The sequence below is a fragment of the Ammodytes marinus genome, assembly GCF_949987685.1.
Source record: "Ammodytes marinus genome assembly, chromosome: 4".
Taxonomy (NCBI): Eukaryota; Metazoa; Chordata; class Actinopteri; order Uranoscopiformes; family Ammodytidae; genus Ammodytes; species Ammodytes marinus.
Genome location: NC_137233.1, coordinates 28,662,077 through 28,726,574, shown reverse-complemented (window position 1 = coordinate 28,726,574; position 64,498 = coordinate 28,662,077). Strand labels below are relative to the sequence as shown.

The window sequence follows — 64,498 nt, the reverse complement described above, 5'->3', positions numbered from 1 at the left end:
ACACAGTTTGAGAAAGAGAGAATTCAGTTTTTGTTAAAAAGAAAAGGAAAGCCTGATCGTTTCACAATAATTTAAAACGTATTTTTGCTTAATCATATACACATCATATGTTTTGTTATTTGCCAGTAGCCTTCATGTCATAGGACATTATATACTGTTTGTGCAGGAAGTGCACGATGCAATTACATTTTGGATATCCTCCTGTGTATCAAATGAAAATAAACAGCATATTTGACTTGACATGGCATGTCATTGAATTTGTTGTAACCTCCATGAAGCAGTCATGCTTTCATTTTTCTATTTGTCTGTTTCTCCTCAGATTTGGGTGAAATTTGCGGTCGAGGTTAGCCGTTGGTTGCAAAGTAATGAATCGCAACCCACGGCTAAAAACTGATTTGATTTCGGTGCAGATGCTTAATAAATAAGCGGTCAAGTTAACCAGTCAGGCATATACCCTATAAAGCACTTTTTGCATGTTTTCTGCACACATCTCCTGAGCTTTTAGGTGGAAACATTAATAATTTGTTATTTGACATTCCGTATTTATTTGTATTTGCATTTAGCATAAAATGTCACATTTATGTAACGTACAGTGCAATTGTAGCCATATGTGCAGCCATGCAGTACAGAAAGAAACGGCACTGGTCATGAGTCTGACTCACTTGAAATGCTATTCAATTAATCATAAATTCATATATTTTTTTACTAGCATTGAGGTAATCTCCATAATCTTTTTCTTGTTGTTGCCAGTTTTCCATTCTGTCAAAGTTTCCCATATGGGCTCATAGAGGAGGATCAATCTTGTAGAGATGGACCTGATATTTACTTAAATAATTGTGATAATTTTTTGGCTTTTTTGGCTTTTTTTGACAGATTTGCAGAGACAGAGTTGAAATGTGGCAAAGAGGGGAGGACATGCAGAGAACCGACCACGGGTTGGATTTGAACCAGGTCTGCTGTGATGAGGACTGAGCCTATACTAGGGGGATGCTCTATTACACTACACCACCAGCGCCCCCCCCCCCTTACTTAAATAATATTTGACTGGAAAAGAGTGGAAATAGACTGAAAAGCTGCAAACTCTCCATGTGGTGAAGGACAACATGAACGTAATGGGCACGTAAACCTCCCTGAGAGCACTGACAGATAGAAGCACAATAGATTCCTGCTGACAGACATGGGGGCAGCGTGCACGCTCAATCCTTCACCGTGCACACAACACATTTCATTTCAAACCTTAACTCAACACTTTGACATAAGGTGAAATGGGTAACTTTGAAGAATGAAGGGTTATGAAGAGATTTTTGATTTGAGAATATTGTTTCCCGAAACATGCCATTGTAAACCCACAACAGTCATTTTCAATGACCTACAGGAGCCTATCAATTCTTCATAATTACTGGAGTAGGCAAGAACTTTATGTCAGGTACAGTAGGTCACCTTGGACAGGAGTGACTGTGGCGTGTAAGACCTGTGGAAAAAATTGACCTGCCCGTCTCTTTGGTCCTGACCCTATTCTCTCAACATATAGTTGCCAGAATACTTGCAAAACATTCCCATTTACCTAAGCTGTACTTTGAGTTAGTTTAAGTGCTCTATGAATGTTTCACTCTTGTTGTTTACAGCAGCAGGGGGGCCCATAGTTTTGTTAAGAAGCATATTTTAGACTTACATTTTGTTCCAGGTGCCACAAAAGGATTTCGTTTTGATATATGATGATATAATTATTCAATACTAAGAATAACGTACTGTATGTTATTAGAGAAAATATGTTCTGTAAACTTACTGCAGGCTAATGTAAACAAATCCCACTCCCTGAAACTGCATAGCGCACCTGTAGAGGCCAAGCCTAAGCTTTAAGCCCCGAGATGCTGTACCACGGAATACCTTCTTGACGCATATTTCCTTGGTTGTTTTGAATGAGAGTTAGAGTCATATTTGCAATTAAAACCATCCGTTCGGTTTATTCTACGTAGCAGTGATTATAAACATTTTCCCTTGCTGCAGCCAAGTTGTATGGCGTGCTAAGTGACTGTGTGTATGGTCAAAAACCGTTTGTCTTCCGGGTAGCAAACTGCGGAACCACAGATTTGTTCCTACTTATACCAGACCCCTGATTGGCTCTTACAGCACCTTTAATGCTAATAAGCAGATGTTAGCATGGTAACATATGGTTCAGTAAGCGGAATGGTCAGTTTACTGTCAGTGAGTGCAGTTAGCAGTCCCCTCCCTCGTCCCATTAATGCACTGCGGTCTTCATGCAGCGAGTTATCCAGCATCATCTCAGATAAGTAAGTGTGATAAAACATGATAAAAACCATCAAAACAGACATTTGGAAGGATTTTTACCTGCTCTGCCATTGTAGGTGCAAAAACATTCACCCATCTGTCCCTCTGCGCTTGCACCGGCAGTGAGACCGGTTTGTAGCGTTCTCTGTTCTGATTGGATATCAGTTTCGGGATCCCCGAAAAGTTTATTTGCCGATTACATGCAGAGCGGTTGACTGAGAGATCGGCTTTATGAAACGTGCACACTATATAAGTGATCACTGTATGAATAAAGAGCGATTTAACACTTATATCACATAAATAAATCACTTACTCCACCTTTAACTAAGATGGTGCATGTTTAACATACCTGTATGACAATGCTAAATTGCTGATGTTATCACCATTTTTTCTATTTTCATTTAGAATATTATTACATGCCGATGTTTCTGAACAATCATGATAGTGGTACAATTTCTGCCAATAATATGTGAAATGTGTATACAAATAAATCAACCTTCCTCCCAGCAGAAGACTTCAGCAGCTCTTTACCCTGCTCATTACACTGTCAGCATCCAACATTTAGAGAAGGTGTGCTAGTAATTTTGTGCCTTGTTGATGTGACACCAAGCACTTAATTAATTGATGTCCAAATCAGCATTTTCTTTGCAAGGCTCTTTAGAGGTTCAAATGACTGTCACCACTTAGATAAATCAACACACAAACGATGAGGTTGACTCCTGGCTCATCACTGCATCAAGTCACATTCCAAGCAAGCATGGGCAACAGCCCTCCACAGCCATGCTGGGAGCAGGATGTAGTCTATGCATATTGCACAATGGAGGCACAATGTGCTTTCTCATATTGTACAAGAAATTAAAACCAGGTATTGGTATCGGCTATCAATGTGTAGGCCCAATGTCTTCTGGTCCCATCCTAGCTTTAGTTGCTCTGTTCTGCGAGGTACAAAGTTTCACCCTCCGCCATGTTTTCACTTGGTTTTTCCACTCTTCCACGTCCAAACACCGCCTGCATCTTTCAGCACTCTCTACCTTGAGATCCATGCAATTTCCCTCCCATTATTTGGAATCAGTCCCCTGTTCCTGGTTTCACCGCATCATTTTTACTCTGTCTACTGTCTTTAGAATGAGGTTGACCACCAGACTCCCACTTTCACTCTGCTCTCTGGTGTCCTTTAGCCCAACGCTCCAGCAGCCAAACCACAAGCCTCAATTACCCAGCATTCCTTGGAGAGTACGAGAGAGGCCTCATGTACCGGACTATGAAATTAACATTCATGACAAACCTCTGAAGCCACTAAACTATTTCATGAGAGCATCAGTTGCAGAGTTTCCCCATTGAGAAAAGTATCACTCCTATTGCACTATAGGCTACGCTACAGTATTACAGTAGCCTATATTAACCTTTCTTGCATGACTCTGTCACAGTAGGCTACTACTCTGCCCTGCAAAGCCTAAATGCAGTAACTATACACTTAGTAAAGATTTAGTCAAAGCAGGAAAATGACATTTACTTTACCAGATAAAATGTGTTCATGACATAGAAATATGTAATGTTGAAGAAAAACTAAACCTTAAAAGCTAAACGGATCCAGACAAAGCTGGCTGGAAATATCCACAGCTATCAATAAAGAAAAATAAGCTGACGGTTTCCCCTAGCTGTTTCCAATAAATTAACTTTGGTGAAGCAATATCTTTGTACGTTTCTTTGTTATCCTACATTAATAACAAAGCAGCAATTTAGAATAGCTAAACTACTCCTGCTAACAAGGTATTTAGCTTAGCTTAGCATAGCATAGCAGCAGTAAAGCTGCCATTGGACTGTAGAATTCACGATTAGATGTTAAGATCATTTATTAGATTTGTTTAAAGGTAATAGGCCTGGCCTAATTATTAATGTTAAATGTGTGTGGCATGAAATATAAGCTTACATAAGTTGCTTTTTCTGTATACAAATGGAGTCAGACAGATTCATAATGCATAGACAGGGATTTTTAATGTAAGTTTTTACTAATAAATCTGTTCCAAGCACAAGTCACTGTTTTTCACACGAAGCAGTATATGTCACTTTTCAACAACCCATGGTGCATTTAATCTGTGTATACACTATACTATAGATACCGATACTGTTACCAAAAGGCACCGAGAAATCTTATCACACATTGGTCGTACCTCTTCAAGCAGTTCATGAGCGAACAAACACAAAACACCTCTTTCCTTTAGGCTGGTGTATTCTAAAAATTATGAATGAAATGCATGTGTTGTAAAAATGGGATTTTTTTAATGCAAAAGTTGTGATCATTTATCGAAACACCCAGTAGTTAGGCACCATTAAGGGCAAGTTTGGTATCATTTTTTGTAATATCGATCCTACTTTTTTCCTAACAAGGTGGTGGAGAGAAGAGGTAATGGGAATGGGATACAACGAAATTACTTTGTTATCACTTGTTTCAGTGAACTGGAATGTAGCCTAATGATCTCCTCTAAAAGGTTCTTTGCCCTGGAAAGAAACAAAACATGAACACATTTTTTTTTCTTTTTCATTCGTTTAACTTTGTAATTTGAATGCTTTCAGGGCTGACTGTGCTGTGCTGAACCCCGAAAATGGAGCTGGAGTATAGGTAAAAACACTGTGTAGGCTACATTCATATTAAACACTAATCATCATCAGCAGGTAAATCACATGGCATAAATCAGACTGCAGGAGTTTAATGACAGAGTTGTGGCAATATGTCAAATTAGTAGAGTTGTTATCGTTGTCAGAAGATGAGTTGTGATAGGCCTACTGTCAGTCTGCCAACTTTAATAAGAATTTAGTCGACGACTGCCTCCACACGCCAGCTTTCCCCGTGCTTGTCTGGGTCTTCCGCTGTCACAATAATTCATGAGGCACAAACAATTCACACTGAGGATCTTTTAACTATACGCTTTACTGTTTAGAGTCACCAGGTACATTACCACCCAAATACAATACTTTTTCGAAGCAGCACATAGAACTTGCTTTAACCCGTTAATACGTTACGCTCGAGCTGCTCCCTACTCATCTACATGACAAAACCTTTGGAGTGAATTTTGAACTTGTTAAAGACCAAAATCTCTCCCGTCATCAGCACTCACCTCGTGGCAACTGTCACATTGTTACAAGTAGTATACTATTTATTGTTGATCTAAGATTCACAAATGTCAAGCTGCATCATGCAAACATAATAAGCTGGTATCAAATGTCTACATTGTATCAGAGAGAGAGGTTTCAAGCTAAATTGTATGGATCAGGGGAAAACTAGCATTATGGTCCTCTACATTTGGTTTTTTCGACACCTTTCCCTTCTGAAAAATGAACAAAGATTTATTTTGTAAAACTCAGTAAAAGGGCAAACACTGCTATGTGTTCATCAATGCATGTATCTTAAAAAGAATCAGATGAATGAAAAATAAATATAAAGCTTGTGCTCATCATGCAAAAAACAAACATAAAAAAAGCACTGATGGATGGACAGTAAAGATGAAGTGAGACAATCTGATGCATATTCACATTCTTTAATTTCTTCAAAACAGGCGTCATGTTGAGGACACGTGCCTGGACAAGAATGTAAGAAGAGAAGGACTGAAATGACGGCATGATTACAGTACATGGTGACGGATGCATATCAAGTTGTTTTGTTGCTTTTTTTGCTTTCACACAACTTAATACTGTAAATCAGCCTATAGTCTTGAGGATGGCTTGGATCAATATTTTCTAGATGTTTAAAAATAATTTTTTTTTTAGCTGTAATTCTGTAGGATTTGTAATAAAATACATGAATGAAGTTCTTTATTTACTTATAAGAGTCTCCTGGGTGAAGCCAGAAAGCCTCTAACAATGTTTCCTTGCCCATTTCCTTGACAGTTTTCCTTAAGATAAAATCCAAATACACATTACCATAAATGCGGTGTACAGTAAGTGCACAGGCGCATACCTTCTGAGATTACAGTACTAAACTTTGACACAAAAAGCCAAAAAACTTCATTTGAAAATGTGCTACATACAAAATATGAAGTTACAACTAAAGTGTGCTGCAGGAAATAATTACACATTTCAGAAGCTATACCCGAAAATAAACCCATCATACCGCATATCCTAAAGGCACCTTAGACAAAGATATATCCCTGTGCTCAAGTGGTTACCGAGGTTTGGGGTTCAAAAAAAAAAAGAAGAAGAGAAGGGTGGAAGCCTTTTCCTCTCAAGAAGCCTAACCACTGCATGGAAACACTATACCGCCACAAGAAAGGCTACATTTAGACTTTTCATTGCATAAACTATTCTGTTACTGATTGTCTAAAAGCACGACTTTAAGACATAGAATGCAGACCCGGGGAAATGACAAGATTTGACTCAATCCCATTTCAAATGCTGCACCATATGAAAATGCTCTCTGCCTTTCCACCTGAACAAACTTTGCACACAACAATCCATCATTTGCATTGTGCTGTGACGCTGCAGTGCTGCAACAGGGTATATTTTTTAAGAGAACAAAAACATGCATGGGGGGGGGGACTCTCTCCTGATCATGCAGATTCTGTTTCTAGATTTTACGCTCCAAAGTCTAACAGTAGGAGGTTGAAAAGACAACACAAAAAATATTTAAAACAATAAAACAAAACAAAGAGACAGGTTAAATCATAAAGTCATGAGTAAAAACAGTGTCCAACAAGCTCTGCCCTGCTTTCGGCAATAACAATCCCCCCCCTGACATGCTGGTAAAGGAGGTTATCTTTTCCTTCATCCCTTTGTCTCCTCTTAAAATTTCAACTCATCCCCAAAACCCACCAGCCCCAGTCAGTAAAAGTGAACTGCTCTGGTGAATTATAAGTTATCAACAAGTCTCCCTCGTCTCATCCCTCTTCCATGTCTTCCTTCTCAGGCTGAACGGGCTTGCTCCCCCTGCAGGCGAGAGGTTGGAATGACGCTGTATTCCTAACCACATAAGGGGGGGAGATGGTGCCTCCGGTTCAACCGAGGGGGATAAAATTGGAAAGTCACTGGGTTTTTTGATTAGACAGGTAGGTGGAGCGGTGGCGGGGATCACACCCTGCTGGTCGGGTGGCAGTGGTAGGTGCAGTTAGACAGGGGGTCAGCTCCGCCCTCCACAGTCTGGGAGCAACCTCCTTCACAGCAGGCCTCTGAGAAAGAAACAGGACACGCTATCAGTACTGTAGCCGTTTGCTATTATAGGTGCACAATGCAGTTTCACGGGAGGAGGATTTGTTTACATTTGCAGACCCTGCAGTTATTCTACAAAACATATTTACTCTTAAAGTCATTCTTAGTATAGAATAATTTTATCTTCATAAATCCAGACAATTTTTTTTTGAGGAACCTGTAACCAAAAGTAAGACTAGAATATGTTTGTTAACAAAACTGTGGACCCTGCTGCAACTACAGTGAAACAGTAACGTTTCAGGTAGCTTTCTAACTACAAACAGTAGTCCAGGGAACTTATTCAGTTATGAGCATTTACCTTGTGCAATTTTCACCTCTCTGACACACCACATTTTACATAGTGCACCTTTAAGGAAGTTGGAATCGTACACACTATTTGCATATTTTCTGTGGATAAATATTTCTTTATTTACTGGCTGTACTAACATTCGTCATAACTGTATGTGAGGTAAACAAATCACTTTACCTGCATCTTCCCCTGGCACTAGCAGATGAGGTGGGAGGGTGGGGTTTGGTCCCTCATGACTGGTGCCCAGCTGGAGACGCCTCATGTGACGAACAACTGCTGTGGCATTGAATGCTTGCTACAAAGAAAAAGACAGAAATGCATGGTACAACAATGTGAAATCGTCTGAAACGGAAGGTTAACTGGGAACTGGACAGCAGCCTTAGCAGTGTTTTTTTTTTTTTTTTTAAGATATTTTTTTGGCATTTTTATGCTTTATTGACAGTGTGGAGACAGAGTTGAAATGGGGCAAAGAGGGGAGTGACACGCAGAGAACGACCGCGGGCTGGAATCGAACCCCGGTCCGTTGCTGGCCGAGGCCCACGGGGGGGAACGCCCTACCAACTGAGCTAAGGGCGCCCCCTAGCAGTGGGTTTCTCACAATTTGAGATTGATACAATCTGTGCTTGCGTCTCGCCTGTGAATTTCGAGCAGTACATTTAAAGAGTAATTTTTAAAGTTTTAGAGGCCCAGGAGGGTTCAATTGAATTTGGCTAGAGAGGAGCAAATATTAAAGAAATGCTTTTTCTAAGTGTAAGGCTATTTTGTTGAGTCTAATTTCCCTCAGTGGGAATCATCTTGTGACCCCATGGATTCATGGACCTAACACACAACATCTGAAACATTTCTAATGGTTCAAACAAGATCTGTTCTTGAAATAAAAGTAGCGAATTGAAAAAGACTGTACTTTAAAGTCATTCAGACCAGACCAAACCAAGAACAGAGTTTTTATTGAACTGTATTATGTCCATGTATATTCAAAGGGAAATAAAACATGTGTAACTGTGAAAGTGTAATAGATTGTAACGTGTAAATGTTTGCTGTGTTGCTCAGAAGGTTAATGACTCCCCTCCTCCCCTCTTTCCTTAGACCAACATGGGGTCCCGACAGCCATACATCCTCTTTGTAAGAGCATCAATGCGCATTCGATATGAACTGCAGGTCCGACTTACCCTCCACTTGCTCTTGGCAAAATTCTTCTTGATCTGAGCACTGACAGACTCGTGGATGTTCTTGTCCAGAGCAGTATCCCCAGCAATCCTGACAATAGAGGGGTGAAGAAACACAAGGGTTGGTTAAAACAAGTGAATCACTGAAATAGGCATCAGACAAAACATACATCTTCTTTGCAATGTGACTGTGTGTGTGTTGGTGGAGGAGTGAAGGAGTAGTACCAGGGGTGCTGCAGAGCCTGATCACAGGTATAACGTGTGTTGTAGTCTTTCTCCATCAGGTGGACTATGAAGTCTTTAGCTATAATGAAAAATAAACATTTCAAAAAGTTCATTTTAAAAAGGTAAAGAATAGCTTTAAATAAGACATAGCTTGACATGTAACCGTACCTGAGTCTGAGATATCGTCCCAGTAAGGAGAATCAAACTCGTACTCAGCCTTCATGATCTGTTCAAAGAGTTTGGCATCATTCTCGTCATAGAACGGGGGATAACCACACAACCTGAGGACATGCAGGAGAGAGCACAGGTGTCATGGTTGCGACCTAGTTCAAAAGGCATTCAGCACGTATTCATACCGGCGTTGGGTTCACGTCTTAAAACGGGCACTCACAAAATATAGGCTATGACGCCGATAGACCAGCAGTCCACTGCCTTACTGTAGGGTTTCTGTGCCAACACTTCAGGGGCTGAACGAACAAAACAAGGGAACACAGGTATACAGATGTTTAGCAATGTTTGAGACACAATGAGCACTATTATCTTGTAATAATACAATTGTTAAACATGTATTTGGCATTGTGTAAAAATCAGTGTACAGATAGATATATTAGTATGCATAGATAGAGACTATTATATTGCAAGTACTGCAAACTAGCGTGTATGTTTTTTTTCTACTGAATGATTCACAAGGATTGAATATTGACGCGGGTCTCTGATTTGCTGTAGATGGTGTTTAGTAATGTAAAAGTAGAATAGGATTTTCTAATGTAAGACCGCATTTGGCATCTTCTTTACCAACATATCCAGGTGTTCCACACGCTGTTGACATCACGCTGCCAGAGCCTTCGATTTTAGACAGTCCAAAGTCACTGATCATGATCTTGGAGTCTTCATCCATGCTGTAGTACAGCAGATTCTCTGGCTGGGAAGAACCAAAAACACAGAAATGTTATTAAAGTTCCATCGGACAAATCATGAAAAGTTTTTTTTTCCTTAACACACAAATGCATACACTGCTAATCTCTAAAAAAAAAAGACAAAAAATTTAACAGAAGGGATAACACAGAATATGTACAGAATACAGAATATTTGTTAATTATTAGCAAAGCCACACTGAGTCCAGGCATACTTTTTTAAAAGAGTTTCACTGATTGTATGAAACAGTTTCGTACAATCACACACACACACACACACACACACACACACACACACACACACACACACACACACACACACACACACACACACACACACACACACACACACTGACCTTGAGGTCCCGGTGCACAATACCCATGTCATGGAGGTATTTGACGGCATCCAGAATCTGCTGAATGAGCTTACTGGCGTCTTTCTCTGTGTAGAAGCCCTTCTCTATGATACGATCAAAGAGTTCCCCACCAGACACCCTGGATAAAGAGGGAGAGATTCACTCATTGTTATGAATACATCTGAGAAAGTGTGAGATACAAGTCTGAAGTCTTGAAATCATAGTATATTAAGTTGTATGTAAGTATAGATCGCAAATTGTATAGAGATTATATGGATTACATGAAGCGAATATAATAAATATTTTTATATTTATTTTTTTATATATTTTTATTTTTATTTTTTTACTATGGAAAAGGGGTAGGATTAAATAAGTGTATACTTCTTCCTGCTCCTTTTCGGGCATGTCACATCAATAGACAATTTGTTTTCTTTTTTTTCTTTTTGTGAAGTCTTTTAAACATAAATTTTGTTTGTTGTATTTTTGTGCTTTTCATTTAGTTTTTTGTATTGTTTTTGATATGTCTGAAATAAAATAAAAAATGAAATGAAATGAAATGAAAGGTACAACATGGTCAACAACATATTATTTTGAAAATATTTGTGAACGACAAAACAAGTTGCCAGAGTCGTGGACAACTGCTGTAACGTACAACAGTTATATGTCTGATTATATTTGTATGTATGTTTTTATTTTGTTATTCTTCTTACATCTTGCCATATTCACATTTCTACTAGTAGATTTTTTTTTTGTAGCTCAACAATGCGTGTGTTTTCCTCTTCCAATAACACCTCTAAATCCATGGCATTACATTTCGGTACATAGGGATCCAGCAAAAACCCTCATTTAAAATCTACTGCCTCTAACATGTCTGCACCCCTTGTCATTTATGCAGTTACTCTTAGTTGTTCACACTCAAAAACGCCCACAAACGTGCAATTTTTTCTAATGCTCACACAATTAAGCACTCTTTATTTAGGATCTTAGTAGAGCAACCCCATGGTGTAACAATGTCTGCAATTTGCATGATGTTAGACTTAGAGGCCACTAGATGGAGACTTCCCTCTGTCCAAAAGCCTCCAGCATTAACACACACACACACACACACACACACATCTCAGGGTGTCAGAAAGGCGTGAGGGAAAGATGGAAAAAAAAGAGAAAACGAGAATGAAGGAGGGAATCAAAGTTTCCAAAAAAGGAAAGAACTTTGGGAATCTGTTCTTGATTTGTAAAGTCAAGTCAAGTCAATGTTATTTATATAGCACCACATCACAAAAGAACAGAGCAGGTTTTAAGCCATACTCTTCAATTTAACAGTGACAACATTCCCTCCACCAGGTTGTCCCCTAATCAGACAGAACCTGGTTCTATGTGGGCGGCCATAAGGAAAATCCACTTGACCTGCAATAATGATTTGATGTTGTTTGGCCAAAGTTACAATGAATTAGAAACTTGAAAAATAAAGCAGGCCTAGACCCATCTATGGAGGGTTACATGAAATAATTGTGCAACCCCAACAATGGCTAGAAAAGGCAAAAACTATTGACAGCAAGTACAAATGTATAGACAGGGAACGCAATAACTAAGGCAAAGGAAAAGAAAGCCCTCCAAAAGAATGTCCCAGTATTCCTTCCACTTGATAAATTAACATCCTCCCTCTCTGCCTCTTTTATGTATTCCTCTGATTCCCCATTCACTATGATTTATGCATTAATGATTAATATTTTTTCTAGAGCTTCTCAGTTAATAGCGCTCATGATCCAGATCTGTCTTTTCTCTCGTCTCTAGTTGAGGTGGGTGGGAGTATGACAGGATGCAGGTGTCAGGGTGTGTGTGTGTGTGTGCCCGTGTGCGTGTGTGTGTGTGTGTGTGTGTGTGTGTGTGTGGGAGGTAGCACAAGTGAGGATTTTGAATAACACGCGACACAAAAGAGGACTCACACAAACCCACACATGTGAATACTCACAGTTGCATGACAAGGTAGAGGTGTGATTTACTTTCAAATATCTCTTCCAGGGACACAATGTTGGCGTGTTTGATCCTGCAAAGAAGGACAGAAGAGAAATAAGGCAAGAAATCAAGTCTTTCATTTCTTTTGCTCATAATACCAATATATGTTCTAGTCATTTCTATTTAACCACTAGTATTTCACAAATATTTGGCACAGTCACTGTATGTGCCCATCATCCAACAGTGCCATGTACCCTCTCACTGACTGTTAGAGGAGGCTGTGGTGGCATGCAGCTCCCTAATTGGTGGAACTCTGTGCTCTGCTACCCCCTGAGACCCGTGGGTGCAGAGACAGGAGTGAGAAGATGACTCATATCTATATAACTAGATCGCTAGTGTACTTTTCTGCCACTGTGTGCTGGCGCTGCACGATTCTCGCAAAAACGTGGATTTTCCCACCCCAAGAATTGTATGTCACGATTCTCTCATACATTTCTTGTTTCCCCCCCCCCCCCAAAAAAAAAAAACGTTTACTGACAGTTATACACCCGAATTATAACATTCAAGTGCTGGGCTTAAACTGAAAAGTTTCTTCTAACATAAAATAAAAATAACTATTTTTTATATCTTAACTCTTTGCAACACTAAAATGCTGCTGAATAGGAAAAAATTAAATGAATAACATGAAACCATGCCACTAGTGTGTTGCCTTTGTTTGCATTGCCTTTTCAATCCAACTTTCATAATTTTTCGGATTTTTTCATCATGCCCATCTTGTAGTCTGTGATTTAGAACTGGCCTATTGGATTGACTTGCCTGAGCTGTACTGGATGTAACTGTACATGCAATCAGCCTAAACTCATGCTGGATTAAAGCGATGACTCTTATCCAGCTTGTAACAATGCATGGACACCTTCATTCATCTGCTTAGCTCAGTGTGGAGGGAGGGATGGACTCGGTAACATGACTAATGATGGATTAAGGCTGGTTGACCACACGTGTCTATTACCATCTCATAATATTACGTTGGTGCCTCTCAATGTACAGGAGGATACATAACACAATTAAACATGTTCAGGATATTGAGTTATGAATGCCCTGTATTCCACAACTTGCTTGTAAAAGAGGCAACTTGTGGTAACAAAAGTCCTCTTTTTGACTTTGAACCGAATGGGTCAGGAACACATTGATTTGTGACCAACATGAACTGCGATGGATTTGCTTACATTTCTGGTGGAAACACGTGTTTACGATTGGCTAAATGACCATTATAATAAGTCTTCTCAGATTTTAAACAGAGCCTCCACAGCAACTCCCCTTGATTGGCACTGATACAAAAGACTTAGTCACTCTATTTTAAGTGTGTGTGTTGAGTAAATATTTGCTCTAGTTAAAAAAGGGAAGAGGATGAAAGGCCAACTAGCCAATGAGATTACATCATAGGACTGCATTAGTCTATATCAAACTACCATTAGGCTACGCAGTGATTAGAAAAGAGATAAGCTGACTGAGTGTTTCCAATTATAGGGATCATCAGGCTCCTCATCTGCACCCACACTAACTGGGTCCTTTGACACTGGAGTGATAATAAATACTTTTTTTTGTTCATCATTAAAAAAAAAGTTACAAGTCCTCTACACAGGTTGAAAACATTACAATGTATTTATTAAACGTAGTGAATTTAACAGGAGTCATTAAAGATAAGTCTAGATGATAGATTTTGCTCTTGCAGCACAGAGAAAGGAGAAGCAGAGTGTGAGTCAGATAATGTCCTGGCACTTCTTAGTCCGAGACTCAATCTGAAACGGTAACGTTGAGAAGAACCCTAACTAAAAAAAACAATGATCTGACAGACTGCCGCACCGAAGGCAATCAGGTGATAATCCTCTGTGCTTTCATCACTCTGAGTCACGCCTTTATTGTGACATGTTGTCATATGATCCAATGCTCATATAACAAATATTGTTTAGTGAAGCTTTAGACAGTGTATAAATATAACCTTTTGTTACTACTCAGACCAGACCACATCCTCCTGCTTTGTGTACTGAGGGGAGAGGGGGGGGGGGCAAAATGAGTAATGCGACCTTATGGGTGTATACAAACTGTAGACAGAACTAGTGAGCCACGATTTTCAGGCCAAGTCTACCTCAGTTTACCCCATTTGTCAAATTTTTAAAGCGGACTGCTAACTAACCCCCGCTGCTCTCATTCCACCATCCTCACCTCAGGAGGGATCAAAGCTGTGTATTGGCTTGGAGTTGTGTCTCCTGTAACCCAGGCAACTAGAGCTCTAAAAATAACTTTTGTTCCCGATGTAGATCAGCCATTTTAAACAAGGCCAGTCGTGAGAAGTATAACTTTGAAAACACTCCACCGTTACAAGGAAAGTATTATTGTCTCCTTGACTTTGTCTTTATATGATAAAAATAGGTGTTCTCTATATGTAGAAAGAAAACTTCTGCATGAGCTGTGTGAAGAGGACTCATGGGGGTATTTTCTGTAGGTGTTAATGCACCTGACCACACCTATCTCATGGCTTAACCACAGCCTGCACAACACTGTGGATTTCCAGCACTTTTTTCAAATGCTAACACACTGCTGCCACAACTGTAAACCACACATTCAAAACAGAATGAATGCCTAGTGCATTTCAAACACTGAGGATTGCAATTTCAACTGAAACACTAAGATGTCTTGTTTTAGACTTGTTAGTAAATATATACTGCATAAAGGGAAAGCTCAAAAATATATATTTTTTTTGGAAATGGACCAATGAAGACAGGTTGTTGGAGGGAGAAGAGTGGCAGTGAGAGCGTGGGTGCATCCTTACAGTACATTTCATCACCCTTTCATCAAAGAAAATATTACGTCATTTGTGTGAAATAACTCAAATTATTCAAACTGTAAAGATTAAAAGTTTGTAATTTGTGTATTGGGGTTTGAAGCTAGTGTTTGTACTCTGAGCATGTTCTGAGTGACAGTGTGTGTTATCTCAATGAGGATTGTTCATAGTGTTTGCTGCACTGAGCCTATTTTGCAGGTGAAGTGAACTGTTCAGCTCGGGTGACTCTTGGTAGTGCAGACTGTAGTTGGAGTTTTGCACATTGAGCTACAGTTGTGCCCACTGTGGTTTAGCGATCGAAAAAAACTGTAATTCACATGTTGTCAACAGGTTTCGACGTATTTCTTCAGTAGGAAGTACTCGTAGTTCCGAAGAAAACTTCCTAACAGGGAAGTCTGTGGTTTTCCCTGATTAACCAGAAATTCAAGCTTCCTACTTTGTTGAACAAAAGATGTTTGTCTCTTTTTAATCTTATCCTGGTGAACTATTATTCACACTCCTCGTAAATTACTGTTTCTTTAAAAAAAATATATCGGATACAAGAACTACAGTGATATGTGAAGGCAGATCAATTTCAACATGGTGCATATTACATACACCATAGTTTATCATATTACTACAGTGTATGTCATATCCCACAGATATGGCATCCAGTAATATGATACAACCTCAGTGATGCAGTAACGGAGATACAGTGATGAAAAATTCACCATGTTGTTTGTACAGTACAGACTTGCAACTTTTGTATATTTATTACCACACATCTTGTTACATGGACTAATAAAAAAATTAGAAGGTTTATTATTGCCACTTACTTGTGCAGGACTGCTATCTCATTCTCAATGCTGTTTTCTTTGCCCTCCAATGCCTTCTTGGGGATACACTTGATAGCCACCAATCTCTGGGTCCTCTTCTCCTCGGCCAGGACCACCTCGGAGAAAGCTCCCCTGAAACACAAACACACATGTCAGTCCGTTAGACCTCTGGCCATTTATCTTCATGTGCATCTGTGACATTGTAGAGAGAGAGAGAGAGAGAGAGAGAGAGAGAGAGAGAGAGAGAGAGAGAGAGAGAGAGAGAAAACAAAATAGGAAACTCCTGCTTTGATGTTAATTCGGCCCAACGTTTGTTATAACTTGGCCACTCTAAGTGCTGTAGAAATTCGAGCCTGCCGATGCCAGATTGTGTTTTTGTTTTTTTTAAACGTTGGTCTCCTCCTGAAGTCATTGGCGTTGCTGCTGAGTCAAGTCTTAGAACGGGAACAACTTGGTGAAGATGATTTGGAAGCACTGACATGACATCATACGTTGTTGTACTGGCACAAGTTCACACACTGGCCCAAAATGGTTTTAAATCTAATGTTTCGATTCAACTTTAATGCCACAGTGTACATAACATCTTGTAACAGGTCCCTCTCTCTTTCATTAAGCTTTACTGATGTTAAGGTAATTGATATGTTCGATAGATCTTTACAATATGTGTGTGTGTGTGTGTGTGTGTGTGTTTGGATACCACACAGTTTAGTTTATTAGTTTATATGAAGATATGTGTATGGAGACTATAAACAGTTCTCCACAGCTAGGTTCAGGCAGGTCATAACCATTAACATAACATAGCAGCTAACTCAATGTAATATTCCATTTTGGCACATTTGTGGCCTAGTATTTAGAGTACATCCTCCCTTCATCTATGATGCGTAAGCCAGTATAAGATACTGTATATATATTTTTCACCATCCAGTACTGCATGTTTATATATTTTGATTTGATTTAGGCCTTCACAGGACTTCTACTAGATCTGCCCTGATGCCTTCTACATTTCCTTCTCTCTTTCTCTCTCCCTACCAACTAAAGTCAATAATGGAAAACCAGTAAAGCAGCAGAACTCAAACTGGCAAGTCGCAAATGTTTGGCATTTTCCCATGACCTATTTAACAGTGAAAGCGGACCTTTCTTACGAACTCCGGCGTATTGGCAGAGTTCCAGAGATTTCTGAATGAAACACAAAGCAACACAATAACTACAATGAATCCTGACCCACAACAGTATTTTTCAGCAGATATGGACAGCCTTACAACTGCATAATGGCTTAATAATGGAAGGAAAGGAACATTCTAACATGAATACTAATGTAGTCAAGTGTCAGCAAAGTGTAATAGAAATGCTGCGGTTAAAGGTACTGTGTGTGCTTAAAAGAATCCAGTGTTAATACACAGCCTAGGCTCTGTTAATGGGCATGTTGCTAGCTACGGTGGGCCCCCTTTGTCTACATTACCTTTGTTTGCATACCAGTTTACAGAGTCTAGGCTGTGTATTGACACCAGATTTCTTTCCCACCCACACACTATAGGACTGGGAGCGAATTGCGAGGGGATTTTCACTGATTTTGACAAAAAGTGATTTTGGCAACAGCTGACTCCAACTTTAATGGTTTAAAGAGGTCAAGGGAAAGGCCTTTTTTACATACTTAGTTCTGATTACTCTATTAAATGCACTTTGAAAGCAAACAGGGCAAACAGAGAAAGAGGGAACCCACAAGTGTATATATACAGACTTTACAGTAATCAGCCCAAATCCGAAACATCTGGGTAACCTACAAACCATCTCGTCATATGGGAATTTAGAAATGGAAAAGATTCTTATGTTTACAACTTGTGCCTAAACATGGAGCTTGGAAAAAAGTGCCAATTTGGAAATATCGAAACTTTCCAAATCCTAGTCCCAATACAGATTTTTGAGATTTTGTGATATACAGACAGCAGCACTATATGCAATAAACAAATACTGTGAAAGCTAATGCTGCTACAATACATTGTCATATTATTCAACCAAGAATGGAGTACTGTAACTAAATAGTCATCATTCATTGATATACTGACAGGAGGTAAACACTCTTTGCCTTTATTTAACTTCTTGGAGTGAAGGTGTGTCACAAACCATTAACACAACACACACTTGTTTTCATGGCTGAGCTAATCTGAAAACAAGAGTCCTGCATGTGTTTCAGATGTGACTCCTACTTCCAGTCATGTGTTGCTAGCATGCGGTCATTCCCTCTGCATCAACTCATGGTTTAACAAATGCATGTTTGCAGGTTGAAGGACACAAAGACAACACAACCTTAGGCCACTAACTGCTGGTGCAAGGGGTGAATGTCAGCTGTCAGTTTTAGCCCTACAGTATCTGCTTGGCCAAATATAGCTGTGTGTGTGGGCAGAGAGGAACCGTAAGCATCCATCCAGTCACTAGGTTTGCAGATACTTTATCAGCTTTATCAAACAAGTAAGGACTGCAAGGTTCTGTGCCAATGTGACCCAAAAATAACGTGCATGACATTGAGACCACAACTTCTCCATGAACAATGTTCCTCTTCAGGGAGCTGTAAAGCATGCTTGAAATAACATTTTCAAAAAGAACTCGCAAAAACCCATGACAAAGCAGACTCCCTTTGGTACAAAATGTGTTGGAAACATTGATGGCAGACTAGTGTACATTGTTTTCAGGGATGTATTTATTTATACCATAATTCAACCTTACAGGTGTTTCATAAAGTCAACCTCTGATTCCTTAGGGCACACTCACAGTAGGCAATCCTATTGTTGTGCCCAAGCACGATTAACGTCTTCAGTCTAGTAGGTTTGACAAGTGTTAGTGCAACCCTACCATGACTAAGCATGACACACTTCCTGGTCCTGGTAAGTTAAAAAGAAATGTTGTCTAATCGTGGACAATCGTGTGTAAGCACTATGTTATATTGGACTACAACTCTGAATGTGGAGACCACTCAATACAATGGGGTTGTTAAGTTTATTGTGTTCTCTACTCTGCCACATTATTGATGTTGTTTTAATCCGCAGCAGTTTGGTTTGCTTATATGCTAACTGGAGCACGTTCCCTTCTCCTAAGACAGACCTTCTGGGTGCTTTAACAGGAAAAGAACTGTGTATTTTCTGAAAGAGCGCCACGCACAGAGCATGCACTTTCTGGCTCGCAAAAGTGGATCTCAGTGTAAACAGCATGTGTGGGCTTAAGACTGCTGCCGTATTGACACTGGCTCCCTGACCAAACTGATCACGTTTACTCAGTGATTCCATCTTCAATGTTGTGCATACATCTACCAATGTAGATTGTACATTTTCGCTCTCAAGTTGTCGTGGAATTCTAAAAGTTTTCAGTTTCTCCATTCATTTGTATTTCAATTGGAAGATCAGCCGATTTAAATTAAACAGTATCCAAGAAACTACAGATGGAAATGTTCTGTTATTACAGATGAGATATCCCACACAGGGTCCCAACCCATAGATTGAGAAACTCAAGCCAAGTGTAAAAGGTGTCATGGGAAAGCATGACTCTTATGTTATTAACGTACAGCAATGCATTACATCTAACTTACAGCATTCAAAAAGTATGTTTACTCTGTAACTTGATCCAGTGTGATCCACTTACATCTTCTCCGGTGTTATTAACCTCAAAGCTAACAGAAGACCAAACCCGTTTCCTGATCACAGTAACAATTATCCTGGGAGCGAGGCCTTGTGGTCACATCTCAATGAGAAAGTAAAACCGCCACTGAGAGGAGGCCATTAGCTTTGGCAGAGATCCAGCTGCGTGGAGGAGGTTGTCAGTGCTGCAAATTCCTCCGCAGCATCTGGAGGATTTAGTTGACATTCTCCATGCACCCACTGACAGACCATGGGGGCTCTGGGGAAGTGTCACACAGTGGCTCACACAAACAATGGGAACACAATCTGAGAACACTAATGTTCCTTTGACTGTGGATAGCCATTGTCGGTTCTTTATTGGACCCTTTTTTTGAATTGTTTTACCACAAAACAACACCTCTCTTTCAGTAGGACTGCAGTTAAAGCCAGTCCAAAATTGTTTGTCAGAAGCAGAAGATTTTTTACCCCGGACTTCCTGGACATTGTTTTGATTCAGTCTCATAGGGTTTTTCCTTCTCTATGATTGACAACAAACGGCAGGGTAACCTTTATCTATTGTGCTGGGCAATAACCTCTGACACAACACCGTTTATAATAGGAGAATGTGTATACCGAGGACAATGCAATAAAACATTGCATGAAAACGAGGGCCCTTTGCCAATGACATTGTTAATGAAAGCATTAATACAAGTTCTACTGTCAAAGACATTTGCTTACAGAAAGGACTCTGTGTAATTATCCAATAAGTACATTTGAGAGAGATTGTCAGTAGCGCTAATGACGCCCTGTTCCATCTCTCACTGGCAGCATAGACTCGCTCACCCAATCGCCTTTTTACATATTGCTGGAAAGCCACTTTACTTTTACTATAAGGACGGAACAGTCAAAAATAGTCTTCTGTGTCGAAGAGGACTGCATCAACTGTGGGTGGACATACGATTCACTAGGCTCAGTTGATTAATCTATAAGAAAAACAACATATTCCCTGAAAGAAAATAATAATAATGCAAAAAATACCTTCTAGAACAAAAAGGAAAACAAGGAAAAGTCCATTTTTACCCCAGACACAATGAAATGCAGACTAAGAAAATTGCGAAGAGCATATTTGTGAGGAATTTTTGACGTGTGCCGAATAGTGCGGTTAGTTTGTTGGGAGCTTGAAAAGGTTTCCACTGGAATTATAAAGTAAACAACTGTGTTTACTGAGCTGATCCTGTTCCTAACAGGACATTCTTATCACCACCACGGGGACTGTATCTGCGAAGAGGACACACACACACACACACACACACACACACACACACACACACACACACACACACACACACACACACACACACACACACACACACACACACACACACACACACACACACACACACACACACACACACACACACACACAGCTATCTGTCACTAAACCCTCAATAGAGACACACTTAATGCTACTATCCAAACAGTAGGGCGTGTTCTCTGAAATCCACAGTGCAAATCTTTACACAATAATATAAATATAGACAAGTGTGAACACAATTCAAATATGTGAAGCCTCAAAACAGAGTAAATATATATTCCAATGATTGACACTGTGCTATTGTGCACAAAATCTCCAAGTCTCCATACATCTTGTGTCCTGTCAGACAGTGGTTAAGAGGGCGCCTTTTAACTTTCACTGCTCAAAAGGTTCAAATATTAGCACAGTTCTTTCACTCAGATAATGTGTTTATTACATCACTCTTGTCTGTATCTGTGTAAGCAGCTTGCTTCAAAATCAGACTTGGTGTTGCTTAGTTTCCGTCGCTACAAGCAACCCTTTCATGTGCATATCCCACGATGCCTCACTCGGTGCATCAAAGGAATTAAAATCCAAAGAATTAGGATCTCAAATGCCATCATGCATGTGTGCTCACTCCCAAACAAAATACACACATCCCTTTCCGTTTTTATTATAACCTTTTTTGTCTTTTGTTAACCGTCTGCTGTGCTGTGCTATGCGGACATGAAAAAGGCATGCCGTATTAAAGTAAACTCAACATAGAACAGACATATCAATGTTGAGTTTGATCATAAAATAAACAAGGAAGCTTTTTTTTCTACACTGTGTTGTTGAAAATTCAGATCTCTCTGCTATGTGACACCCTCCCAATAAAACCAGCGTTTTCTCAAACTCCAACCAATTTCTACCAGCTTTCCTGCTGAGAAGTTGGTAAAAAAAAAAGACATGTTAGCAGATGACAACATGGTAACTGTGGAAAAGGTCAGAGAGACAGAGGAACGGACCATCTGGTGCAATCAGAGCTGAGAGATGCCCAACTGCGATACTGGCCCTGGACCAGAAAAGTACCATATTTTGCTCTGTGGGCACTCCGAAAACATGACAATTTGCAAAAACCAAGCCACAGCGATAAAAAACACAATATGTAAGACTCCAATGCAAAAAATCATGGATAAAGTGGAACTTATTGCAATCTGTAATAAAGATAATTATGTGTATCTATAAAATGTTAACCTTTTACTGGTGCTGAAGCACTTTTGAGCATATGCTTGAATCCCACATGTTCATGAGTAAAGTCACGTATTTGAGATGATAAATATCCCTATGCTGTTGATTATTGTTTCAGGTGAATGCATGTTCTGTTACACAAAAAATATCACAAATATAATATAAAAGGGGATTTATTTAGTATGCTTTAAACTGATAACAAATGTAATCTGCTCAATTTTAATAATCCCTTAATATGAGTGTTGCCATGGTGCTGGTATGTTTGACTCTCTGCCAGTAACTGTGTCCTTTGGCTGACTGACACACCATGACTCGTCCAGAGGAAATAATAACTTGGCCATAGCAACAAAAAAAAAAGCAATAAAGAGATGCACTGGAAGATTTCGGCTACGTCCAGGCAAACCAAAACACTGGATTTCCTCAATCACATAAATGTTTGGGTCCATCTGTAAACCTGAATATAGGAATGACTAACAATTTAAATGTGGACATCTGTTGTTTACACCCAGCACCATTACAAAATGCTTTCTCATCTTATATAGAGCATACTATTTGTGATTTTGTTAACCGCAAACAACTGTAAATCAAGGTGCACATACAGTAAGGGTTGAACAATGTTTAGACATGTTAATGGCCAGTGTACGGACAGTATTCTATACATTGTAAAATCACATTAAGGGTTCTTTTTTGCTCTGGATGGTTGACAGAACTTTTTTTAGTTTTAGTAGGAGTTATATGTAGAAAGAAGCTCTAGCAAACAGATCATTATAATCCACTGTGCATCTCCACACTTCTTAGCCCTGTTCAGCTTATTGTTGTGGTTATGGTCTGTACATTTACTGGTTCAGTCTCACTGCTCTCAACTATACAATGTCCAGCAGTAGGACCAAACAGGCTCTGAGAAAAAAAGAAAAAAAAGGGGGGAAAAGACTGTAAACTATCTGTCTTACACCTATTTGGCAAGTAGCTGCTAAAAAATGTCAGACATGAGCTGAACACAAATATTGTTCTAAGGAATAGTGGAGACAAAAATTCAGCTGAAAGCAGAGTGACAGCTGGACTTGAAATTTGTCAGGCGGCCAAAAAACTGGACTACAAAAAGGATAATGTTACTCTGTGGTGGATGCAGGCAATTTGTATGTTTACACATATCACTGTTTAGTAGGCCTTGAATCAATCAATGCAACTTCAAGTGTTTTACTTTCCAAGTCCTCTACATGAGAGGGACTGCTTTAAAATCACAAATTGAGAACAGTAGTGGATTGTAAATACGCTGCAAAGCAAAGAACATTTATCTCGGAAGATTTCTAGGACCTGAGATACAATGCACATGAAAAGTGTCTTGGATCCAGTTTGCTTATGTGACGACAGCTTTTCACGAGGGGGAATGTGGCCAACGAGGGATTATGACAATGAACAAAGACTGTGGGAAGATGTTCATGAGAAGCCTGCAAGTGTACTTAAAGTTGTCAGGGGGATATATTGCTGTGAGCAGATGGAGATGCATTAAGTGGGCCAGATAGTGGGTATATATACTATTTATGTGTGTGTGTGTGTGTGTGTGTGTGTGTGTGTGTGTGTGTGTGTGTGTGTGTGTGTGTGTGTGTGTGTGTGTGTGTGTGTGTGTGTGTGTGTGTGTGTGTTCCAGGAACAGCAGGCTATGCAATGCTGAGCTGTACTGTGCTGAGACACAGGCTTCTGTTCGAATTAGGTCAGGGCAGGGCTGAAGGGCTGATGGTGCCGTACACAGGGATGGATTTTCAGGATTGGGTCCAAAGTTTGATGGTTCCCAGTTGTCATAATTTAAAACAATTGTCAAATTCTCGTGTGCTGGAATCTCAGAAGGATATCTGCACAATTTGATTTGAGAAGCGTGCCACAAGCCTTACTCCATGGTATTTTCAGTGGCTGAGGCAGAATTACAAGGGCAGATAAGACAACATGTTGTCCTGTACTTTGAGGTAAAGCACAACACAGCAGGACACTGTGTAATGGAGGAAGGTCTGTGCTCTGCAACACAGACACAATGAAAACTAAAGACAAAAGAGAAGCAAAGAAAAACCAAGCAATGGCAGTAGAAAGGTTAGACGTGTGAAGAGAATGAGATACATGATAATGGGGAAATAAAGACAACTGAATACAATGCGGTAAATATGATTAGTAGTCATTTATGTGGACAGAGGGAAAGTCTGGACAGAGACATAAAAAGAGAAGCCTGGAAAGAGAGGGACAGACAGAGAGGAACAACCGATGAAGTGGGACAGCTCTCACGCTGGGAGACTCATGCGCTCCATGAAGGTCACAGTTTCCTTTTGTCTCAACGACTTTGTTAAACATCATTTTAAGTATTTTAATAAGATTTGCATTGGAGACCCAGTTCTTTGCGCGAGGCTTTCACAAAGAACTTAGCCTGGCTTCAAACCTGTCATTTTATGTTTGGTATTATTAGACAGAATAAAGTACACAACATATAAAGGCCTACATATCAGTAAGGTTGTGAGGTCGATGTTATTTAGGAGTTTTTTTCTCCACTGAATTTGTTTAATTTAAATGCAGTTGACACTATGGCAGAGTCAAATCCTCACCTCTTGTCAAACCACTTATGTATGGTCTATCGCAAATGCATCCACAAGCACAAGTGCACACACACAGGCGCGCGCACACACACACACACACACACACAGATACACACACAGTACACCCCAGTGAGTGTCGAGTTATTGAATCTCCACTCAAAAGCAGAGAGCCCTCAGACCGAGTGGTGAATCAGGGTTGAAACCTGTGTAATACAACAAAGAGGCACGAGTGTGAGAATGTTTCCTCTTTCAACAAACAGCCTTTGTCCCAACCCAGAATACAAGTGTGGATTCTCAACTGGGTTAGGATTCTAGCACATCTGATACAATCATAAGAACTATTCAAACAAACGTCTCTGGTGAAAATACAGAGCACTAAAGCCACAGGTATTTTTCTCCTTTAATTCACTGAATGTGGCTAGAATGCCAACGAAGGAGATAAGCTCACTCTGAAGTCTTTAAGCCCCAAATTCCTGAGAAAGGTTTTAAAAACAGATCTTCAGTCGTCAAATCAAACATAACCATGAATAGGCCGTAAACCAGAGAGGGCTCTTTGCTTTGTAAAAAAAAAGAGATGATTCTTTCAAAGAGTTGGGGAGAGAGAGAGAGAGAGACTGAGAGATGGTCAAATTCAAGGTCTTCATGTAGTACAACTTTAAACGGACAATTACAAACACACGTGCCCATGAACACGCACACAGCAGCACAGAAAAGACACAGCTAACAAAAAAAAATTGTTATGAACCCTTTCCGTTGCTCGGTTGCTCCCTCACCAAATCAATTTAGTCCGATAGAGGATCAGTGAGAGCAGGGGCTTCTGGGTCACTGTTCGACAGATATACGTGAGTGACAGAAGCGGGCAAGGGCCACTCCATCAGCCCAAATGATTTTAGATGATAACGCTCCACTACTCTTACTCCCATGCCCCAAAACCTTGTGTCCCCATCCTCTCTGTATTCTGGGATGAAAATGCTGAGAATGCTCCCCTTTGACAACATGTGCAACCATTCAAATGTCACAGAAGATAACAAGGCTCATTTGTGCAGTTAGCCAGCAGAGAAAGGGGACTCTGGGAACGACAACAACAAAAACCACACAGAGCTGCAGTTTGCTCTATTGTATTCAACAAACAAATTCATACATACTATTGTATTCTACATCAATATAATAGGACGTGCAGATTCAGAATAATGTTTATTCTTAATGACTTAATCTGTCACTGACCTGCGTGCTGGCAGATTGTTCCAATGGAAGTGAAAGTAGAATGGATGCAATGCAAAACATTGTTTGTGCTGTCACTTACACATAAAATATCAATATCAATTTTCAAAATATGCGGCCTGTCAAACTGTAACCAAGACAGCTATGAATGATGAGGGAGCACGGAAAGTCAATATTTGAAACCAAACCTTCCAGGCAAGAAAGCCTGATTGGGGCTGGGTGTGTGTGCATGTGTGAGTGATGGGATCAAAAACAAGGTTGGCGGCAAGACACGCCGGGATCTCAAACACAGCGTGAAAACAGGAAACGGTTACAGAGCAGGTGACAGGGGTGGGAGCCAAGATGGAGCTGGATTTATGACAGCAGGTCTGTGGTTTTGGGCTGATTTAGTGGACAAAGATAGACGCAAACAGAGAGAGGGAGAGAGAGGATCAGATTAACATAAGTAACAGAAATGAAAAAAGAAGGAAGGCTAAAGAGGATTTGAGTTGATTGCATTGAAAGTGTGGCTGCCTGGTTGTGCATTATTAATACCCATCTGTTTTCATTACAAAAACATGTGGCGGCAGCTGGCTATTCACAGTAAGAATCCCTTACATGCCACTAGCATAAGGCTAAAGTGCACATATCGTGAGCATTGTTGACACTGAAGACATATACTTGAAAGAAATCTTACAATGAATGCACTTTTTGTTGATGATTGTGTATGTGTTATATGTCAACAACTTGCACTGAAAAGGTGTTTATTACATCAACATAAACATAAAAAAGCGAGATAACCAATTTGATACTTTATGTTTGCGACGTGAGGGAAATTGTATTCAATCACGAGGTGTGTCACACGTCTCCTTCATGGGCAGAATGTAACTCACTTACAGCTGGCTGCAGCAAACAAGAGTACCTTTATAAAAAGAAACATCTGCATGTATGCCATTTTCTCTCAGTTTTTTTCTTGTAAAACAGAGGGCGTGATCTATCTCCTGCACAATGCACACATATGTTGGATTATTAATAGCAGATCAAAAAAAACTTTGTTTCCATAGTGACTGTTTGAGTCCATTTACGGAAAGTGTTTCCCGTTGTTACCAAGACAACAGTCCAGCAACGGCAAATGAATGTGGCACGGGGGCTGAGTGATGCAGGGAGCGGGTGATGGCTCCATAAACAAGCCCAGCACCATACGGGGAGCAGGTGGAGAACGGGAGGGGACGTGAATGAGCGGGTGGAAAAGGATGGGAAAACATTTTCATCAGTGCACCCTTCAGTTGTACCTATTACTGTGTACACCTATAAGACTACACATTATAGTTGACATTTTGGAAGTTAGGTTCCTTGAACTGAGGAAAACAGTTACTCTTTGTAAAGCAGACTATGTTACAGCATATCGTTTCAGACTTATTTTTTCAGATTCTATTCAATCTAAAATAAAGAATAACATTTATTTTCCTTGTCATTGCTGGATTTTTCTGTTTTACAGTATACTGACAGGAAAGAGAGAAGCTGGGCAAATCCATTTGCTATGGCTTATCAAACCCGCTCTACTGACATGCTCATGTTCCATAAGCCCGGTCTGACCTTGGTAAAACTGCTTTTAGCCACAGTGCCCCTGACTCCTGGAACCTACAACATCTATTTAAAATAAATACACTCATAACTGTCTCATAACCAATTTAAACGTATTATTTTGAATCAGTCCCACTCCACTTGTAACTGTTTTAATTAGGCTATGTTCTTCATTCAATTGATCTGAATGTTTTGATTGTTTTTGTCTCTTTGTAAGCTTGTTGTGTATTTTTATTGTATATTGTGTATTAGTAATAACTCAACGTCATTGTAAAAGAGGGTCACCCCTCAATTGATCTTACGAGGTTAAATAAAGGAAAATGAAATGAATGGCTGACTTCCTGGTAATGTTTGAAACTGTAGTTACTTCAGATTGTTGTTGTGTAAGGTGCTTAGTTACAATATTTATTTCAACCATCTGTGCATCCGTGACTCATCAGTAACTGATGAAAGTGTCATGTACTCACAAAACAATCTTAGGTTTCATCTTGGACCCCGTTAGTGTTCACACAACGTAATCCTGGACTAACAAGGATCTGGGTGTATGTAGAAGGTGCTTTAAGCCAACAACCTTGGATAAACATCCCGTCTTGTGACTTTCAGCAGCGCCAATGATGAGGATTAAAAGTAACACTTAACTGCTGTGCAGTTTGAGAACAAATTCTGGTACATCAAGAGGACATAAATTGTCATGTCTTGGTGATGGAATATGCTCCAATGTTGCATGTGCCATATTATATTTGATTGATAAAATTGATAAAAATAGTTACGGTTCAACAAATGACAAGCAGTGGGCATGCTCTGCAGAAACCAACCATGGATGACAATGGAGACACACACACACACACACACACACACACACACACACACACACACACACACACACACACACACACACACACACACACACACACACACACACACACACACACACACACACACACACACACACACACACACACACACACACACACACACACACACACACACACACACACACACACACACACACACATCAATGAAAGTTACAGGGTTTTAGATAGATAGAACAGCTAAAAATGAGACAGACACATCTGAACTCAGGGCACGTTACCCCAACACTACTATTGCACAGTAAAATGCTCTTGACAGCTAGCACTGCAGAAAATGGGATTTGCAATGAGGCAAGTGCCATCAAACACTGAGGCATTGTTTTCATTTTTTCATATAGGTCTACAGGTCAATGGAAAAAAACTGCAATAAGGCTGAAAACTCTGAACATCTAAAATCTTGGGTCCATTAGGTCAAAATGGACCCATGCTTGTTCAGGTCCAAGAAATAGACAACACATACAAAGACCTTCTTTGTGTCTACTGCATAACAAAAAGTGGGACTGAAGTAGGACTGAATGTATTACATGTGAGTGTATCACAGTACAAAGCAAAACTACAGTAAAATAAAAAGGCAGACCAAAACGCGAAAGACAGAAAAGCTAGAATCCTGAATGAACTGATGTCAATTCAACTAATTACTGTAAAGTATATCTTTATCTTGTTAAATGCAGTTAATCTTAAACTGTGTCAATGAATGAAAGTGTAAGAAATAAGGGAAAATGCAAATAATGATCCTAGAGGTTTGACTGTCGATTGCTGAGGTTCAGGTTTAGTTTCATAGTTAAACAGTGCAACATGGAAGTGTTTTATTTCTATTTGCATAAGTTTTCCAAAGTTGCACTGTTTTTGAGCTTTAGCTTTATTAATGACTGCTGATTAGTTTTATCTAGCTTAATGGTGTCTTTTGGAATTACTTCTATCTTTGTGAAGGGGAGTGTTTTATGTTTGGTTTCAATGTCAGAGGTGTTGAGTCAATGCCATGCTTTTTTATGAGGCTGTAAAGTATTTGTATTGGTTCCGCTTCACTATGAACTGCCTCTCCTAAAGACGTGTTTTCTTATGTTCTGTCCACAAACATTTACATGCGGGGAGTAGAATATTATCCCGTCTGTGTAATCGGTTCTCGCCCGGTTTTGTTGACACTCAACTGAAGTGAACCTATTAGCCTCACAAAGATATATTGCAGTGCTATTCCATTACTGGAAAATTTATGGAACGGGTTGTTGTATTAATAAATTGCATTAGCTCACACACTAACCGCTTGCAAATATTTTTATTTACTTGATGTTGTTTTAGAGTTTTGAACCAACATGGCGTACTAAGACATTGTTTAAACCATAGGCAAATGTTAAGCAAAAAATAAAAAGTCAAAGAGTCAATAAGGTGTCATGAAAGTCACTTCAGTACTGTTATACATTCAAGAAAAGGCTGCCATATCTGTTTACATTGTTCTGCTTTCCCTGAAATCTCATAACATATTTTCTCCATATATAAAATATAAGAGAACTCTATTAGCCAGAGGTCAAAGCAGGTAATTTTTTTTAATGTTTTATTAGACAGTTTTAAAATAGGTCTGCTTGTTACAAATCAAGCACATAAATTACTTTTTGTGTTAACATATTTGCAATACCAGGTGGTCTTTGTAGCCAAACATATAAACAAACAACAGCAAAACACCACCTGATCTTCTTTAATACACACCATTTGTGCCATTCCACCTCCATTGTATGCAAACAGATTTGTTTGAAGCCATGAAATGATCCAGTGGGTGAAGATGAAACAAAACGTCCCAACACTGCTGCTACCACTGGCTTTGCACTGACACGGTTACCAAATACCTGGGCCCTAACGCGTGCGCTTGCTTACACCAGATTAGGTTCAAATTGGAGCATATTATATCTGATGAAGTATCAAGTGGTTTATCTGAGAGACACTGACGCAAGCACCCATGCACTAACACACTTCTAGGAGTGACACATTGACAACATACACCAAAACCTTGTCAGATGTTTCACAGTAATAAATATAGGCCAAATACATTTGGTATATCCACTCATTATGCGGCAGTAATTGCGCACCCGAATACTTGCATGATCATTTAAAAAAAAACTAAATCCATACTTCTGGATTCAAGACAAAACAAATGTGAATTTCCCTTCTTTTGTCGGTCTGAGAAAACAGTAAACACTTATTTATCAAAATGCATCATTAACAATGCAAAAACACTCCCTTTCTACAAATTGTGACAATGTTCCCCGAGAGCTACAAAGCTGACACACACGTTTGTCTGGCCTTCTGGCACTGTCACACTTACGTTCCCAGGACATCCTTGAAGTCATACTGATCCTTCACATCTGTAGTCTTCTTTTTCCAGGCATGGCATTCCTCACCCAGCGGCATCTTCTTGTGGTTACGGTTATGAACAATTCTAGTGAAGAAAAAAAAAGGAAAAAGATTTCATTAATACAGTTTTTAACGGCCTCCATACATCCCCGGCAGTAAATACATCACTGCGTTGTTAGTGCCTATCACTTTTTCTTACAGGATTGATATTACTTAATATAAAATAAATTACGTTTTTTCATAACTTTCATGTGGATTTCTTTGTGATGACACACTTATAAGAAAGACAAAAATGATGTGAGTTCGTTGGCAAGTCAAGAAAAAAACATCTGACATATCCTATATTACAGGCCAGGCTTCATGGTTTTATCAACACAGAGGTAATCCAAATAATAACTAATCAACTCTTTGTAAAAACTACCAGTTAGAGGTAGGCACAATAACGTTGTTGTGTTGTGATTATAAACGCTTAGGTTCGACAGCGGGGCTTGGCCCTTTGTGTAAAAATTGTACAAGAACACTCCCTGCAGCTAAAATGTCCCACTATGTCGAGAAGTAACTAATTGTTTAGAGCGACCACATTCGATGCCGAAAGAATAGCTTCCACTTCACAGGTTCCGGCAAAGACCTTTCCCAACCTAAGGCAGTGACAATGTTACCACCAGCTTGACAATCACATTGATTGCAAAATGTGTCTCAGGGAACTAAAGAATGCGGTAAATCCTGCTTCCTCTCTAAAACCATTTTCACACACCAACCATACTACAGTACAGTAGGACACATAGTATTCAACACAGGCTCAGGCTGCATTTGATCCATTACACTGAAATACTTGTCAAGGCTCAAGGGTAAATGCTCTGTCACTGCCATTAACCCGAGTCCTGCATCAGCAACCTCAGTGGCTCCTGCAATGGTCTGGCTACTTTAAAGGGTCATCATGGCTGACAGTGCAGTGGTCTAAATGTATATCATTTATTTGCTTTATTTGGGCATGTTTTGAAGAGTTAAGTTCTGCAGTCTTGCTCAAGTGCCTTTATAAATAACGAGAGTGGAATTTATGATATAGAAGGCTTGAAGTCACGGCCAATATGGGTTAATAAGTAAACTGGAGTTTCACTTTAGTGACCTTATTCTTGCTTTATGAGCTGAAGTAATCCACCTTTGTATACTACAGGCAGGCGGTGTCAGAGCAGGGCAGACACCCTGCACGTTTTTACCTGGTGCTTTCTTTAGTATAACAATGTAAAACACTCAATGGTATTACTGACAAGCTAAGATCTGTGTGAAGAAGCACACTGTTGTGAAGCACAAAGGGTTGAAAGCTTCTCTGTATATTAAATGTCAGCGTATGTGTTGTTTGCGTGACTGAGCTTTTGTAACTCTTCAGTTAAGGTATAAGGTGACACAAGTCATATTCACAAACAGGGCCCAAACCAACATAAAGCCGACAAAGAAAGTCTAAAAACAACACACCACTATGAGTCATAAAAAGATAACCAACGTTAATTATTTGGTTGTTTTCCATTCTCGTTTTTGTCTCCTTTGTTCCTGTATCTAAGGAGAAGTTACCACTCAGATGTTTGTCCTCACCACAGCAAGTCATCACAGAGGCCCCGGCTGTCACAGCTATCCCCCTCTAAACCCAGAAAGCGCCTATAACACAAGACCTAGAAGACTAAAATAGCCCTGTTCATATCAGCATGCCTCACTCCTCCTCTGTTCCTGCTGCCTGCTTGCGTGGCAACTTCACACTCTCTCTATTATGAGCTGATCAAATATACTGTATTGTTCTGGATTTTACATGTTTTATAAGGACAACATAATAGCACAAATAATATTTTTTATGTCAGCTCATAGTCCACCCATTTAAATGCTGAATTGTGCGTTTAAGTGGCATGACGTAATAGACTTAACACCAGTGTTATCTCACAATGAATGTTAGTAGGACATGGCCTCGTCAAATGCATCGATCGACGCACACACGAGCATAGGGCATTGATTCTCACATTTGAAATGGCTTTTACACACGCATGGCATGGGGCGTGGTGGTGGCCCTCTCGCTGCCTTCACTAATGTCAGAAGTCGGCTTCATACCTGTCGTCATGGAAACCCAGAGGAGCTGCTATGGTATCTGAGAGTCTAAATTGCTCTAGTGTCTAATGGCAGGAAATCATCCTGGTCACTAGATGGCCGGCTGCCGTGAGTCATGAGAAGCAATGAAAAATGATATAACCTGATCAGGTTTGCACCGCATACAGTACAACTCATTAAGTACGCTTCCACGTGACTATAGAGGAGGCGATGACGGATTTTAAAGGCCATATTCATCCACAGATACAGTATTTTGGGGTGGAACTTTGTTGTGTCAACTGACTGAACAATTTATCCAAAAGCACTTTGAACAAAGCTCACGGTTGAACATTTGAATTAGTATCGGTGGCATTCATCATTTCCTTTACTGCTTTTTGCATACCACTGTAAGCAATTGCAGTAAAAGGAAGTATTGCTAAATGAGGCACGATACAGCAGCGTGTAAAGTAATGTTCTAAAGGGGAAGCACAAAGAGGAAGAGGATGAAATTAAAAGTAAGAGGAAGTCCAGTCAAATGTGGGTGAAAGCTTTGCCGGTAAATGGGCCATATTGGGGGGGGGGCCTTCTGTTCCTGAAGTCAAATAACCACTGTAGTGGACAGACAAACAATACATAGCAGAGTGCAACTCTATTGTGTTGCTGTGGAAGTCTTTAACATGACACCGCTCTCTTTCTTTGGAATTTGAGGATCCATTACTGAGCATGATTGTTTTGTTCTTTATTATTTATTTTAAAAAGGTCAAAAATCAAACAATTACTTTGCTATTTGAAAACAGCCTCTAAAATGTCAACATTTGCTTGATTTTCTGTATTTCAATGATGATGAAAACATAAATTGAATAGATCTACATGGATAGATTGAAAACAATCTTGTCTCTTGACCAGCATTATGACATCACAGGACAGTTTAAAGTGTATAGTAACCTTTAGGTAACAAATAACTGCAACAGCGCAATACCGTTCCTAGGACACCGAAGCCAGAGAAAGAGTGAAAACACCTCTCACACACTGCTTGTTTGTAGCATCCCGCCTTGCTCATATTCATGGAGATTCATGTTAATTCATGCACTGACAATGGCCGATATTGAACATCAAAGAGATTTAAACATAAAACAAAACTATGCTACAACCTTTGATTTTCACTGGCTGTGTTCATTTTTAGAAATCCCTGATTTTCTTTCATGACACTTGGATTTCACTTTGGTTGGCACAACAAGCATCTGAATGTTTGACATATAGGCAACTTTACATTTTATTTCAATGAACACATGTAAAAACAATTGGAGATTTAAGGACATTGTCAGGGTTGAGCAAGGGGGGGGAGGGAAGTCTGTTTTCTCAAGCAGGGCCAATGCTTTAAACAGCAGAGTAAGGTACAAGTTAAGGTAAGATGTAAGGCGAGATGGGGGCAAGTTTTAACATGGAGAGTCGAGGAGAGACACATGCAGCTATCGTTTGAGCATGTAGAAGGCAAAAAAAAACAAAAAAAAAAACCCTGCCCCTCCATGTCCACCGATGCATGACTTTTGGGCCAGTGGGTGGAGATAAGCTTCTCAATACCCGGGGAGCAACAGGATTGAAGAGGGCTTGAGAAGGGGAGATGCACGATACCATATAGACATATTCCGTGGAGGAGTATGTGACATGCGGCACATTGCCCATTGTTAAAAGTGTACACAGAAGAGCGTCGCTGTACTCACTGGTTTCCCATTCCTGTGATGTGCAGCGGACAGAAGAAACACACATAGAAAGGCACACACAAATGTACACACAGCCCATGGTTAAACCACGTGACAGAATGACGCGTTAAGGGTGTTAGATTGTGAAATTTATTTTGGAAATGGTGTGAAAACTTTGGCACACATTTGCACACACACATCAAATCAAATCAAACATACTGTACACAGAGGCATGCAATTGTTAAAGGCAGTCGTCTGAGGTATAAATCAAAATCGAACCAATCTGAGGTCTTAAACACATCTTTGGCCAAACCTCCTTGGTTTTTTTTAAACCGACACAGTGACACAAAACAAACACACTAACAAATTGGTTCTCTTGAGTCTTGCAACATATTGATTTTGGCTTGCCTGTGTGACTTTTATTACAAATCTCTGGCCAACAAGCAATCTATGGCGCAGCCCCAAACTGTGAGGAAACCTGATGTTGTGTTATGAACAAAATACTCAACTCATTTGAAAGTTCCTGTTTGAATACGAATTCAACACCAAGGAAGCTAAATGGTTTTTAAAATGATTACACTACTAATTAGGCCTACTTCTTTTTAGGGCTTTGTTAGGTCAGGTGCAAAGCTACATTTCTGATATTGCAAAAACAGGACCCTCCCGATTAACCTGACTTGAATTTACAATATAATGGATTGAGAAAGGGCAGTTACCCCCTTTCTCTAACTCCCAAAATGTGTTATTGTCCACCTTAACAGAAAGCTTGGGTATGTCAGGAATTTGAAGACAAGCAGAGAGATACACATCGACCAAGGTGAAATGCTGAGAGAAACTGGAGCCAGCACGACTATACCTCATTCACATTTGAAGTATACAACAAATAAACATGAGTCATTGGGTCAAACGGCTGAACTGAGGCAGTGGTGGTGGGCGAGTGATTTTTCTCTGAATGCCAAGGGCAACATAGCCTATAAAAAAAAGGGCATGAATAGGCTAGAGAGAGGGAAGTGCAGAGGCAGTTGGTGATTCCCTGTTTCTGTTTCCACACCATCCTGCAGATGTGTAGGCTACCTAACTGCTGTGAAGATGATTCAAAACATCCACTCTATCCAAGACATAGGCCTCTAGCTAAGAGTTATTTGTACATGGTCAGACCTGCTGTTTAAACTTAATTACATAGCATTAATTGAGAGAGAGAGAGAGATGTAAGTTTAGGCCCACTGGTATGAATGAAAGAAGACAGGTTAGCCCTCACTTCAGTCCCCCCATGTCAGTATAATCGAAACAGCAGCTTTAGTTACACAGAGGTCCTCTCCTCTGGATATGAATGACACTACATCTGCATTTAGGCCTATCGTAAACTTCAGCACTCAGTCACACAGCTTCCACAAGAGTTAGAGCGCATGCATCCACAGGAAAACTGAACGTGAGTCTGTTAATGTTAGCTAACGTTACTCAGTGATAAGCGTTGCTTGAGAACGAGCTGTCAAAAAGAAAGCACCAACAATCAACATGGGACAAAATCACGCTCCAACATTTCTCTAGCCATAGAATAAGAGTTTGTTTTGTCATGACACTGTAGCAGCAGTCGTACCTACCTGAAATGTGACAGTCCGTGAGCTCCAACAGCTGTGCCCAGTGTCTGACCGTCTGTCTCTTCGCCTCCGCGCGCTCTCACCAGAATCTCTACTCAGCAGCCTAACCAGCAGCGCTCCTCCTGACGTCACCTCAGGGCAGTGCGGCTCACGGACCAATCACCGCCCGAGCTGCGAAGCACAGGTAAACAGCTCTGCGACAGTATTGGTCACCGCCGCTCCCCACTACCCCGAGACTCCCCTGCTGCACTTTGGTTAGGTGAGTTGGTGTCGGTCGGTGTGCAGCTATGACAGTAGGCTACAGTCCCAATGAATGACCCCTGCAAGAAAAAGAAAAAGAAACGAAAAAAGATTGCTAGGCTACCTAATAGACTAGGCTAGGTCTATTTATTTATCTTTTTCTCTCTTTTTTTTACTTTAGGCTAATGAGCTATTCTCATCATGGCATGTAGCCTATACCGGTTTTAATTGTACAGGTCTACACACAGTTCCAGTTAACATAGAATATGCTATTATGTAGCCTAGGCCTACATAACATGATATGTGAAAATATAGACGCACTTGTATTAACTGTTTCCTTAGGCTATAGGCTATATTCCTAGGCTATCAGGCCTATTTTATTGGTTTATTTGTTATCCTTGTTTTATAAAGGCCTAGCCAATTTGGGCAAGTCATATAGGCTAAGCCTAGTTTTGTAACCGAATAAAACCAGTATCAAATGAATTATATTGAAGTAGGCCTATTTGTGACTTGGCTTCAAAATCTTTACCGTATCCATTCAAACTGCAGGTGCGCGCCGCCCGGGTCATCTTGTTGTGGTCTAGTGCGCCATCTGGTGGTTAAAATATCCCAAAACACGTCGTTTGCGGAAGCCTTCACTGACAATGTTGTTCTCTGGCCTAGTCTAACCGTTAGAAAAATGTTCATGTCGAAGTCATTTTTTTTTACAAAGGGGCACATATCTCCTTCATTGTAAAAAAGAAAGAAAAAAATAAGAATTTCTCCAAGCTAACTTTAACTTTTTCAAGTTAAAGCATTGTATTTTAAATGGTTGACCTTTGTAGTTGAAAGACGTCTCACTCCTGTCTGTGATACTGCTACTCAGTTTTAGGGCAGCCGCTGGGGGCGCTGTGCTGGGGACTGAGCGCTGCTTCAGTACAGTCGGACCCTCTCAGCATCGTCGGCATTGAGCTGCCAGTTAGTTGCCTAGTGACGAAAAACTATCGACGGCTGCTGATTTCCTGCGTTTTCAAAATCTCTTCTCGCTGGCACCGAGCTAGAGCCAAGTTTTCCCAAACAGATTAGTTATGTTTAACTCGTCTCTACAGCTGGAGAATGGGAAGAAATAAACTCGTTATTCTTGCCGGTCATGTCGTGTAACATTTCAGCGTTCCAGCTCGCGTTTCTTTATAGGTCCATGGTTATGAGGCGTTTTTAACAATGATGAACAATTATGCTTTCATCAGGGTCGTTGGGAAAGGGAGCTATGGGGAGGTGAACTTGGTGAAACACAAAACAGACCGAAAACAGGTAAGAAAGTATGTGTGTGGTATTGAATACGGCTTACAAGTTATTATACACATTACAACGTATACTGAGTGTAGTCGATTTACATTACACAGACCCTGCTAAGGCTAAACTAGCCTAGAGTTAGCTAATGTCCACTAAAACCCTCATTTGTTCAGCTCGTATGCATTATTCTTAAGATTTATGTTGCAATTATAATTATGAGTGCGCTGGAGGACAACGAAAGCCATTATGTTGGTAAAGAGAATGTAAGATTGTGTTATTTACATACGACTAATAGTCTGCAGTGGTCCCTAAAGAGTCATTGAAGGGTTTCAGACAACAGGGACAATTCCACTGAACCAAATTGAACCTTAATAAGCTGTAGCTAAACAATGAATGCTTCTGAACATTGTGGTCATATCCCCTGAAGAGAAGTTATGTAGTTTTAACTCAAAACATGAATCAAAATATGTTTTAGTTGCAAAGTTCCAATGTTGTTCTTTTGTGAATCACTAACATAAACATGATTTTTGCTTCCCCAATCTAAATCAGTCGATAACTTTTGTTTATATGTGATATACAAATTATAATGAATTGCCATCCCATATGATTGAAAATACGGCATATTCATATAGTGACTTTATTTCTGATTCCAAACATTTCAGGTTCGATTCCAAGTTTATTTATGTTTGCTATATATAAAATGACCAATATAAAGGTAGAGTGATTGTGCAATTTTTCTTTTTTTTCGGCCAGTATGTTATCAAGAAGCTGAATTTAACCACGTCCTCCAAGCGGGAACGGCGCTCCGCAGAGCAGGAGGCGCAGCTTCTGTCCCAGCTGCGACATCCCAACATCGTGACATACAGAGAGTCATGGGAGGGAGATGACTGCCAGCTGTACATTGCGATGGGTTTCTGCGAAGGCGGTGACCTTTATCATCGCCTGAAACAGCAGAAGGGCGAACTTTTACCTGAGAAGCAGGTGGTGGAGTGGTTCGTCCAGATAGCCATGGCACTCCAGGTACGTTAACTTGTTCTATTGACTAAGTGATGGTCAGACTCAGACATGATTTATATCGTCACTGTTGTTATTTTGCTTTGCAGTACCTGCATGAGAGAAACATTCTCCACAGAGACCTTAAAACACAGAACATCTTCCTTACCAAGACCAACATCATCAAAGTTGGGGACCTTGGTATCGCACGCGTATTGGAGAACCAGAATGATATGGCCAGCACGCTCATAGGGACGCCTTACTACATGAGTCCTGAGCTCTTCTCTAATAAACCCTATAACCACAAGGTAATACTGTTTTCTGTTAATCTGTATAGTTCATCTGTGAATGGCCATTGCAACCCACTTTACAAATGGATATTATTTTTCTCTAGTCCGATGTGTGGGCTCTGGGTTGCTGTGTATACGAAATGTCCACACTGAAGCATGCCTTCAATGCCAAAGATATGAACTCACTGGTCTATCGCATCGTAGAAGGAAAGGTGGGTGTGATATTTTTACGTACGTATTTTATTTTATATACTCAAGATCAATATAGTATTTTCCTTGCCCCAGATAATCACAGCTTAAAATTCGGAAAGTTATTTAAAACTAGAAATTAAAAAATGTAAACTATTTTTTTCACCAGCTGCCACAGATGCCCAGTAAGTATGATCTCCAGCTGGGACAACTGATCAAGAGCATGCTGTGTAAGAGACCTGAAGACAGGCCTGATGTCAAACTTATCCTCCGGCAGCCGTACATCAAACGACAAATTGCCATGTTCCTCGAGGCAACTAAAGAGTAAGTCAGTCGCTCACTGGCAGATGACCTTTCCTTCTGCAATTTCTTTCCTGCAAAAACCTTAACTAGTGTATTTTTCTTTGTCTTTAAACAACAACAACACATTGGAACCATTTTCTACTGTCAGATATCCTTTTCTAGTTCTCTTTTTCTGTTGCTCCACTGCCACAGTGAGCTGATAAGAAGAAATATAAATATTTTCTTAGAGGTTTATGTTTAATTCTTACCAGAAAAACTGCCAAGTCGAAAAGGAAAGCTGTGGGTGGCAGTGGTGATTGTAGGTCCAACAAGTCTGCTGCGTCATCTCAGCCAAAACCTGAGAGCAATCCCCAGTCTGAACCTCTAGCCAGGCTGAAATGGGTGAGTGACTGCCGAATAGCAACACATTACTGTGTTGAAGTGTATGATTGGATTCTGAAGTAGTATTGTCTAAAAACCAGAATACCGCCAGAGTATTTTATTAGACACAGAATCTATAGAAAGTTATTGCAGCGTTACATTTACATTCATCACATAACATTGCATTCAGGCTTTTCCATCCTGAATAAGTTCCTTTTATTTTATATTCCTTTTTTCAATATGGGTGTATAGATTAATACTGGTCATCACAGTAGTAACATGTCAAAAACAAGTCTAGTGGATGGCTCGGATTACAACACAGTTGAAGCTGTTTAGTTCACTTTTTTTTCCTTTCATCCTCAGAACGAAGAGAAACCACAACAACGTAAAGTCCAAAATGGCGTCACCGAGAGCGCTCCAGTCCAAACGGCCCTGACACCCAAACCTTCTTCACCTGATGCCCTTCAAGCCAGCATCGCATCCATGGCAACCCTCAGCAATATTAATTTTGACCTCCATCTGCAAGAGGATGAGGACCTGAAGAAGAGACAGGCGCGGGGTCCCCAGTCAGCTGTGTCACACCAGCGGTCAGGTAATGAACACAGGACTCCCAGTGTGTACAAGGATGGGAAGGGAAGAGCGAAACCGGATCCGTCTCCCCCTCCTTCCCCTGTAAAGCCCCCTGTGAAGTCTGTATCAGGTGTTGGCAGTAGGGGAGGTAACGAGAGGAGGGCATCCAACGGATTGTTAGACATTCTTCCACAGGCCCTGCCAAACCCTAGGGATACATTTTCTGTCTGTGGGGACAAACAGACGTCCGATGGAGACGATAAGGATGATACCATGGAGCTACTTCGAGAGGCCGGCATGCAGAAGCCAAATCTACAAGTGGAGAGAGAGGCTGCTTTTTCTGTCGCCAAGAGGATATCTGCGCACCAATCCAGTATAGAAAATATTGGGAAGGTTGCGGAAGTGAACATAGACAATTCAAATGACACTATTACTCTTCTCAAGGGACGTGTGACACAACACCATACCTCAGACATTCAAGTAAGTGCTCTTAGAAAGAGTACGAAGTGGTAATTCTGTTTTTTTTTCTATGAATTATTTGTTTATGTGTGAATTTGTGTCTTTGTAGGAAAACCTAGAATCGACTGAAAAGCTGTTAGAGCCGTTCCCTCCAGCACTGGTGAGCATTCAAATGTTTGTACTGATGCTGTGAACTCCCGCTACAATGCAATCCACGAGCTGACTGTGTAGCACTATAATATCAAAGGGCACACGTTTCTTTTTGTATTGTGGGAATATTTTTGCCACATGGGAAAATGTGTATTTGTGTCTGTTTAGGAGCCTGTTCAGGAGGAATCTCTTGTAGCATTAAGTTATCCTAGTCCGACCACTCCATGTCAAAGTCCCCCGTACTTTAAATCAGAACCCGCTATATCAGAGCAGCACAGAGGGAGGGACATAAGACGGACACATGGGGACAAGGTAAAGATTTATACAGGAGCTGATGCTTGGTATTTTTTATTAATGTTCTTATATACTATCTTCATTTGCATTTTTTCTTCTTTTGCCTTTTATTAGTCCAAAGTGGCTGCTCCCAGACCTTTACCTCTCCCTCCTGTTCAGAGCAAGGCCGTGGAGGGGAGGAAGAAGAGCAGGAGGAGCTCAGAGAGTAACAAAGCCAGTGGAGCTGCAACCTCCACAGCACTTAGTAAGGATGGATTCTTACCACTGCCACAGGTGAGAGGGCTGCTCCACTCGCACAGTGTATACAGCCACATTAATGGCAAATAAATGTCTAGTTGTGAATATTGTACATGAAGGCCATAGTTATTTTATATTGAAATTTGAGTAGAATAATAATTTAAAATGTCTGGCTTACTTCTTTTTGTACGGTTAGCGTTAGCTTATAGTTTTGGTATGTTTATTCTAGCTGAAATCAGATGCAGTTTATCAGTCACAGAAATGTGGGTCTATTGTATTTTCAGGATCGACCTCTGTCTGCCAGAGAGAGGAGAAGACTGAGGCAGTCCCAGGAGAGTTCCAGCCAACCAGGTAATTACTGTCTTTTCCTAACTGAACTCCCAATAGTAAAACTGAAGTTTGAAGAGAATTCTTATTCTTGAACAAACCAATTTAAAAATAACACTGCACTTTTCACATGTAACATTGTATACATTTATAATATGACTTTTCTGTTCCTTTCACAGATTTGAATGTTGTAAGAAGGAGATCTTATGATGTCACTTCCACTAAGGATGATCACAACCATGCCCCAGTTACCAGATCTGTTTCACACACTATCACTGAGAGCAACAGTAAGGTACTGACACCCCATCACTGTGACATTCATTTGTGCTTCATACAGTTTTTAAAAAGGAACTGCCCATTCATATGTAAATCAGTGTGACAAACAAAGGCCTGATGTGCCCTGTGAGGCTAATCTGATCAGTTTACAGTAATTAAATAAAAAATCTGTGTCAGAACTTGTGTCACAGCAGTGGGATGTGTGTCATTTAAAGCAGGATAAGCTGCGGGAGCAAAGGTCAGATGAAGATGAGTGCACTTCGTCAACAAGTTCCACCGAGCGTTCAGAGGGAGACTGCAGGGAAAGGTACGAGCGTACAAGAAAGATTAGCAATTCACCCCAACACAAATATAGTCGCCGTGCTGCTTTGTTATTGATATTATTAGATCTGTAGGGTCTATGTTGACATGTTTGCTCTTTCTCACTGCTTACTTTTTATGGGTCAATTACAGGAAGACTGATTCCAGTGACATGCACGACTTAGTCCATATGATGACTCAAACTTTGAGTATGGATATTGGAGACGGTGTGAGCGAGGTGGACAAACAAAACTTTGGCTCTTCCGCACTGCCAGAATTTAAACTGAACAGGAAGTACAGAGACACCCTGGTGCTTCATGGGAAGGCTAGAGAGGAAATGGAGAACCTCTCAATCGGTGAAATACCAGCAGGTAAAATCGCTATTATAATATAATGGGTGTAGGGTTAGACAGTGAGACCATAAAACACAATTTCTGCCTTTTCTCAGGCTATGATGAACCGATTTCTAAAATGTTTGCACATTTATACTACATGGGATCTCAGAGTTCAATACACCTTCATATTTCCACCGGTGGAGTAGGTCTTTAACCAAGCCAGTCTCTCCAACAGGCTCCACGTCTGGTCCGGCCAAGATAAGGAGAGCCATAGAACACCTTAGGACAGATGTGATGAAGGGCCTCGGGGTCAAACTGCTGGACAGAGTCCTGGAAATCATGGAGGAGGAGGATGACGCCAAACGAGAAGTATGATCACACTGAATTATATATACTGTAACTGTTTACATCCTTCAGTAATATTATGAGGTGTAAAGAAAATGGAGCAATGTGTTGGTTTGTTGTTCTATACAGATTGTGCAGGTTAGGCTGACTTCTGAATTTGTTGACATTGATTCATTTGCTGAAAGCAAAGTTAATTCACCCGTCCTTTGTTTCCAAAATGATCCCAGTTGGCATCTCTTTTTCTCACTGCAGCTGTGCCTTCGCGACCAGATGGGGGATGAGAAGTATCAAGCTTATGCTGTGATGGTGAGGCAGCTGAAATTCTTTGAGGATATTTCCTTCAAGGCTTAGAGAAAGCGCCACCTAAGGGAGCATTTCCATGACAGCACTTGTGAAATGCAATCATAAGAGTCAGGCATCTTGACGGCCGTTGTAGAAATTTAAAGTAGAAAATTTGTACAGAATTGAATATCTCCTCAAAGATGAATATGTTTTCGGACCCTTTCTTCCTACTGTTGAATGCAAATGCTCATTTATGAATGCAGGTTGTCATGGAATCGCCAAAATAGCTGCACTCTTGTGAGCAGTCTTCTGTAAATTACTGTGTACATTTTTTTCTTCTTGTTTTTACCTCAATCTTAAAAAATAGAATTTGTTATTATTGTTCTAATTTTAAGGACGCCTATGCAAACATTTTGAGTTATGTTAAAGCACTCATGTCTCTACTTTCTAGACTTGTTTATAATGCAAGCAAGGATTTCAATAGTTTTACCTATGCTGTATCTTTGAAGACACTAGATCACACTTTTGCTGCTGTATTGTATTTTCTAACACACAAAATAATGTAATTGCATTGTAGATATTATCTGAATTATTTCTAATAAATTCTAATTGTATATTTTGTTCACACCTGTTTTTCAAATGATTTATTTACCTTTATTTACACTCGAGAGATCAATTAAGGGGTGACCCTCATTTGCAATGTGAGAAGAACCACAATAAAACAAGCATTTCGGCAGCTAAATAATCTTGCAGAAAACTACCAATTTCAAATTAAACATCCCACTTATTAAACAGACAGTATCAGATGTTTATTATTTTTTGGACACGAGTATTTCATTATTGACTGACTAACACTGTAACATTTTATTCCCAAATGCTTTGAATGTGAACTGAGAAAAAAATTCTAAATCATGTCTGATATAAAAAAAAATAATGTATTAACAGCCAGGCAGGGAAAGTTCATAAGTGAGTTATTTGTGCTTCTTCTTCTTGAGACTTTCCTGAGGTTTTTGGATGGGCTCCCCGCTGGTCTCTGGTACAACTGGCTGCCAGGACAGAGGATTCTGTCTGTACATGGGCCATGGAGGCAGGGTCAACTAAAGCCAAGGAAAGAAACAGTAGAAAACCATATAATATTGGCCGTGTATGGTCCCACACAATAAGATTTACAACAACATGCAAGCATTTTGTCTAATTGTCCTAAACCATAGTTTGTGCACAAGAGCAGAAACATCAGCAAAACATTTTTGTACAACATACATATAAGTCCTTCCCCACAATCAAAGCAGACTTACCACACAGGACACAGCAAAACCAGCCAAGACTATATACACCGTCCACCCAAACTGTTCAATGATCAGGCCATACACGAATCCAATTGCCTGGAAAGACAACACAAATTATATAATTGAACAATAGTACATACTAACGCACTATTGACTGTGGGATGTTTTGAATTGGTAGCTTGCATGTATGATAGTTACCGCTGAGATGAGTATTATTCCTTGAAAGATCTGTTCAGCCAGTTTCTGGCCTTTATAATCCTGTGGCGACAGGAAACAACATAATTGAGTCAATATTTGTATCACAAACGCAGTCAGGAGGGCAGATGGTTAATGTGTGTAAAAAATAAATAGCGGAAATTGCTCTACAATGACGAGAACACTAATTTATATTAATCACAATACAAGCTAAAGTTACTGAAACATTTGCCAACATGTCCGCATACTAATTGGTGATTTAGACGGACTTTTTATTTGACATGCAAGTATATTAAAAGCTTCAATGATCAAACTCTTTGTTTGGTACTTGGTAGGTATTGGCTTTGCACGACATCACCCCGTTAGCTAGCAGCTGTTAGCAAAATAAATGAAGTTTGACCACTGCACTAGGTAAATAGAAAAGCATGAATTAGTCAAATGAGCTCATAATCTCTCACCATGTGCGTAGGAATGGACTTGAATACCGACAACATCTTTACACGTGAAATATAGAAAGCTAAGCGGAGAGAATTGGGACCAAATCGAAGCTTGAAGATCCACTTCCGCTTTCAAAAAAGATACGTCGTGCAGTGAAGGACCCCCTCCGGTTCCTCCTGAGTGTTATACTTTTTGCTAGCAGTGCAGGCTCACACGTCTATAAATGATAGGGATCGGGTAAAGCGCTGTATGACTCTGTTCTGGTCTGACGTTAGTGGAATGCTCTGCCTGCCCGTCTGAAATATGTATTTACCGAAAAGCGGAACGGTTATGTACATTTACGATCAGGCAATCGCATGGCCATCTATTGGGATACACTTGTTGATGTTGAGTTGGCAGTTTCGCTCCAGCGTAACATTTTAAACGTGCAGTCCTGGCTGTCTGGTTCCACATTTGTGTTGTTTTTTTTAGAGCTGAGCCCAGGTGCGCTGTATGTATTTCAAATTTAAGCGCACGAACACACAGTTAAACCATAGTTTGCTAACGGTACCGATGTGTGTTTATGCGGTCGCCACGCAGCAGCTCGGGATCACCTCAGTCCTCAGTAGCTAGCCAACTAATACATTTCGGACTGCACTCACATCAAGTTTAGGTTTTTATTTTTTTTAAACCCTTTTTGCTTTTTTATCAGGCGGGTTTGAGGGGACGGATGAGGCTGTTGTCATGACGCTGAGGAGAGGTGAGTCAATTTGAGTCATGACTGAAATGATGAGATATAGTGAGTGAATGGAAACTGATACATCAGTTAGACTTAATTTACATGTATGTCGAACACTACTTCCCAACACATGTGCAGCTATCACAGCCCTGACACAACTCTGTCACCATGTGTGTCTATCATTTATATCACCTTTTCAATGTGTCCCCCAGTTAACGTGGTCATCCTCTTGCTGTTGGCCGTGGCCTTCCTCATCATAGTTCAACGTAATCTCCTGAACCTCAGTGACTTCTTACACAAGGAGAACCCAGGTATGTTTATCTTTGTGTTTGGGAGATCTTGCTGTGTGTCAGCAACACCATATAGGCCTAACTGGTCGGCACATTGTATTGTTGTTGTATAAAACCACAAAGTGTTTTTCATCCAGATGCAGAAATGATTCTTCCCTTCGAATCGGAGTTGTCTCCTGATCTCAGACCAGAGTCTGTGAGGAAAGGAGAGGAGATCCCCATCCTCATCACAGCTGCTGAGGAAAGACTTGGAGCAGTGGTCGCTGCCATGAACGGTGTTTACCAAAACAGTAAAGCCAATGTAGCATTCACCATAGTGACCTTGAACGACACAGTGGATCACCTGAAGTAAGACAATAAAGCTAGTCTGTCTTTCTACAACATGCATAACATCATATTTCCTTGGCCGTGTTAATGCATTGCATCTTTGTCTTGAGGTTCCAAAGCTAGAAGGAACTTTTGAAATGTTAATTACAATGGTTTCATAAATCTTTTGTCTGACATGATCTGTTCTTTTTGTTTTACCAACAGAGTGTGGCTAAGTCAGACGAAGCTAAAAAATGTCAAATATAAGATAGTCATTTTCGAGCCTGAGCTTCTCAATGGGAAGATATCTAAAGATCCTCAGACGCAGGAGGCTGTGAAACCGGTGAGATTGACTGAACATTTGAGCCCTGTCCCTGACTGTAAGCACTCCTGTTTCCCTTTGTTCATCGCTTTGTTTAACTGGTCTAGTGGCCCCTTTCTTTTTAGCTGACTTTTGCAAGGTTTTATCTACCTGCATTCTTACCCGAGGCAGAGAAAGCTATCTATCTGGATGATGATGTCATTGTGCAAGGTAAGACACCACCGTTAAGGAAGATAACGGAATGAAGGCTTTTTTTTACTGTTTTCATTTTTACAGCTACTTCTTATCAGAAATTGACGAGGTTCTCAGACAGGGACTTAACCAATGGACTCTTTATTTTCTGTCTGATCTCAGGGGACATTCAGGAGCTTTACGAAACCCACCTCAAACCTGGACACGCAGCTGCCTTTTCAGATGACTGTGATTCGGCATCTGCTAAGGGCATCGTCCGAGGGGCTGGAAATCAGGTAGGCCTCTCTTGCACTTGCGGACTTATTGTTAAAAAAAACTTTCTATGAATAGAGTAAAAGCATCATAATGTTTGTGAATATGGTGACCCTTTTGAATAAACAATGTTTATATTCCAATAGAATAACTACATCGGTTTCCTGGACTTCAAGAAAGAGTCCATAAAGAAGCTAGGGATGAGGGCTAACACCTGCTCCTTCAACCCAGGGGTCCTCCTCGCCAACCTGACCGAGTGGAGGAACCAGAATATCACCCAGCAGCTAGAGCACTGGATGGAACTCAACACACAGTACGTTAGTCACACTGGTGGAAAATATTGGCAAATATGGGGCAACCTTCGAAGATCTGGATTTGTATCCCGTCTTACAGTAATAATCATACAAAATTGCAATCCAGTGGACTCTTTCTGTTTGTATTAAAGTAAAGTAATGTATTGGTTTTCTTCAGGGAGGATCTGTACAGTAAGACACTGGCGGAGAGTATCACCACCCCACCACTCCTCATTGTTTTCTACAAACGTCACTCCAACATCGACCCCATGTGGCACGTCAGACACCTTGGTATGTTCTTCTGGCTTATCACTGATGGGAAACTAGAATACATGAAGATTTTTTTTAGAGCAAACTGATCATCTTACATGTGGACAGCAATCAACAATGATTGTTTCTCTGGGAAATTGTGTGTGATATGAGGACAAACAAAAATACTTTTTGATGCATTTTGTCTTCTGTGAAAGCATCTCTACAGAGTCATTGTAGTCAAAGTAGCAGCAGACTTAGGAAGCAGCTGTAGGGCACATATTTCTTTAATACATAAAATACCAGAATGCTACTTCTGTTAATAATATGTATGTTGATATTTAGACGTAATTCAATGTTAAAATGATGACGTGACTTTTTTTTCAGGCAGTACAGGTGCTGCAAACCGCTACTCCACACAGTTTGTGAAAGCCGCCAAGCTCCTCCACTGGAATGGACACTACAAGCCGTGGGGGAGAACTTCCTCTTTTGCTGACGTGTGGGACAAGTGGTTCATTCCAGACCCCACAGGGAAATTTCACCCTGTGAGAAGACACCCAGGGGACAAGTAGCCTGAGAAATGTTTATTTCAGTTACCTTTCGACCAGCCAGGCCACGCCCTGTCCAAACCCAGCAGGACCACCACTCCTCATGAAAACTCAGGAACTAAGTAAGGCCTTTTCACCTTGCCAGCCCTGTACTTTGAGCAAAGTCATTCTCTGAAAACATGTAGACCTGTTTACTCTAACATTCCCCTTGAACACACAGAGCTGGCCTTTTTTTTTTAAATCTATGCCCTTTTATAATATTTCTTGGAGCAAAACATTTCATTGTTCTTCAGTGCAGAAGCTTTGTGCCCTTTGAGATTACTTTGACCCAGCACTTCTGAAACTGTTGAAAGCAAACTATTTCATTGACGTGGCATAGACTGTTTTTCTCCCTATAATAAGAGCAGTGCTTCATCCAGAACATGATTGAAGAGTGTGTTGCCTCTTTAGGGGATGACCTTAATATATGTATACAGTACCAGTGTGCCAAAACATCCATGTACATTTTAAGCCATTGTCAAAGTGATGGCATTAGTTAGTATGTTTTCATGCTGCTCAATACCGACTTATTTACTTTGTTTGCACATTTAAAGGAGTTTATACGGTTACCTCAGCTATAACGGTGTAGCTCCACAATTTAAACATGTCCTCATTAATTTCAGAGATGTAAGTGCATTCTTAATTGTGATCATGTGCAAATGCCTGAAGTCGTTACGTTAATTCAGGACTTCCTGTAGAAAAGTGAAAAGTTCTCATACCTAATCGCACATAAGCCTATCATTCAGACTGTTTTGACCGTCCGAGCTTAGTTTAGAATTCCCATCACCATGAGACAGAACATGCTGTTTAACACCCTCTTCCTCTGCAATTCCTTTATCCTGTATGGCTTTTTCACAATTATGAATTGTTACTCCAGTGCAGCTAGAGTATACGTTACACTACCATTATGCTTTTCCACTGCCAGTGTTTTTATATCACTTTATCTGCAGACCACTAAGCAAACTGAAGAATATAATGTTGTCAAAGTGAGCATGCTTTAACCCAGTCTGGATTTTGATACGTAGAAAAAGCAAACACCTTGCTGGTGTAAATATTTTTCATCTTTTGTATAGAGATTATGAAATAAAACGTACATTTTTATTGTTTTAATCTTGTGATTTTATTTTCCTATCATCTGCAATAAGCCTGGTAAAGAATGGTATTTTTTTTCAATATTTGCCATTTCCCAGATTGTCCTTGTTTCTGGAATAATTCCTGAAGATGGCTGTAACATTTTTAAGGTAAATATAACTAGATCATAAAGCTGGAGCGGTAAAACACAGGCCAGTATGTAACAATATATACTTTGTAGAGGGTTTATTACATTCATAGTACATAGTGTGTATATACATTATTCTGCATGAACATAGAAATTACCTCTGGACATATAAAACAGGTTGTCTCTTCACTGACATAAGTAGAACCCAGTGGATATATATACACGCCTGTCCTTGACAGGGATCAGTCCTAGACAACTCAACAAAAATGTTGCCTAAGATAAAGACTAGACCAAGTCTGCATGGCCAGAGGCACTAGTTCAAAAACAGCTTGAAGGCAAAGCTCATTTCAAATCTGTGTTCAAGTCGTAGGAGTCATATGTTGGTGCTGTGGAGTTCAAAGGTGACTGTCTGGAACTGCACCTGGTCTTTCTTGCTTCTGTTCCGTTTGCCTCCTCAACAGTTTCTTCAGGCTGAAAGAAGAGCAAATGATTTAACTATTTAAAGTCCAACAATGCTGTGATTTTATTTATATATATTTATTAACAGGTCTAGCCGGATGGATCAGCGTTGGATTAGAAGTCTTCATATACAAAATCAAGACGTGAATGTTTGTCCTCATTTCCAGGAGGCCAGACTGACAGCATTACTTGAAGCAGCCGTTATGTCAAAGTTGTCCAATAAATCCATTAAACCGACAGCGATATTTACCTCGGTTTAGATCCCAGCCGTTCTGCATCTGAGCGACGACAGCGTCTGTTATGTAGACAGGAAGGCTGTGGTTCTCCTGGGTCTTACAGTGGTAGCTCAGCATGGCTCTGAGGAAAGAGGTCACAGCTTTATTTAATATACTTTTATAAACTCACATATTTCCAGTTATCCTGTCAGTGTTGTGGATCAGAGTTGGATTAGAAGTCTCCATTATGAAATCTAGAATTGCGTTTTTTGTCCTCATTTCCACACCGATGCCATGAAGCCACCCACCCTTCATAAACCCACTAGGAAAACAACACTCACCCTGTCCAATCGCTAAGGAAAGCTGTGGCTGCCTGCTCTGTTAGGGACTCCACCCTTCTGCAGATATCCACGCTTCCTGGCGAACAAGACCTCCAGTGTTTCTGAAGTGGGGAGAGCTGAACAAGAGTTACATTTCTTCAATACATAACAGTCATAACACAATATCAAATAAAGTAACTTCATTTCGGGGAAAATATCATGCTTACCAACTATGCCCACTTTGAATGAAGCTTCACTTTGTTTTTGCAGTAAAACGAGGAACTCCCGTCCCATGAGACAACTGCTCCCAAGGCAGACGGCCTGCCTTTAATCACTTCATATGCAGACCACTAAGCAAGCTGAACATGTTATGAAAGTTACCATACCTTATCCCAGTATGAATTTTGATTGGTCGAAAAGCATATACCTTGCTTGCGTAAATATTTGTCATCTATTGTATAGCAAATATGAAATAACTGGCTTTAGTTGTCTTCATTTATATTCCTATCTGCAATAAGCCTGTTTTTTTTGCAATATTTGCCATTTCCTAGATTGTCAAGTTTTCTGGAATAATTTCAGGATATGGTTGTAAAATGAAGATAAATATCCCTAGAGCATGATTTTTTTTGTAGTGGTAAAACACAGGCCATATGTAACAATGTATACTTTGTAGAGGGTTTATTACATTTATAGTTTATATACATTATTCTGCATGAACACATTACAAATTACCTCTGGACATATAAAAACGGGTCATTTTGTCACCGACATCAGGGAGAAGAAGCCAGTGGATATATACACACACTCCTGCCCTCGGCAGGGATCAGTCCTAGACAACTCCATCTCAATTTAATCGGCTGAAAAGTGTAGCCTGGGTTACAGGTTAGTCCTCATCTGGAATCTGTCCCACTGTCTTCCAGTTTCAAAGTTGGAAGGAAGGGCACAAACACCAACAAGCTTGAGATCACTTATCTAAGAAGTGCCTTTTCAAAACCGATTCTGAATCAGCAAAGGTATCCTGACAAGGACCAAGTCTGCATGTCCACAGGCAATAGTTCATAAAGGGTGTGAAGGCCGAGCTCATTTAAAATCTGTGTTGAAGTCGTAGGAGTCATCTGTTGCCGCTGTGGAGCTGATGTCAAAGGTGACTTTCTGGAACTGCACCTGGCCTGGTTTTTCTGGAAAACAAGGAAATATGTTAAAAAAAATGTTTATAACAAAATAAAATAACAGGTGTAGATTTTAAGAACTTTGTTTGTTTTTTTTAAACTGATTTTACTTTTGAGTGGCTCCTCCTGTGGTGTCTCTGGCGCTTCTGTTCCGTTTGCCTCTTCAGCAGTTTTTTCCGGCTGTAAGAAGAGCAAATGTTTTAACTATTTCAAATCCAACAATAAAGTGTGTGATATATAAACAAACAGGTCCAGCCAGATGGATCAGCGTTGGATTAGAAGTCTTCATATACAAAATCAAGACGTGAATGTTTGTCCTCATTTCCAGGAGGCCAGACTGACAGCATTACTTGAAGCAGCCGTTACGTCGTAGTTTTCCAATAGATCCATTAGACAGACAGTGATATTCACCTCATTGTTCTCATCTGTCTGCCCCGCCTCTCTCTCGGTGGCCGTAGTAGCAGCAGCTGGTTTATCGTCACTAACACTCAGCAGGCCTGCGGTCGGGCCTTTAGTTGTGAAGGTTATACTGCTTGCCTGGTTTGGGAATTTAACACCTACAGAAGGCAAAAAGATAATTTTCGTCAACAGACATCAGTGACTACATGCTTTCACTTTCTACAGCACGAGAAAAAAATGCAAAGGCTTCCCCCAAATGACTGTTTAAATAAGCATATTTAACCCCTTTACCTTTCAGAGTTTCCTCATTGCCTGTTTTCAGTAGGTTTAGATCCCAGCCGGTCTGCATCTGAGCGACGACAGCGTCTGTTATGTAGACAGGAAGGCTGTGGTTCTCCTGGGTCTTACAGTGGTAGCTCAGCATGGCTCTGAGGAAAGAGGTCACAGCTTTATTTAATATACTTTTATAAACTCACATATTTCCAGGTATCCTGGCACAGTGTTGTGGATCAGAGTTGGATTAGAAGTCTCCATTATAAAATCCAGAATTGCGTTTTTTGTCCTCATTTCCACACAGATGCACTGCAGCCGCCCACCCTTCATAAACCCACTAGGAAAACACCGACACTCACCCTGTCCAATCGCTAAGGAAAGCTGTGGCTGCCTGCTCTGTGTTAGGGATTCCACCCTTCTGCAGATATCCTCGCTTCTTGGCGAACAATGTTAAAAACTCCAGAGAGTTTCTGAAGTCGGGCACATTGTACTGAAGCATGATCTGAAACAACGAGCACAGGTGACCTGAAATGGATGAAATCACTTCTATTACATAACCCCCAAACTTAGCCAACACTTCACTCATTACCCAACAACTGTCTCTTGATTGGAACGGCCTCCTACCTGGATCTTGTCGCACAGTTTGAGCACAGTCCTGACGGCCTCCAGCACAGTCTCCTGGCCCTCCTCCAACTGCAGACTCCTCAGAGCCATAGAGGCTGGTGGGTTGGACGGGGATGCCACCACCCCTGGGCTGTCTATTAGCTTCACAGTCTTTGAGATGTGCACCTCCTGCATGGATCTAAGGGGGAAGGCAACAGGTAACATTTGACTATTGGGATAAACTACAAATAAGAGGGCTGCATAAATATAATGTTAACAACTTGCACTTCCAATTTATATTTTGCAACTGTTGCTAAATAAGCACCAACACAGATAATAGAGGAGGTGCTTTAAACTGTTATGAGCTAGCAGTTTTATGTCACTCACTTTGTGATACCTCTCTTGACACCAGCATTACAAGCAAGGATTCCCTTCATACTGTTGATGATACTGCTCTTCCCCACATTAGGAAAACCTGAGGGTTAAAAGACCACATCATAAATTAACACAATCAAAATCGATACACTACATCCATACCGCATTACGTAATCTAAATCCACAACTGACATAACACAATGTCAAAGGAAGTGACTTTGTGGGGGGAAAAGGCCATGCTTACCAACAATGCCCACTTTAAGTGAAGCTTCGCTCTCTGTGTTAGCAGCAGCATAGCGTGTTAGAAGCTCCATGAGACAATCGCTTCCGAGGCAGACTGCGCCTCTGGATTTGTCCAGGACTTCGTTTGAGGGCACTATCCTCCTGTTCTTCTTTGCTTGCTGATGGAGGCAGAAGGAAACATGTAGATTTACTTTTTGGTACCCGTGTTGGACAAACTGTTTAAATAAAAATATATATTTTTTTAATTTTAATGGTTTTGTCCACAAACACACGAAACAGCTCTGCATGCTACAGAGCCACTTAATATGTGCAGTTTGTTATTTTACTTTTGGAGGCTAATAACCAGTTATAACAGCACAGTACAAGCCGTTTAACCTTCTCAGTCCTCCATATTAACACAAAGTATAAACTAAACCAAACAGTTTGATTGTCATGTGATGACATTTATAAAATCCCTGGTGTGTTAAATGCACCTCATACCACGGTTTTGTCCTGGATCTGTGTTGACGCTTTGAACGCCACAACCGGAAATTCATGTTGTAAATACTGTATCCACCTCTCCACATTTTCCTTTGGCACCAGATCTACAACACAGAAAATCAAAACATAAACAATTTTTCATTCAAGCTACGAACCCGCATATCGACTTTGTGCACTTAAAGGAATACTTCACCCATACGGAACAGGCATTCTATCATTATAAAATCGCTATTATAATATAATGAATTAGGTTTTTCTTCCCTCGGTCTTCCCTTGGCCCAGCTGTCCTGTTAATCCTAACCCTACATCTTTTTTTGGTCTCAGAAATTGTGGTAATGTGTTTATCCATCACAAACTCAGCGTGGTGCATGATTTCTCATCATTGACCAAATGTGTGATGTCACACTAGTAAAATGTAGGGTTAGACAGTGAGACCATAAAACACTTTTTCTGCCTTTTCTCAGGCTAGGATGAACCCATTTCTAAAATTGTTGCACATTTATACTACATAGGATCTCAGAGTTCAATACACCGTCATATTCCCACCGGTGAAGTAGATCTTTAAATACAAATTAATTCAGCAGCATCTCATGTCCCATTTACCTATTTTGCTTAAAACCAAAAGCAGTTTCTTGTTGCCTTCCCTCTGCAGCACAGCCTGCTCTAGCTCAGGACACCTGCACCCCAGTGGATCGCGAGCGTCAAGAACTTCCATCACTACATCCGATGCATCAATTACCTGAAAAGGAAGTCAGGTTGATGAATACCAGAGAAACCAGTCCTTTCTAACATCTAACACCGAATAGGATTGGGGAGCTTACCTTGTTTAATTCAGAGCAGAGAAATTGTTTTGAACTCCTGTCTGGGGCCGCCTTCTTCTTGATAGGCTTTTCAACCTCCTCCTATGGAAACAAGATCAATTGAAAACAAGTACATAGGTAAAATGGTAAAGCAATGAAGCGCTGAATGGAGGGAACATTTTATATTGTTTGCCCTTTACCTGTCGAGCCTTCTTAGCCTTTCCTTCTTCCTTAGTTGTAGTATCCTTCTCCTTTTTCCTCTTCTCGGCTCGCGCCTGGATTTTGGCTTGGTGTTTTTTCTCCTTTTCCTCTTCAACCTGCGAAAAACAAACACAAATAGGTTTAATAGGCGCACTATGTAGTTTCAGGGGAGGGGGCTTTGTTTACATTGACAGAGCCTGCAGCTGGTTCACAAAACATATATTCTCTTCATGTAAGTCTTAGTGTTGAATCATTATATCATGAAAATCAAATTATTTTGAGGAAACTTAAAACCAAACTTAAAGACTAAAAACATGCTTGTAAACAAAATGGTGGGCCCTGCAGCTGGAAAGTTTGTTTATTCAGTTATGAGAATATTCCTTACATGTATTGGTGTTGGACACACCGTTTAAATAATACAGTATGCACATTTTTTTTAAAGTGTAATGGTTTTGTCCACAAACACACGCACCAGCTCTGCATGCTACAGAGCCACTTAATTTGTGTGGTTTGTTATTTTACTTTTGGAGGCTAATAACCAGTTATAACAGCACAGTACAAGCCGTTTAACCTTCTCAGTCCTCCATATTAACACAAAGTATAAACTAAATTAAACAGTTTGATTATCATGTGGCGCACTATGTAGTTTCAGGGGAGGGGGCTTTGTTTACATTGACAGAGCCTGTAGTAAGTTCACAAAACATATTTTCTCTTCATGCAAGTCTTAGTGTTGAATAATTATATCATGAAAATCAAATTATTTTGAGGAAACTTAAAACCAAACTTAAAGACAAAAAACATGTTTGTAAACAAAATGGTGGGCCCTGCTGCTGGAAAGTTTGTTTATTCAGTTATGAGAATATTCCTTACATTTATTTATTTTTACATTGTGCACCTTTAGTAAGTCTGAACACCAGATTGCAAGTGATACTGTGGGGACACTTGAATACACCGTTTCCCAAAAGCACATGGCCTTGCAATGGCACCACTTTTAAGAGCCATGACCAGCTGAGATCTGGCATAAAACAGATTAAGGTTTTTAATTTTTTTCTTTTTATAAAAGACGTTTTCTTTTTTTTTTTTTAAATAGGTGTTTTAGAAAACCTGCACAAGAAGAGCAAAAGACTGCAAACCTTTAGCCTCCTCTGCTCTGCCTCCCGGAGGACCTCCTCTTTGAAGGGAGCACTGCTGGGCACCCCGAGGTCCTTCTTCGGCCGTTTGCTCACTGGATTCTTCTTTGCCTCTTTTCGCAGCTTCCTGATGTGATCCTTGACCTAAATACCACCAAATTATAAATTATTTTCAAAGAGGAACATATAACAAAAGTTAAAAACTAATAGTAACAGTCGCGTATTCAGCACGTTCATACAGGCCTCGCCGTCCAACAAGCTGTAAACCGTTCATTTTAGGTTTAAATAATAGGTAATGAAGCCACCTTACCTTTTTCTGTATCTTATAACGTTTGGAACACGAGATCCGCTTACTGGCTTTCTTTAACTCTGAAAATTGAAGATAGAAATATGACGTCGCACGTTAGTCGATAATAGCTAGCTATAAACCGAGCTAATGTAGACTGAAAAATAAATTGGCAGTACGTAATTTGTTCAGTTGAATACTTAGCAAAGTGGATTAGCAGCACAATACAGCCTGAAAGTTGTTGTTTTTATACAAGCACATGTTAATGGAATATATCTGTCTACGTTTACTCACTTGGTCGCTTCATGGTGGCGCTGCGAATGTGACTGCACAGCTCTCACACGTGGAGGAGACAGTGTGCACGAGCTTTATGTTTGCTCATTTCCGTTATTGTCAGCGCAAGTTTCGCCACCTGCCGAGCTGGAGGAAGATATGCTGATGTGGTGGCGACCATAGACAACATTATAAAGTCCTTTATAATGTCTATGGTGGCGACGCTGTAATTTGTACAAAAATAATTTGACTTTACAATTAGTTCATTTTCTCTGAAGCATAAATTGTTGGAATAAACACACATCAAGTTATAGGCTACAAAACTGACTTTTTAGTTTATTTTTACGTTTTGTACGTTAATATTCTGATCTGATAGCTAGAGCTAGATGCCGTATTGGGTTAATATTCTGGAGTCTGGACCTATTATTACTCAGCCAGGCGAGACATTTTCACACAAAGAATCTGAATTATTTGTTCATAATCGTACCATACGCTATACTGTCAAAGCTGCATACCACCCATGCTTGCACTTGGCTGCGCCTAGCCCCCATGTGTAAACTTTTTCCCTGTTTGCATGCCACCTGCAACATATATTTGTCATTTATGTCGCACTGTTTTACACAAGTTGTCCTGTCACGTTGATAGAAGGCCCACTAGTCTCGCAAAGCCAGACCAAACTAAAGGCCCACTAGCCCAACCTAGCAGGTGTTGCAGCAGATTCTGGGACCTGATAAGTGTTTAAAAGTGTTTCTGAACTAACCCAAACCCATCTTTGCAACATCGAAAATTAACCTAACCGCCAAGGGAATTATGTCAAGACTGAAATTGTAAATCATCATGTATCAGAATTTGTGGTGTCACAGGAAATATTGGGGGGAAGAAGAAGAAGAAGAAACTACGGGTCACGTGATTGGATCGAGCATCTTTTTTGGTCCATTTTGGATGGTGGCAAGGACTCCGTGCAACCCAAGAAAATGACCAAGCTGCAGTTTTTAAATGTCTTTTTGACTGAGCGTCTCATGCTCGCAGCGCAGGAGATCTACAAATCTGTCGAGGACACGATTTTGGAGTACCAGGAGGAAATAGCGAACAGGGAGCGGGAGAACGACCATCTGAGACGCAGGCTGCGAGACGCTGGGATAGAGATATGGCCAGGTTAGCTCCGCTGAAGCTTATCGTAGCAGTTGCGCCCCGTTCTGTCTTACCAGTCAGCCTGTGGGTCGGCATTGAGCAGATAAATCAAGCTGAATGCGTACATGGGATGTATAATAACGCAACAAATCGCCTCAGAGTAATGTTACCTCACTTCCCAGCAAGTTAACTTAAGCCGTGAGCGAGCTAGTTAGCTGCCGCTGCTGTTGTTGTGGAGTGGCTAGCGCGTTAGCAACCTTTGTTCGTTAGCTAACCAGCTAGGTAAGCAGACTAGCCAACACCCGGGTTAGCATTTGGCTATATTTGGACCGATGTGGACACTTGTTTGCCCTTTTAAAGTAGTCATTATTTTAATAAATTTTTATCTGACAGGGACAAATGCAAGTAAACATAAAAAAGACGGACACTCACTCATTCACTTATAACGTGTCAGAGTTTTTGTGTTTATTTACTCAAATTTAAAAACTTCTTATCCACTTTGAGCCAGGGCTAAAAGTGTTGCTTAAGGAGCCATCGTTTATGAACGTATTTACATCATGCAGGCTTAACTTGAGTCCACTTTTTTTAAAGATAATTTTTCGAGCACTTGACATCACTTTTTTTTTCTGTTAGCAGTGTCAAATATCCAAGTTGCATCCACACTCCACAGTGATTGAATGTTAGGCTAACTACAGTGTACAAGGGTAACAATGTAATGAGGAAAGCACTCTACATTCTTGAATTTACTAAAAGGCCAAGTCTCATTATGTAAAATAAGCCTACTTATTTAATAAGAAATCCACAACATTCTGTGAGCTGCAAGTTTCATGTGGCATATCCTCCAACAAGTTTTGCCCCATGCCATGTGTACAGTTATGTTGGCAGCAACGAGGTTCATAGTTCTTATCTCAGCCTCTTTCTCCTGTTGTGTTTTCAGATCGTCCGTCCATGGCGCTGCTGGATGAGGAGGAAGGTGAGCATCCCCGCCGTGAGTGGAGTCCCAGCATGGGCCATGAAGAGCGCATCCCTATTCAGATCAAGGACAAGAGAGATCTCCGGTCCAACCAGGGAGAAGACCAGCTTCGTGGCCACGGCTCGTGCAGCACATCAGAAAACATGTTCACCCCACCGCGTGTTGTAAACGAATATCCCCAAGAAGCCCCCCACACATCCAACCTCCCTCAGAGTCAGGGGGTGGAGAACAGGGAGAGGGAACCTGGATCTCGAGGCCCCTCCAGGCACGTGAAGGTAGAGAGCGCAGGAGGCCACAGAGGCTCGGCTTCCTCCAACAGCGGCGCCCAGCCCCTCGCACCAGTCAACCCAAACTGCTCCAACGAGAACAACATTGACATTACCGGGGTGGACAATGGAGGACAAATGGTTGGCGCTAAGGGAGCTGGGGCCGGAGCAAACAGAGGACAGGCCTCTCACATGCGCAACCAAGGAGCCAACGCCGTGGACTGCCCCCATCAAAAGTCACCCGTACATGGCCACGTTTCCTCCTTTTGCTGCAAGGTTTGTGGAGAGGCGTTCAGTCACGCCGGCCACCTTCACGTGCACGTACAAGTGCACACGCGAGAAAAACCGTACCGCTGCGGTGTATGCGGGAAATGCTGCAGCTCCTCCGGAAGACTCCAGGAGCACCAGCGGAGCCACACGGGAGAAAAACCTTTCCGCTGCCAGATTTGTGGGAAGGGCTTCACGCAGATGGCTCACCTCAAGGTTCACATGAGGATCCATACTGGGGAGAAGCCCTACAGCTGCCCGGTGTGTGGCAAGTGCTTCAGCCGTTCTGACAAAATCAAAAGGCATCTTCAGACCCATAGCCGTGAGGGAACATATTTCCCAGGGTAATGATGCAAGTGTGTTTTTAAAACAACCCCCAGTTTGTGAACCATATTGACGTGGGCGAAACTTTCCTACAAAAAGCTAAAATTGCTGCCATTAGGACAAGGTTTTTCTTCAACTTACCAAGAACTAGGGATTCTGCAACTCTTAGAGAAAGTTTTATTATTTAACCTTATACTTCTCCACGCGATAGTCCCTTAATAGAGTTTGTATTAGCCAGTTTAGTATGCCCTATACTTCATTTTGAACTTGTCACTGAGTATTACAATCTCTGAGACACAATTTGAGTATTTAGCTAGCCTCTCTGAATTATCTAGCTTTTCTTTTAGTCATATAACTAGCATGATGAAATGATGAAGTCTTCCACACATGCCTTGAAACTGAGATGCATTCAGAAATGCAACAATGTTCAGCACGGTTACAGCTTATTGTCAATCAAGTCAATTCATTTCCATCCGTTAACACTTGACTTCAAAATCTGCAGATTTGACATCAAACGAGCTTCATCTTCTCAGTTTACTGGAGAATTGATAGTCTTGACAAATGAAGCCTGTGTGTCATCTGTTTTGAAAATGAAAATTACACAAAATGTAAAGCAAACCAAAATGTCCCTGTAAACTTTGGCCTTACAAGGAGAAGTCTGACCTGGTGGCACTTATCTCCATTTTTAGTTTGAACTTTATATGACATTTATTTTTCTTCTGGGTGCTGCTGCTACATTGTTGCAGAGCTAGATACTGCCATCTCACATCGTCAATGCTTCATTGTGTCCATTGAAATATGGACAGGAATCTATTGTGAGACTGCTCCACTATTTTGTGAAATAATGTGATATTCTGTAAAATACCACTAGTCTCAATCTATCATGCAGTCAGGACATTTTGTGGTGTCTTTTTTTTAATGACATCATGCACTATGGCATCTGTCTTAAGACGATGCAGAAATTCACTCAAATAGGGCCATACAGTATTAGCTGAACCTATCGGCGTTATCCTTTTTCAGGGGTCTCGGTCTGCAAAGATTGGTTTTCACCTGTTTCTTCCATCACAACAGTCTTTCACACATGAGGTATTTTTTAGATTGGCCTTTTGTTCGATTCATCATGGAATCAGAGACTTCCTCTGCCCATCTTGAACTGACCCCCCCCCCCCCCCCCCCCCGAACACCAGACCTGACAGTTACCGTTCTCTTCTCAGGACCAACGCTGCATTCATAACATGAGGGCATACCAGAAATACTGATGTCTGACTTTAAGCGATTACTATGAAAGTCAGAAACTCAGGGTTTGGGAGTTTTCCCATGGAATCTGACCCTGCTTGTTGCAGGAATAAACACCAACAATAACAATTAAATATCAGTTTGCATCTGAATGTCCTGCAAAATAGAGATGAACTCTTATCAAATATGATACCTTAAGAGTGTGTCCCTCCATGTGTGATGAATGCAGCATGAGAAAACTACAGCACGTCCTCACAGCTGACCAGCAGCCCTTCACTCAGTCTTTTCTGGGACACCTTTGCTCCCCCTGCACACACACACACACACCACACACACACACACACTCTTCTGTACAGTGTTGTATCATTGCATACTAAATGTTATTTTTTAATAAAGTAGTAACTGAGCATCGATTGTAAGTGTCTTGTATGTGAACAACGCTAACATCTGGGGGACTTCTGGGGATAGGTCTGCATACAGACTTGTTCCGCTTATCAAAAGTTTTTTAGAAATGTGTCTGATAAAACCAGGTCAGTTTGAAGTGGATAATAAAAATGAGCCTTTTTCCAATGATCTGTTCAAATCAGATAAGCTTTATTTTTAGCTGTGTTGGAAAATATAATAAATGTTAGTCAGGCTATAAAAGCTTTTCATTAACTGAAATATTATGCGGGCAATAGACCTCTTGACATGTCTCAATGGAAAAGCATGTGGGTCAGAAAATATAAATGAATGATGGTTTTGTGCATGCTGGCTCACTGTCGCACTGTAATTGCTATAACTGGGACACTTGAATTCCTGGAATGTTATCATTAACATTGGTGCTTCTCCTATCATGAGAAGCTGAAATGTCTGTTGTGAAGAGGCATATTGGAGGACCTATATTTTTCCCAATGTAAATTCTACCCCACTGCTGTGAATAAAGAAATCATCTCATACATATTCAAACAATAATTATTATACTCAAAGCCATCATAATCACATTTTGGCAAGCGATGTGGAAGAAAAAGGGGGTTCATAGTCATGTTTTTTTTTGTAGTAACAGATACACAACACATGGTGGGGTACTTTCTATTTGAGTCTTTCGTGAGTGAACTCCATAATTGCCAGCTGTCGGGCAAATATGATAGGTTTCTTTTTATCTATTTATTTTTGTATTTGAGTGAATCCTTAAATGCAAATAGTAGCTCATCAACTACATCATGGGCTTTGTAGTATGTTCAGCTGTTTAACATGTTATTAATTCACTGTTAATTCAGAAGTATGTGTTGTATGCAAACGGCATGAATATTGAGACCTATTACAGAATCAAAGAGACATAGCAGATCACACAGCTGCTGAGGACACCAATGGAGATGCAGTTGATACATACTTCATTTAATTTGCTACCCTGTGGTGTAATCAGGCATCCTAGTCTGATGAGATGACGGTTCATGTGAGAGAGGGTGGATCCTTGGCATTCATTTCAGTGTCAGACACTGACTACAAACCTGTCTCAAACTGACTGTCACCTTAAGAGTCTGCAAACATTCTTCAGCATTTCTTTAATTAAACCTTCCCTTCGATCATTTTGAGTAAGTGTGCTTTTCATCGGAGACAAAAAATTAATTACATTTCACAACGTGCTTTTCCTCCCCCCCTGAGGCCTTTCGAAGTTTCATTTCAAACTGTCACTAGTCGATACCAAAAATACGTGACACATTTTCAGATAATGAAAAAAAAAAACATATCTGGCCGGCCAAGTATATGGTTATGGCCCTTATTTGCCCAGGTTTTGAGACATGCATTACATCTCTGACAGTTATGTATCCACCTCCTACCAGAAGAAAAAACAAAATTTAAATGGAAACCTGTTTGTGTTTCCTTTCATGAAAAGGTACATTCATTATTTAATTCCGTCATAAATTCAGCAGCAACCTATCTAGCTTTGACCTGAGGAAAACATCCAATAATCCTTGAAGATATCTTGGAAGAAAACCAGACAGGCAAAACGAAAACAGAAGGAACATGAATTGAATTGTGATGCAGCTACTGAGCTGATATTTTGTTCTACAGCTGATGTATATATTGAAACACATTGGCGGTTGCATTATTTAAGCTGTAGAGTGTAACTTTTCCATTTTAATAAATGTCAGTTACATTCAAGCCATTGCAAAATAAGTTGTCACAAAGTTGATAAAGCCTATCAGCTCCACAAAACTCTCTCTGTATTTCTCAGTATGGCAGCGTTTACAAACTGGTGTCACACCCCCGGCACTGGAGCAGGAGCTCAGAAAAGTCCCAAGAATGGCCAAGAAATGTTTAAGTTGTTTATTCTACTGCTAAGAAAAAACCTGGACCTTCAGCAGAAGCTATAAAATCCATGCTCTATCACGGAACGCTTACCTCACGACAGTATTGTTGTAATTACTCAGAATTACTCATGGGGGCGACAGAAGTGACGCACTATTAGCCCCCATTGTAGCCTGAACTTTTTTTTAGCTATTAAAGCTGGGGTATATGATTTCTGATTGGTCAAAGTTAACATGAGCTGTACACTCCGATTCTCTGTTCTTATTGGCTGTTGGGACTATCCATTCACTTTGGCCCGACTTTGTTGGTGTAGAGCGTGTCAGGGAGGCACCATAGGGGAGGGACCTGTAGTGTATTTCGTTATGACACATTCTAAGATTACTGATAATCAGGAGATTGTTTAATTAAATACAGAATTAACTATAAGGGGAGCCAGGAGCAGCTCTCGTGTGTGCAGAGTGGATTGCTTAAGTTGAGGAAGCAAGCAGGCTGATCTGTAGATCATTTAAATTGCACACAAAGGGAGACTCGTAGATGGTCCTTGGTTAGGACAGTCTGGTTTGGGTTTACATGCCTCGGGGAAAAGGGTGAAGGTCTAATAGCATATTATTATGGGTCAGAGTTAGTTAGGGTCCACCAATCAGGAGTTAGGCGAGGTGGAGCTTACTGACCTAAGGACCAATCAGCTCACTTAGATTTGCAGGTTAAAGGCCGCCACAATGCTGGAAGAGACAGGTCTTTTAGCTTACAGGAACTCTTCATAGCTTTTTGTTTTATGCATGTACCTCTATTAGTTTTTTGGCTACAAAGACTTTAACTTTTTATTGGCTTCGTTTTGACTGCAGGATGAGTTTTGTTGTTTAAATAAAAGAATTGTTCCTGAAGACCTCCTCATCTGCCTCAAACTGTGTCTTCTTCCATCACCCTGCTACCAACGCCGTTTTTCTGAGTAAAGGCCGAAAGATTAACAGCAGACCAAAGAGAACAAGTGGAGCGGTTGAGGTATTTGGATTCGAATCTCTATCCCAACTGCCATTTTCTCCCCAAATCGTCCACCCCAGCTTTAAATAATAAGATCAACCAACTGCTTCCTA

The 64,498-nt window shown here is 40.5% G+C and overlaps 6 protein-coding genes across 6 annotated transcripts; 3 read left to right on the top strand and 3 right to left on the bottom strand.

The window, feature by feature from the left end:
- Positions 1–5,787: 5,787 nt before the first annotated feature.
- Positions 5,788–36,188, bottom strand: camk1b (calcium/calmodulin-dependent protein kinase Ib). Its single transcript, XM_080026286.1, has 12 exons — positions 36,124–36,188; positions 30,724–30,837; positions 16,049–16,180; positions 12,408–12,482; positions 10,439–10,577; positions 9,964–10,090; positions 9,560–9,635; positions 9,337–9,449; positions 9,169–9,247; positions 8,947–9,034; positions 7,955–8,072; positions 5,788–7,448 (listed from the first exon to the last, which is right to left on the bottom strand). Exons 2-12 carry the CDS (start codon positions 30,807–30,809, stop codon positions 7,351–7,353), a joined length of 1,131 nt encoding a protein of 376 aa, XP_079882412.1. The 5' UTR covers positions 30,810–30,837; positions 36,124–36,188; the 3' UTR covers positions 5,788–7,350.
- A 1,372-nt stretch (positions 36,189–37,560) lies between these two features.
- nek4 (NIMA-related kinase 4) lies at positions 37,561–43,883 on the top strand (the record flags this gene model as incomplete). Its single annotated transcript, XM_080025629.1, has 16 exons — positions 37,561–37,650; positions 38,386–38,652; positions 38,736–38,933; positions 39,020–39,127; positions 39,274–39,428; positions 39,659–39,788; positions 40,131–40,817; positions 40,906–40,956; positions 41,115–41,258; positions 41,355–41,513; positions 41,762–41,828; positions 41,984–42,096; positions 42,296–42,387; positions 42,534–42,751; positions 42,951–43,084; positions 43,313–43,883. 16 exons carry the CDS (start codon positions 37,561–37,563, stop codon positions 43,409–43,411), a joined length of 2,712 nt encoding a protein of 903 aa, XP_079881755.1. The 3' UTR covers positions 43,412–43,883.
- A 253-nt stretch (positions 43,884–44,136) lies between these two features.
- On the bottom strand, positions 44,137–45,468 carry spcs1 (signal peptidase complex subunit 1). Its single transcript, XM_080025653.1, has 4 exons — positions 45,282–45,468; positions 44,827–44,886; positions 44,638–44,724; positions 44,137–44,439 (listed from the first exon to the last, which is right to left on the bottom strand). Exons 1-4 carry the CDS (start codon positions 45,315–45,317, stop codon positions 44,314–44,316), a joined length of 309 nt encoding a protein of 102 aa, XP_079881779.1. The 5' UTR covers positions 45,318–45,468; the 3' UTR covers positions 44,137–44,313.
- A 178-nt stretch (positions 45,469–45,646) lies between these two features.
- On the top strand, positions 45,647–49,532 carry glt8d1 (glycosyltransferase 8 domain containing 1). The gene is made up of 10 exons (XM_080025628.1): positions 45,647–45,744; positions 45,953–46,000; positions 46,192–46,290; positions 46,407–46,617; positions 46,801–46,918; positions 47,023–47,107; positions 47,252–47,364; positions 47,488–47,654; positions 47,813–47,925; positions 48,271–49,532. Exons 2-10 carry the CDS (start codon positions 45,985–45,987, stop codon positions 48,453–48,455), a joined length of 1,107 nt encoding a protein of 368 aa, XP_079881754.1. The 5' UTR covers positions 45,647–45,744; positions 45,953–45,984; the 3' UTR covers positions 48,456–49,532.
- A 236-nt stretch (positions 49,533–49,768) lies between these two features.
- gnl3 (G protein nucleolar 3) lies at positions 49,769–57,016 on the bottom strand. The gene is made up of 17 exons (XM_080026925.1): positions 56,937–57,016; positions 56,667–56,725; positions 56,360–56,500; positions 55,226–55,342; positions 55,047–55,127; positions 54,829–54,964; positions 54,226–54,329; positions 53,747–53,903; positions 53,515–53,602; positions 53,149–53,326; positions 52,884–53,026; positions 52,543–52,679; positions 52,264–52,409; positions 51,963–52,032; positions 50,705–51,861; positions 50,399–50,505; positions 49,769–50,160 (listed from the first exon to the last, which is right to left on the bottom strand). The coding sequence occupies exons 1-15, from the start codon at positions 56,947–56,949 to the stop codon at positions 51,764–51,766; spliced, it is 1,668 nt and encodes a 555-aa protein (XP_079883051.1). The 5' UTR covers positions 56,950–57,016; the 3' UTR covers positions 49,769–50,160; positions 50,399–50,505; positions 50,705–51,763.
- A 788-nt stretch (positions 57,017–57,804) lies between these two features.
- LOC307249119 (uncharacterized protein) lies at positions 57,805–61,558 on the top strand. Its single transcript, XM_080025753.1, has 2 exons — positions 57,805–58,070; positions 58,984–61,558. The coding sequence occupies exons 1-2, from the start codon at positions 57,890–57,892 to the stop codon at positions 59,898–59,900; spliced, it is 1,098 nt and encodes a 365-aa protein (XP_079881879.1). The 5' UTR covers positions 57,805–57,889; the 3' UTR covers positions 59,901–61,558.
- The last annotated feature ends 2,940 nt before the right edge of the window (positions 61,559–64,498 follow it).

Excerpts from the sequence above, each read along its gene's own strand:
- camk1b (XM_080026286.1), bottom strand. The coding sequence starts at position 30,809 with ATGCCGCTGGGTGAGGAATGCCATGCCTGGAAAAAGAAGACTACAGAT. Across the intron at positions 9,450-9,559 it reads GGCGTCATAGCCTATATTTT|GTTGTGTGGTTATCCCCCGT; the intron begins GTGAGTGCCCGT and ends GCATGTCCTCAG. Across the intron at positions 9,248-9,336 it reads GGACGATATCTCAGACTCAG|CTAAAGACTTCATAGTCCAC; the intron begins GTACGGTTACAT and ends TTTTCATTATAG.
- spcs1 (XM_080025653.1), bottom strand. The coding sequence starts at position 45,317 with ATGTTGTCGGTATTCAAGTCCATTCCTACGCACATG. Across the intron at positions 44,887-45,281 it reads AGTCCATTCCTACGCACATG|GATTATAAAGGCCAGAAACT; the intron begins GTGAGAGATTAT and ends CTGTCGCCACAG. Across the intron at positions 44,440-44,637 it reads GTTTTGCTGTGTCCTGTGTG|TTGACCCTGCCTCCATGGCC; the intron begins GTAAGTCTGCTT and ends CCTTGGCTTTAG.
- glt8d1 (XM_080025628.1), top strand. Across the intron at positions 46,618-46,800 it reads GACACAGTGGATCACCTGAA|AGTGTGGCTAAGTCAGACGA; the intron begins GTAAGACAATAA and ends TTTTACCAACAG. Across the intron at positions 47,108-47,251 it reads TGATGATGTCATTGTGCAAG|GGGACATTCAGGAGCTTTAC; the intron begins GTAAGACACCAC and ends GTCTGATCTCAG.
- gnl3 (XM_080026925.1), bottom strand. Across the intron at positions 53,603-53,746 it reads ACTTAAAGTGGGCATTGTTG|GTTTTCCTAATGTGGGGAAG; the intron begins GTAAGCATGGCC and ends TTTAACCCTCAG. Across the intron at positions 53,027-53,148 it reads AACTGTGCGACAAGATCCAG|ATCATGCTTCAGTACAATGT; the intron begins GTAGGAGGCCGT and ends TCGTTGTTTCAG.
- LOC307249119 (XM_080025753.1), top strand. The coding sequence starts at position 57,890 with ATGACCAAGCTGCAGTTTTTAAATGTCTTTTTGACTGAGCGTCTCATG. Across the intron at positions 58,071-58,983 it reads TGGGATAGAGATATGGCCAG|ATCGTCCGTCCATGGCGCTG; the intron begins GTTAGCTCCGCT and ends TTGTGTTTTCAG.